At 36.1% G+C, this 72,089-nt stretch overlaps 2 protein-coding genes across 2 annotated transcripts; one reads left to right on the forward strand and one right to left on the reverse strand.

Annotated features, from left to right (window-relative positions):
• Positions 1-23,473: 23,473 nt before the first annotated feature.
• On the reverse strand, positions 23,474-24,835 carry LOC121252796 (FCS-Like Zinc finger 13-like). Its single transcript, XM_041152614.1, has 2 exons — positions 24,084-24,835; positions 23,474-23,941 (listed from the first exon to the last, which is right to left on the reverse strand). Exons 1-2 carry the CDS (start codon positions 24,695-24,697, stop codon positions 23,782-23,784), a joined length of 774 nt encoding a protein of 257 aa, XP_041008548.1. The 5' UTR covers positions 24,698-24,835; the 3' UTR covers positions 23,474-23,781.
• A 17,839-nt stretch (positions 24,836-42,674) lies between these two features.
• LOC121252579 (20 kDa chaperonin, chloroplastic-like) lies at positions 42,675-46,399 on the forward strand. The gene is made up of 6 exons (XM_041152289.1): positions 42,675-42,881; positions 43,904-44,097; positions 44,976-45,155; positions 45,260-45,415; positions 45,756-45,833; positions 45,969-46,399. The coding sequence occupies exons 2-6, from the start codon at positions 43,912-43,914 to the stop codon at positions 46,140-46,142; spliced, it is 774 nt and encodes a 257-aa protein (XP_041008223.1). The 5' UTR covers positions 42,675-42,881; positions 43,904-43,911; the 3' UTR covers positions 46,143-46,399.
• The last annotated feature ends 25,690 nt before the right edge of the window (positions 46,400-72,089 follow it).

Below are 72,089 nucleotides of genomic sequence, written 5' to 3' on the forward strand. Positions count from 1 at the left end.
ACAATGCGCATACGATTGGGGTTAACACTCGCACCAAGGTGAGCAAAGGCTAACGCACGCACAGGTGATCAGGATTGACTTTCACCCAAATAGCAGCCCGTTTGGCTAGCGAGGTAAAAACAACAAGAAATAAAGGACAAAAACAAGTTGCCAATGAAAGGAATGAAAGGCCTACAATAGATATCAAGCACTAAAAGAATATGTACATAATGTGGTAAGTCTCTTACAAGATCAATCCAAAATGAAACATTACAAGTTACAAGATTATCAATACAAAATAAAGCACAAAGCAAAGGGAGAAACAACCCCTTGGCCTAGGGAGCCTAGCCACTAACAGGAGGAAGGGGAGGCAACTGGTTCAAGGAGGACAATCTGTAGCTCCAAAGTCTTCATATCTTCCATGGGGTGAGCTAGCAAGAAACTTCTTTAACGTCCTAAGTCCAAAGTTGTATCTAACCCCCCATGCCAGATCAGAACTCGAGGGGTTGAGAAGAGTTGAGGGGAAAGGTGAACAACCTCATCATGGGAAGATCAGAGTTCGCCATCAAGCTCATTACACACTACTTAGACTTGGTGAGTTTCTCCCACAAAGTCTCAGTTATGCCTTGGAGATTAAGATAATAATGTCGGCCTTGATAAGCTCCTTTCTAGCAGCCCGATGGCTGTCCTCAACTTGAGCAAACTCCGCTCGAAAAATATCGAGGTCTAAATAAAGCCACCAGCAAAAATGCTCAGCCTTTCCAGCTCTTTCTACATAGATAGAGCAATGCTCCCTCACCTAAAAAATAGACTTCAGCGCCTCCTCCAGTTTGGCCTCCAATTTGTGTAATGACAATGCTCTGTCTCTAGCACGTCTTCCAAAAGCACTAAGGTAGGGTCGACCTTCCACTCACATTCAAAGGTCCAGTCCAAGTCATTATGCACCCTTTTCAAAGGAGACCTCTCTGAAGTCAAGGCGAGTTGGAATCTAGATATCTTGGCCTTTAACACGATGATCTTCGCCTCTTGAATGCATGCACGAGCACCCAATCAGGAGCACGTAGCCTCCCATTGTTTCTTCTCCTCCACTGCCTCAAATACGGCTTGTTGGGCTCCCTCCATGAATGAACAGGAGGATTGAACTTGCTCCACTAAACCAGATTGGCAATGGGAAACCTACTAGGCCAATGAGAGTAAACAATACGACGAATATACAACGAACAACCTAGATTAGTTAACAACGCATGAAGAAAAAATCACGCAAACCAATAGTGGTGCTACTCACCAAAGAAATAAATTGCTCATGTTCTCAAACAATTCGGGCAACTAAAGGATCTAAAGGATCAAAAGACCCGCCCACCTAGGGGTAGATCAAGAAGGTTGAGCGGAGGAGGAACCGAAAACCTACGGGCAAGGAACGGGACCCTGAGGAGTTGCACCGAGTGAAGGATGGTCACGATCACTTGAGACTCACGTGATAGAGTGTGATTAAAGGATTAAGCTAAATCAAACGCACCAGTGGGTTAGGGATAAAGTCAACTACTCGTACTTGTCTGATATCGGGATCAGTCCCTGAAGATAAACACTGGAAAAGTATTACCTGCATGGAAACCTAGTTAATCGTATTCCGACGATATATGGATCTACAAAGATAAGTCCAAGTGAGATATCAACATTGGATGGGTGCTATCAACAGCCAAATCGTGCTCCAAAAGGTAACAAACCAAAATAGGCACTGAAAATTGTGTTTATGGAGAGGTTTCATCATAGTAGACTACCACAAACCTTATAAATAGCCTACCGAGTACGTACTATTAATTCATAGATTTATTAGTCTTTGGAAAATCTTAACTCCTAGCCAACTTAACTATCGGAGGCATCCCAGCTGGATTTACTGAGTTTTCATTTCTAGTTGCAAGACGTTAGCTAGAGCACATCGCAGACATAATCATGCAAAACAATTTCGGCCTTTCATGTTATGTCAAGGCTAGTCGAGGATGTATACATTCATTACCAAATGGACCTGGCATTTCTACATGTTTCAATGAACTAGTATTAACTAGGCACATTATAACCCAACATACTTATCCATTTGCTTTAATGCACCTTCAACCAAAATATATGTAGTTACATGACAAGCACATTTAGAACTCATTAAATTATTTTAAGAATTAAAGAACAACAATATAGCACCGGAAGACCTAAAATAATGTAATCCAAATCCGTGTTTACCCTTAGAGTCATTCTCAGTGTACTTGGAGCACATAACCGTACAACCTAGGGTGAGGAATAATGGTTTCCGGTTGCCCTCCTCCTTGAGAATACCGAGCCCAATCGCAACAACCTATCATGTCTAAGGTAGAATAAATACCAAATATCGATCTCATCCTAAATTTCCTCGTTTGTCTTCATAAATGAGATAAGATGAGTTGAGATTAAAGTTAAAAAATTGAATAAAATATTGTTAGAATATATTTTTTAATATTATTTTTGTTTTGGGATTTGAAAAAGTTGAATTATTTATTTTATTTTGTGTGAAAATTTGATAAAGTTGTAATAATGAGATGAGAAGCTTTCAAAGTTTTGGGTTTATCCTTGAAAGCAAATGAGGCCTTATAATCCTTTCATGAGTAGGCTGGGCTCGAACTTTCATCAGTGATCCCTAAGTTTCAAACACAAACATTCAGGTGTTGACTTATGTTGGGATAAACCGGATATCAGAGATTGATTTTGAAGTATCACAGCAGAAATAAAAAAAAAAAAATAATGACAATCACACACAGAACACTAAGATTTAAGTGGTTCAGCTTAGGGGTGTAACGGGTCCAGTTTTAGACAAAATTTGGGACCAAACCAGTATGTACCGATTTTGCATTTTCAATAACCGATTCCGCATCGATTATTCTCCTAAACCGGTACTTCCAGTTTTATCGGTTTCAGTCCGATTTTTCAATTTTAATATAATATATTATATAATATAAATAATGGTATATTATATTATATTATATTATATTATATTATATTATAGTGATAATATATTGTAGTATATTATAATATATTATAATTGTATTATAGACTATAGCTATAAATTATAATATATAATATAGTGATATATTATAGTATATTATAATATATAGTGATATAGTATTAGTATAACCATTAATACATTAGTCTATAGTGATATAAGATTTTAAAATTTAATTTTATATTAATTAATAATTTATCATATAATACAAAAATATTTTAAATATAATTATATATTATATATAAAAATTATATACAATATAAAAAATTATAATATATATGTACCTGTCCGGTTCAGTCCAGTCTGGTTTTAGAAAAATAAAAATCGGAACTTGACTGATTTTGACCGGTTTTAAGAAAAATAAAAATTGATACCAGACCGAACCAAACTCGGTACCGGACCAAACCCACCAGTTCGGTCACCGGTTCTTTTTACACCCTTAGTTCAGCTTAATGTGAGCCTATGTCCACTAGCAGGATCGGTATCAAATATTTCACTATAAACAAAGATGGAGTACATGAGATTTAATACAAAACTTCTTTGTCAAAGAAGTTAACTCTCGTACGCTCTCAACTCTCAAAACGGCTGCCTCTCAAAATTAACTAAAGTAAATAAAATTCTATGTTGTTTCCTATTCATAGCAAATGGTGTAGACCCTAGTCTGAGAACATTGGCTTGAGCAAGTAGTCAAGCGACACTTGAGCAAACGTATGATTTTGACACCCCGCTCGAGCTGATTGTCGAGCGGGTGTCGAGCGAACTCTTAGACTTGTATCCCACTCGAGCTAACTGTCAAGCGATATCGAGCGAAGTCTCTGACTTGCATTCACTCAAGCTGAAGAACCACTGCTCGAGTGAACACACTGTAGAGGTGCTATTTCAACTAATCAAGCCACCTCTTAATTTATACAGACTTATCAGAAGCGCGCGCACAGAATACCTTGAGATCGTTGGTCAGCTTGTTCATTACAAAAACACTCGTTCAACTCTGGAAGTGTTACTTTGATGCAGTTTGGTATGGGACCCCAATTTCTTCTCTATCTCCATCGAAACCACCTGGTGTAGTACTAAGGTACTCTAAGATTGTTTGGTCACAATCCTTTTGAGATCTCTCATTGTCCATTCTTCAAGTACTCTGAGATCCCAACTCTCATAAATAGTTATTAGCTCCATACGTTTAAAAGCTTGAGATCGATACATACAGGCTTACATTTTTTTTGTTTTATACATAGCTAACATCTCCTAACGCAAGTTAATCCTTCCCAACTAATCATCGGGGTTCTTTGACTTCATAAAGCCATAAACTTTCAATAGTTCATGAATTTTGGGACTATAATTGAAGAGGACATTCCTCTTGCCCATATAGTACAAGCCTGGGCCTTCACCTACTCATAATTTGAGTCCCAATACCGAAGGGGCCCATTAAAGTCGAGAAGGGCGCAGCTCACTTCCCATTGCCGCCTATGATAAAGGAAGAGTAGTTATTATAAAAATCCATTAGAGCAAGAACCCTCATCCCCAAGTTTGAATTTGAATAATAGATATATATATATATATATATATATATATATATTATCACTTAAGCAACAAAATGGTTCAGAGGCTCTATATAAGAGGAGAACTCAGGTACATAAAAGGGATCGAATTTATTGGTATTATTATCATTATCTTCAGTCACTGACTTAGGCATCAGAGGTGTTCTCTCGAAACCCCAATCCCTCTACTCTTTGGTTGTAGGTGATCGTGAGGTGGTGACGGTGAAACACGTCCATAACAGTTGGCGCCGTCTGTGGGATTTCCTAAGTCTCACACTTAACGTGCTTTTCACATGCCCATCACCACTCGGTCTTAGGCAACTAGAGATCAGGGAGAAACTTCACAAAACACAAAAGAGAAACTTATGAAAATGTAGGAGATAATAAGGAAACTATCCATAGAGGTGGACTCACTGCATAAGGAGAATGAGACTCTCAAGTCACGAAACGGGCCGTCAAGAGAAGACACGACACCCAGTCACGCTGACAGGGTAGAGATAGAGGCAAATAGCGCAAGCATTGGAAAAGGCCATCAGGAGAATGAAGAGGCGAAGAAGCTGCACCACAAGGTACACAGCCTGATGGATAAATATGAAGAGATGGCTAAAAAGATAGGAACATCCTCCACGGTCGATCAGTTGTTGTCCAGCACAAATATACCGTTCTCTGCAGAAATTATGACAATGCCTTTGCCTCCAAAATTTAAAGTCTCATCAATAGACCTATATGACAGCTCAAAAGATCCTGTGGAGCATCAGGAGACTTTCAAAACCCATATGACGCTGCACGGGTTCCCAGGAAAAATTGCATGCAGAGCTTTCCTTTTGACTCTAAATGGATAGGTGAGAGGATGTTTTGGTGCACTAAAACCAAATTCCATAGAAAGTTTTGGAGAATTGGGTCAGCAGTTCTTGACCCAATTCAGGGCGAGTAAAAGGCACAGAAGGCCCTCCACATATTTATTAACTGTCAAACAGCGAGAGGATAAAAGTTTGAAAGTGTATTTGACATGCTTCAATAAAGAGAAGATCACAGTCGATGATTAAGACGAGAAAATCATGCTAGCAGCGTTGCTGGGAGGTATTTGGCCAAGAAGCCCTTTTAAGGCCGAGCTAACCAGAAAAACCTCTTCCACTTTACAAGAGTTTATGGATAGGGCTGATGATTTTGTTAATACTGAATACACCTTGATCACCTTGACCACCCAACCGAAAAGAAGGAGTGAATGAGAACAGAAAGGAGAACAAAGGAAACATAGAGATGGGGGCCAAAAGGTGAAGAAAGACCAACAGAAGGTAAGGAGGGATAGTAACTTAAGAAGACACAATGGAGGTTATGTGCACTACTCCAGTACACAAAACCAGGACAAAACAAAGGAAGAAGAACCAACTAATGAGCAACAAATTGAGAAGTACTGCGTTTATCACAAAACAAGAGAGCACAGGACTAAGGATTGTTATAACTTGTAACAAAAAGTAGAAGAAATGAGAGGTAGTGGCGAGTTGGAACGCTTGATCACCCAAAACATTACCCCCCAAGACGCACGAACGATCAGAAGCTCGAGTATAAGAGAAGGAGGAGTGAAAACCCTAGGCGGCGAAAGTCACCAAGAAGAGGGAGGAGGTCACATGAACCTTGTGAGTGGAAATCGAGAGCAGATGATGCCCGCAGGAACCCACCCCCTCGCAAAATACATACGATCGCCAGTGGGTATGCGGGAGGTGGCCCAACTTCTTCAAGAAGAAAGACATATGCTAGATGAATGGGATATAAAGAAGTTTCTCATGTGGAGAGACCCATCAAGCAACCTGGAATGCATATATCCCCCACAATATCTTTTGACGACGAAGATTGCCAGGGTCGTGTATCCACATGATGACGCCTTGGTGGTAACAATACTGGTGGCGAATTTTACCACAAGATGGATACTAATTGACAACGGAAGTTCGGCAGACATCCTATTCTAGGATGCTTTCAGCAAGATGGGAATCAGTAAAGATCAATTAACACCAGCTCCAACTACATTGAAAGGGTTCACTGGAGATGCGATACAACCAATGGGGTCCATTACATTGCCAATATCTGTAGGCACAGAAACTTATGTCGCCACGGCGATGACTGAATTTTTAGTAGTGAGAACTCGGTCAGCATATAATGCTATCATTGGACGACCCACATTGAATGCTTTAAAAGCTATCACATTGACCCATCATCTAAAGATGAAGTTCCCAGCAGGCGAGGTGCACTGCGAGCAGGTCTTAGCCAGAGAATGTTACGTGCAGGAACTCAGACAAAGGCAAGGAAAGGTCAATGTTGTGGATATTGAAGAACATGCAGTCCTCCCGCTAAGACCCCAGGTAATGATGACGGAGCTAGAGACTAGAGATGAAGATGCTCTGAAGCATGGGAGGCAGAAGAGCCCTTGGAGGTGGTCAGTCTTGAGCAGAATCATCCGAAGAGCCATGTGAAGATTAGGACGAAATTGACACAGGAAGAGAGACAACAACTAATAGATTTCCTTCTAAACCATAAAGAAATATTCGCATGGAGTCGCAAAGTTATGCCCGGAATAGGCGAGGAGGTCATCAAACATAAGTTGAACGTAGACCCAAAGGTACACTCAATAAAACAAAAGAAAAGAAACTTCAGCACCGAGAAGTACGAAGCAATCGCGGAGGAGGTGGATCGATTATTAGTAGCTGGATTCATCAAAGAAGCACAGTATCCAGAGTGGCTGTTCAATGTGATATTGGTAAAAAAGTCCAACGAGAAGTGGTGAATGTGCGTAGATTTTACCGACCTCAACAAGTCTTGCCCAAAAGACAGTTTTCCATTACCAAGGATAGATCTGATGAAGACGCAACAGCAGAGCATAAAATGTTAAGTTTTATGGATGCCTATTTAGGATACAACCAAATTAGGATGAAGGAGGCTGATCAGGAGAAAACTGCTTTTATAATCGATCGAGGATTATAATGCTATAAGGTGATGTCATTCGACTTGAAGAACGCTGGGTCAACTTACTAGAGGTTGGTGAACAAAATGTTTAAAGACCAGATCGGAAGAAACATGGAACTGTATGTCAACGATCTCCTAGTGAAAATCATGAAATTTGACCAACATGTGGAAGACCTTAAGGAGGCTTTTTAGGTTTTACGTCGGTACCAAATGAAGCTCAACCCAATGAAGTGTGCATTCGGAATACAATCGGGAAAATTCCTCGATTTTATGGTGTCAGAGAGAGGAATCGAAGCAAATCCCGAGAAGCTCAGAGCAATAATAGAGATGAAGTCGCCCACAAACTTGAACGAGGTACAAAAGCTGGCAGGTAAGATAACAGCTCCTAACAGTTTTGTATCCCGGTCAACGGATAAATATCTTCCCTTCTTTCAAGTGCTTAAGAAAGTACGAGACTGGGATGCCAAGTGCGAGGAAGCATTTACCCAGTTAAAGGAATATTTGGTTAAGCCTCCATTACTCAGTCACACCAAGCCAGGGGAGCAATTATCGCTATATTTAGCAGTGACTCTGGATGCAGTGGCAACTGCATTGGTACGAGAGGAGTGGAAGGAACAAAAGCCGGTGTATTACGTAAAAAGGGCCCTAAGAGGAGTCAAGTCTAGATATCCAAAAGGTGGAGTTAGTCACTTTCACCGTGGTGGTAGCAGCAAGGTGATTACGGCCTTATTTCCAAGCTCATCCGATAAAGGTGATCACCTCATCACCTCTACATAAGGTGTTTCAGAAACCAGACACCTCGGGACAGCTGGTCAAATGGTCAATTGAGTTAAGTGAATATGACATCAATTACATACCAAAAAGTGCCGTGAAGGGACAGATCTTGGCTGATTTTGTAGCAGAATTTTCAAATTTCATAAAAGAAGTCCATAAACCACCTGAGAAGAATCTATGGCAAGTATATATGGATGGATCAGCCTGCCAAGTGGGGGAGGAGTTGGTGTGCACATAGTAACGAGTGAGGGGGAAGAGTCGTACCATGCAGTATGATTGGAGTTTAAAGTAACAAATAACGAAATTGAATATGAATCAGTACTCTCTGGTGTAGCAATAATGAGGGTATTAGGAGGCGAGGAAGTCGAGATGACAGCCGATTCACATGTAGTAGTTGGGAAAGTCACCGGGGAGTATTTGGCAAGGGGAACCAAGTTAATAAAATACCTTCACCAAGTCTAGGAGCAGTGCAAAGGCCTCAAATACTTTCAATCGAGAAAATACCTTAAGGAGACAATTTCAAGGCTAACCAATTGGCACGCGCAGCCTCATCAAAGCAAGAAAAAATGCTACCATGGAAGGTTGATTTATTAAAGATGGCTAGGCGGTAGGAGAGGAAAGTTTGTAGATCGGGGAAAGTACGCCAGGATGGGCTAATGATATAAAAAAGTATTTGGAGAAAGGTGATATTCCCCCATCTCAGGAAGAGGTGAGAAAGTTAAAAAGTAGGACGACTGGGTTTACTATAATTGACAGAGTGCTTTATAGGCGAGGTTTTTCAAACCCATTATTGCGATGTGTAATAAAGAGGGAAGTAGAGTACGTGATGAAGGAAGTACACGAGGGGATTTGCGGGAGTCATTTAGGAGGACAATCACTCGCCGCAAAGATTGTAAAGGCAGGGTATTATTGGCCAAAAGCACTCAAAGATGCGAAGAAGTTCACAAAAAAGTGTATCCAGTGCCAGATTCATGCACCAATCCCAGGTGCACCTCTTGAAGAGTTGTAGTCCATAACGTCCCCATGGTCGTTCGCCCAATAGGGAGTAGACTTGGTAGGCCCTATGCCCCCTAGCAAAGGAGGAGCTAAGTTCATCATTGTAGTCATCGACTACTTTACAAAATGGGCAGAAGCTGAGGCGATGGCTACAATAACTACCCAAAGTGTGACAAAATTCCTGTGGAAGGCAATAGTGTGCAAGTTCAGGATACCTCAGTGTATCATTTCTGATAATGGAAGATAGTTTGATTCCGAACATTATCGTCAATGGTATGCAGAGCTAGGAATCAAGGTCAAGTACTCTTCCCCAGGCCATTCCCAGGCAAAGCGACACGTGGAAGCAACTAATAAAACTATCGTGGGGATACTGAAAAAGAAGATAGGCGACAGAAATGGGCTATGGGCCCTAAAAATTTCGTGGGCTTACAGAACAACACCATAAACATCAACAAGCCAAACGCCTTTCGCCCTAGCATATGGAGGTAAGGCGATGGCACCAGTGGAGGTCAGGTTACCAAGCTACAGGAGGAAGAACTTTGATCCAGAAGCAAATGTAGTAGGGTTAGAAGAAAACCTAGACCTATTGGAAGAGATAAGGGAGGATGCAGAAGTCAGAGTTGCAGCTTCTAAGGAGAAGGCAGATCAATACTTCAACAACTGAGTGAGGCCCAGACCTTTCAAAGTGGGTGACTTAGTGCTGAAGGAAACCGGTGTCACCACGGGAGAATAAGAGAAATTAGGCCCTCGATGGGAAGGCCCTTACATTGTCGTGGCAAGCCACAGACCGAGAGCTTACCACCTCAAGGATGCTGTAGGGCGTTAGCTACCTCACCCATGGAATGCAGAACATCTACGAAAGTACTACGTTTAAGAGAAAGATATGTAGTTTTCTTTTCTTTCATTTGTTGATTTGCTTATAATGCCTGCACATTTTTTCCACCTTTTCTTTGGTTCTTTTCTTTGAAAAACGCAAAAATATGACCAAGACGTGAAGAAAAAAAAAAGAGGGGGTGACGTGGTCGAGGGATCTCCCACTAGTCTAATAAAAACTTAAAGGGTAAAATAGTAAAGGGATTTCTCGTTAATACCTTCTCGCCAAAAGGTGATGTGGTCGAGGGATCTCCCACTAGACTAAAAACTTAAAACGTTAAAATGGTCGAGAGATCTCCCTTTAACACCTTTTTCCCAGAAGGTGACGTGATTGAGGGATCTCCCACTAGCCTAAATTCTTAAAGGTTAAAACGATCAAGAGATCTTCCGTTAGCACCTTCTTGCCAAATGGTGAGGTGGTCGAGGGATCTTCCACTAGCCTAATAATACTTAAAGTTAAAATAGTTGAGGAATCTCCCGTTAACACCTTCTCGCCAAAAAGTGACGTGGTAGAGGGATGTCCCACTAGCCTAATACTTAAACGTTAAAACGGTCAAGGGATCTCCCGTCAACACCTTCTCGCCAAAATGTGATGTGGTTAAGGGATCTCCCACTAGCCTAAAAACTGAAAAGTTAAAAAGGTCAAGGGATCTCCTGTTAACACCTTCTCGCCAAAATGTGATGTGGTCGAGGGATCTCCCACTAGTCAGCCAAAAGGTGACGTGGTCGAGGGATCTCCCACTAGCCTAATGCTTAAAAGTTAAAACAGTCGAGGGATCTCCCGTTAACACCTTCTCACCAAAATGTGACGTGGTCAAGGGATCTCCCACTAGCTTAAAAATTGAAAGGTTGAAACAGTCGAGGGATCTCCCGTTAACACCTTCTAGCCAAATGGTGATGTGGTCGAGGGATCTCCCACTAGCCTAAAAACTTAAAGGTTAAAACGGTCGAGAGATCTCCCGTTAACACCTCTTGCCAAATGGTGACGTGGTCGAGAGATCTCCCACTAGCCTAATAATACTTAAAGCTTAAAATGGTCGAGTGATCTCCCCTTAACACATTCTCGCCATAAGGTGACGTGGTCGAGGGATCTCCCATTAGCCTAAAAACTGAAAGGTTAAAACGGTAGAGGTATCTCCTGTTAGCACATTCTCACCAAAAGGTGACGTGGTCGAGAGATCTCCCACTAGCCTAAAAACTGAAAGATTAAAACGGTCAAAGGATCTCCTGTTAACACCTTCTCCCCAAAAGGTGACTTGATCAAGGGATCTCCCACTAGCCTAAATACTTAAAGGTTAAAATGGTCAAAGGATCTCCTGTTAACACCTTCTTGCCAAATGGTGACATGGTCGAGGGATCTCCTACTAGCCTAATAATACTTAAAGGTTAAAACAGTCGAGGAATCTCCCGTTAACACCTTCTGGCTAAAAGGTGACGTGGTTAAGGGATCTCCCGTTAACACCTTCTTGCCAAATGGTGACGTGGTCGAGAGATCTCCCACTAGCTTAAAAACTTAAAGGTTAAAACGGTTGAGAGACCTCCCGTTAACACTTTTTCACCAAAAAGGCGACGTGGTCAAGGAACTCACCTGCAAGCCAAACACTTAAGGTATGAACAACTTCACCTGGAACTTAAGTTATGAACAACATCATGTCTATATCTATGAGCATATTACCAAGAAACAACAAAGAGTGCTTATTATCTGATAAATAAAGTTCAAAAGAAAACAATGCATCAATGAAGATGGTCGCAAAGTATCATTAATAAAAGTAGGAAGTCTCATCGCATGCAAAGCATCACAAAAGTTAAACAAATCCCTTACGGGATACAAAACTTTCAAAAATAAACAAGTCTTATAAGGGGCAAGGAAATGTGTCTGGCATCTCAGCCCAGCCTAAGGAGTCACAAAGATGCAAAGCAACCTCGCTGGCACGAATAGACCTCCAAAAGTTTGCAGGTTCGACTCTAGGTTGGCAAGAAGAAGCTCTCAGAGTTGTTTCACACCAAGTTTGAAACCAATACCTCAGGCTCGTGCCCGAACGTTGGGAGCGGTGGCCAATTGGGGAAGAACTAGGTTGAGGTCTTGTTGCGATTCCTCCAAGGTGAGAGTCGGCTCGGATATCTTTTTTTCAAAAATAGAGATCTTCTTTTTGGCAAAATCGACAATTGAGCTGAGTTGAAGATACTCGTTGTCGCTATTTTTTAAGATTTTTCTTAACCTCACAGTCAAAGCCTTTTCAACCTCTGCTTTCACACCCTCTGCCACACCTAAGTTTATAAGCAGCTCTCACCGCTCATCCTCTAGGGAAGCCAGGCATAAGGCCTAGTCAGACTTGGCCACCGTTGCCTCTTCAAGCTCTGCCTTTATTCGGTCATGGCTTGCAACTAGATCATCGCGCCTTCAAAGCAATTTCCGCCCGAATGACCAACTCATCCCTCTCTTTGTTGAAGGTTTCCACTTGGGCGGCCAACTCATCCCTATCCTGCACAGCCATCTCAACCTGGCAGAGATAAGCAGCAAGATCATCTCGCTCTTGCTCAATGTTCTCCATTTGGTTTAGGCGAGCAACAAGATCATCTCGCTCTTGCTCAATGATCTTCGTTTGGTTTAGGTGAGTAGTAAGATCTTCTCACTCTTTTCCGAGTACAGCCACTTCCTGGCGGTAATAGTCGGCGTCCACAGTAGAACTCGCCAACTCTCCCCAAAGTGACTCAACCTAAACACGGAGTGCAACCAATTCATCATTATCCATGTGGGAACGAGCTTCCAGCAAGGCCAACTCATGAGCCATTCGATCTTTTTCCTCTTCCAGACATAATCGTTCTTCCACCAAGTCGGCAACAAGGAGATCGACCCCCTAAAATCATTAAAAAAAAAAAGGACAGAATGTGTTCAATGTTATTATCTTTTCAAAAAAAATAAAAAAGCGAGGAAAACATGAGAAAAAGGGAAAGTGGCTACAAAAAGATTACCGGTGCAAAAATACTCTGAAGATGTTGAACGGCGGCGTTGAAAGCCTCTTCACGATGAGCATGTGAGGAAGGCGAGGAACCAGACAAATGAGGGCTCGGAGGTCCCCTCTGGTTACAGGCCTGAATAGAAGTAGTAGCGAAAAGCCCCCGAGGAGAAGCTCCGTAGGCCTGACCAGGCGGGAGACTTGTGGGTGCATCAACATATGGGCCCGAACACACTTCAGCCTCATCCGGTGAGATGGGCCCCGAGTAACTTGAAAATCTTCCTCAGGAACAATCAGGGGTGGCTCTCCCTCCCCCTAGGAGAAACACTAAAAGGGGAGAAGGGATTGAAACCTTGTTCCCACTAGCGAGAGAAAGGGCCGGGAAAACAAAAGGTAAATCAAGAGTAGCCCCACCAAATATCGTCAAAGCAAGTGGTGAGCCAGAACCTGTTGTTGCTTCCTCAACATATTCTTCAACATTTTCCACCTCAACATTTTCCCCCTTAACATTTTCCACTTGAGGAGGTTCCACGGGAACATCAAGGGATCGAGCAAAAGAAGGCGGGGACAAAGGCAATGCAGGCAGAAGAGCCTCGAAAGATTGGAAGTCCGTTTGAGTAGATGGAGGCATCAAAAAGTCATGATTCAGAAGGATCACATCATCCTCTCCCGGAGGATTATCATCGCCCTTCTTTGTAGAAACATCTCCCGATGTGTTTAAGGGCTGTACAGCGACCGTAGCAGCAACTCCCACAATAATAATGGCCTCAAGATCCTCATCGGCTAGAGACATTACATAATCCAAGGAAAAAGTTGATGGCGCCACAAAGGTAGATAGTTTGCTCAATTTCTCCTGAGGTGCCCCCTCCGTGCTCTCGCTCGCCCTAAAAGTCTTTCCACCCTGTTTAGACTGAAGGGGGGCCAATTTGATATCACCATCACTCACCTTTGGCGTTGATTCGCTCGGTTACTCCAGAAGAGGAGCCAACTTACTGCCTCCACTCCTCTCAAGGGGGAGCAAGAAGTCACGCTTTGAAGAGTTGGACTCATCAAAGCGAGGCGAGACATAAGCCCTTTTGAGTTTTCTCTTCTTTGATCCATTGGCACCAAGGAGCTTCTTTTTCCTCAAGTCACCCACCTGTAGGGGGCACCCAAAAACTCATGTCCTAATATATGGGTCCGACCGGGAACCATTAGAAACTTTTCAATATTGCCGGGGGTCAAAAGCACATCTGAAAAGCATAAGTTAGGGTGAGACTGAGCCCAGGAATCAACCAACCTCACACGAGCCTCCTCACGAGGGAAAATTCCCAACCCTCACTAGTACGCAGAAAAAATTTATTGGTCCAATCTTTCACATGCACTTACACTCCAATTCAACCAATGCTCTCTTGGCCCTAAAACTGCAAAGATTCCTATCCAAACGCATAAACTCGTGAAGGGAGAAAAACTCACGGGCTGTTAAATCTAGATATTGATCGCCCATGGGTTCCAGTAACTTTCGCTACAAAACGCAGCAAGCCATCAAAATTCTCCAAGCGTTGGGCACTAATTGAGCCAGGGCGAGCCCTAGGATGTCTAACACGTCGCGGACTAGCCGCACGAAGGGCAATCGAATCCTCATGGTAAACAAAGCAAAATAGCCTTCTGGTTTGGAGTAGGGGCCCTCAAATTGACAAAGTCAGGAATATTGAAGTTGTTTCATGCATTCTCCAGTTCTCAAGAAGTAATGGTTAAAGACCAGCAAGAGCCTGCAAAAATGGACGCCGAAGGAGCAACAACAATCCGAGGAGAGAAGTTGCGATGTGGTGAAGGTTCGGAGGCAGAAACCACGCCCTTACCTTTAGAAGATGAGGAAGCCATGGAGAAATAAAAGAGAATAAGAATTCAGAAAGAGAGCAAGAACTTGAAAGGAGAGCAAGAACTCAGAAAGAGAGCAAGAAATGTGAAAGAGGCAGAAGTTCGAAAGATGAGGGAAAATGAATAGCAAAGGGGCATTAAATAGGAATGTACATGAGGTGACGGTTGACATGCCCGAAAAATGAAGGTGAAATGGCACTTAGATTCAAGTCCCATCACACCAGATGCAATGAGACTTTGCGGGGTAACTAGAGAGGACATTCCTCTCGCCCATAGAGAGGACATTCTGAAAGGAAGGTTGATGCCATTCGGCCTTAGGGTTTCTCATGTCATGTGTTTGTGTTCATGAGAATCACATGAAAAGGGCTAGAACAAGATAGAAGTCGTGGATAGATGGGAAGGCCTTAAAATAAATTAGGGTTGGAATGTTTAAACCCCTAGTGCACAAATCACATGCTTGGTTTTTAGCATTTCAATTTCAAGAACCTAACCTAATATTTAACACATACACTTTTAGTTTGCTTGATCGTTGGTATACTAAATACGTTGGAAGCTTTGTAATTAGCCTCTAACTTACTCTTGGATAATATACGTGTCCTTATGTACACTTTGCATCATTGTTTGTTTTGCTTAATGAACCGTCTACTCTCAAATGTCACATGATATGATTAGTTTCTAGTATTATATGATTGAATCTTCATGATATGCTCAAATGATGCTTGCTGGAATTTTGGTTTAAATGACATGTTTGGAGCTTTTAAGTATTGATATATGCCATGATGAATCATCATGTCCATGTATACGTATCCGAATATTCTAATTATTTAAATTCGTTCATATAATGCATTCTATGTATATTGAACACAAGTACATGGCATGGTTTCATCATAAGTTACATGTCACATTTTTTCGAGTTGTGTATTAAAAGAAAATATTTTTTTGTCATGACTCCAATGTTAGGATAAGAGAATATCTAAGTAAAACTCCCCCTATCCATTCTAAAGTGCTTAAATTAGACTGGTAACCCCTAGGTTGACGAAGTACAGTCAACGGACTTTGAATGCTTTCTTTTTAAAGGATTTCAGAGCGAAATAGCAGAGGCTAATGCTAGTGAGTGCAACACATTGTAAATACGGTGAAGGAAAATAGCGACCTGCCGTATCATATTGTAAGCTCCTGGTGAAGGCATTATGATATACCTCAGCACCTTTTTATATGGATGTAGTCGCATCCCATCAAAGGGCTAGTAATGTGATGCTGTAACTAACAGGAAGCCCATGGTTCATAGGATAGCCTTGAGGTGTCCATACATTGTTTTATGGAATAAGTGCCCAAGTGATTAAAAAGAAGTGGCACATTAATACATGGTTATATGGTTACTTTTTTACATGGTTACAAGATCAGTATTTTTGAAAAATGAATCTAGATGGGAGGAAAATATGTTTTTCAAAGTGCATGTTCATACTCATGCATTCATACTCATTGTTCACCTTATACATGATTATGTTATCTCTGAGTTTATTTTTTTTTTAACTTAATGAGATTTCTTGAAATTTCATTGTGACGGTTTCCACTACCATTCCAAGAGGAATGGTAAAAGTTGTGACAAAAACTGAGGATAGTGATGGGAAAGCTTAAGTGCTATGGCCCCCCGATAGTCAAGGAAAGCCTTAAGCCTAGTCTGAGCCCTATGGGTGATAGTATCCTTGATAATACCACAAGGACCTTAGCAATGATAATAATACGTATCAAAGCCATGCAGGAGATTTTAGAAAAGGATCACACCTAGAGTTCAAGATTGATGAAAGATAATGATGCTTTAAGGATTTTAATGAAGGAGCAAGGTTTTCAGACCCCTATTTTGTATGGATGGTTCAAACAATTACTTTTGGATTAATAATACTTTGTTTTGGTACCATATTAAATTGCTTAAAATTGTATTAGTTTTTAATTATTTTGCTGCGATTATTGCATACAGCTAGAAATATACTAAATGCATTGAAAGTTAACTGTCATGAATAAGTGGTATGTGATATTGTGTTACATGTCCCGACGCTTCAATCTGTCAAATCCTAAGCAGGGCCTGGGGGTGTCGCAATACTATACTAATTAATCTCATTAATAACTAATAAGTTAGACATTTTTTTTAAGAGCCGATAGCCACATGTCCTAGTGGCCTCGTCCCAAGTTTATTGATAAGCCCTCACTTATGGCGGAGAAAAACCGTGGTCACAAGCTAGGCATCTGGAAAATTACAAGTCAGACCAATAAAATCCTCCCAAATACAAACCAATAAAACCAAGACAAGAAAAATAAAGAGAGGAAAGGTCTAAACAAGCCTATCGGAAGAACACCAAAAATCTAAACAGGCTTAAATAATAAAACAATAAAATCTAAACAAGCCTAAAAAACAAGACCAAAACAAAGCAGCTAATGTTGGATAACCAAAAACTCTGAAGCAACACCTTCATTTACGAAAATAAGGAATACCCAGTTTCTCAACATGGATAATAACTTTTAGACGTCATGGTAAACAAAGATGCCCTTCATAAATATCATTCTTTCCTATTTCTCCTTCTCTAGCCAGAAAATCAGACGTACCATTTCCTTCCTTATATTGATGGACCACCACAAAGTTCACTCCCCTCAAGCACCGCCTTTAAATTATCCCAGAAATCCCAAAGATACCATAAGGTGCATCTCCCTTTCTGGAACCAGTCTACAACAATACAAGAGTCACTCTCAATAATGACATTAAAAAGTGAAATTGCTTACATAGATTAATGCCCTCCAAAATAGCCTTTAGCTTGGCCCCATTGTTTGTTTGGTTCCCAAACTGAGCTGAAAACGCTACTTTAACCACGCCGTTATTATCACAGATAATCCCACCACCACCTGAATTGCCCGGATTTTGACCACTAACTAATAGGTTAGACATTACTTATACTATACTAATCTAAGTAGACACTAATGAATTAGTAATTGTTAAAAATAAATACTAAATTTCCAAAACCAAAAAAATCAGATCGGATCGAAATTAAAAAATCTAAAAATTTCAGTTTCGATGATGAATCGGTCCGTATCGATTCTTATATTTCCAAAACCGGTGTATACCGATGCAATTTCAAAATTTATCCAAAATTGGACCGAACTGGATTAGTTACACTCCTACTAGTGGCGAAACCAGAAATTTTCCTTCCGGGGGGGGGGGGGGGACTTTTCTAACATATGACACATTTATATAAAATAAAAAGAGATAAATCTCAATCTTAATTTCACAAAAAATCATAGAAACATATTTATATATATAAACATATCTATGTATAAAATCATATCTCGATAATTTACTATATACATGCAGAGATAAATTTCTAAAAATACAAATTAACATGTGTTTCAAATTTTTGACGACAATGTTTCATGGATATATATTTATCCATTCTTACTTTTGCAATGAAATATTTAGAATTTGTTTTCTTTATAAAAACTATTAACTAATCTGTTAGAAACATATCTTTCATTCTAGTATGTAAGCTAGTTTATCAAGTTTAATGTAAAATCTAGATAGTTTGGTGTCAAATTAAGTATATAATACTACAAGTGAGATCTTAAATAAATATTTTATTGCTCGATAAATTCTAGGGGATAAAACTTCTCAATTGTTTTTTCTATAGATCATCAAACATAAATTTTCTTGAATTTATTTCACTTTGGGCTCCACATTAAGAAACCTAATAATGTTTAATAAAAGACTTTGGGATACAAATCAATAAGTTTATTATTTCTCATAAACCTAACTTTAATTTAATTTTGGAGGGATCACATCATAGAAAATAGATAATATATCTAAGTTATACAAAATTTTGGGGCTATAGAAGAAAAATTAGAAAGACATTTATATTTTTATAGAAATTTTAGAAAATCTTGGAGAGCATATGAGAACTACAAGCTTTTTGGGGTCATTTCCTATATATATGTGTGTGTGTGTGTAATTTATAGAAAATCTTGCTCGGTGTAGACCTAGACTATAAGTTTATATATGGTGATTGTACATCATGGGTTAAAGGTGGTTTGAGTGTTACCGGTTCATTGAATATTATTGGCACGGGTTTTAGCTACACATGTCATACAAGTTTAGATGAATGGTTTAGGATTGATGATATTTTATAATAAAATCGAGACAAAATCGATGTTTAGATGGGAAAATATTTTTAGGTTTAATTGCGTAATTATTTAAAGAAATTATGGGGATTATATTAATAAATGGGTAGCTATGTGATTTTATAGCTGTGCTTTATGAAAAATAAATCATTAGTATTTCTGGCTTTAATTGCAAATACATGGTTAAGTAGAAATTTGCGTACGATTGAAAAGTGACGCAAGTTACGTGCCTACTTTTAGGTAACGATTGATATTCGCATGATATTGTCATGAGAAAAATTAGAAAATTTAAAAAGTCCAAGTAAGCGGTGCTCCTATGCTACACTTTGCATAAAACTAGTTAATTAGTTAGCTCGATTTTGTGAAGGCCTTTCATATTTTGTTATAAAAACAACCTCAGTCATTGTTTCCACTATTTTTTGTATCTAGACATGAAAATGTGACATTTATCATGACTAGTATAGACATAAGTAATTTTTGTACTCTATTTTTGTACTGCATAAAATGTGACAGAATTCTGAAATAATTTATCCGATTATATGATATTATCTTATCAGTATTCGATTTTCTGTTATTGCATTGTATATGAAAATCCTAAAGCATAAGATTTCGTTCTGCTCTAATTTCTAACCCTATCACAGAATATAATAGTGGTATCTGATTTTTGGCTCCACCATGGGATCTAATTGTGGCCTTGTTCTGAGCATAATCACTTTGAATACATTTTTTATTAAAAGGGTCATAGATTTTGGGTGTAAGATTTGGCGTACTCTTTGTTGAAGATTTTGTTTGCTTGTTGGATGAGGTTCCAATATTAGTAACAATTAAGCCTTGTTGACTTCAAAATCTTTTTTTATATATATTGAATTGTGAATATATAGGTATTAGCAGATAATGTTTTGCAACAATGTTTTTGGAATCAGCATGTATTTTTTTTTTATCAATATATAGGTTTTGAAGAAGCAAATCTCTTTTGTTCAAATTCTTTCTAAGCTTAAGTAATTGGTTTAGGTTATATATTTTATATGGGTCTATAGATTTCTATAAATAGAACTTGGAAAGTCAATTAGTTAATTGTAGGGGTGCTTCCCGCAGCCCTCAGGCGAGGGGTGCCCCTATTCCACCCCCAGGGAGACAGTTTAGGCCCCCGAACCCTTGCACTGCCCCCCGTAGGCAGGTGGCCCCGCCCGAATGTCGGGGGTGGATTGACCCCTCCAATCCATCCGCCACCTAGGCTTACAGATTATAAATTCCATACAAACTTACAAATCCAACAAAATCGCACAAAACATTATACATCTTACAAATTCAAACAAAAACCAAAAAAAAAAAAAAAACTTAAAACCAAACAAACTTAGTCTTACATATCAGAAAAAATCAACAAATGCAAAAAAAAACGTAATCGAACAAATAAAACAACAAAACCACGGGCCATTATCGCAATCATGGGTCAGATAGATCTATGGGCAATTTTGTATGGCCAATGGTCGCCATGGTCATGACCATGGGTCGACAAACTTGAAGACCAGTCACAGACTCTGGTGTCACCTACGATCACAGCCTCCAGTCGTTACCCACGACAACAAAGTTACAATTCATGAAGAGATGTTCTCTTATCTCTGACAGCTTAGAGAAGGAGGAGAAGAAAAATGGAAGAGGGAGAAGAGGAGAAATGAGAGAGAAATGGAGGTTGAGTATGGTGGCAGTGAGTCATGGGTCGTGGCAGCAGAAGAGGAGCGGAGAAGACAGAGGGCCTAAAGGGGGAAGGTAGGTAGCTAGGAGTCGATTGAGAGATATGAGAGGGGAGAGAGAGAGAGAGGATGTGTCATATTTATATCTGTAGAGGTAAGGTTTTGTAATCATGTAATGAAATGATGTCGTTTGGGTATCCTCAAACAAAAATGATAGATATAGTACTTGTTAACAATTTGTTTACAACTATAGATTAAAATAATATATTTTTTAAAATTTATGTTTGACTTTTATTTTGATTTGATATTTGTGTGTGTGCGCGCGCACACACGCATGCTGGAGGTTCACCCCGCCCCCGCATGGGATGGGCCTAGGGCTGGAGTGTAACACTCCAATGGAAGACTCAAACCACATGACTTATACTCCAAAAGAATTAGTCAATGATACAATTGGAGTCTCATTGTAACTTTATAAAAAGTAAGAACTTCTCATTCTCAAGCAATGTGGGATCTCATACACCACATACTCTTATCCTTATCATATGGGGTATCACAATCTACCTCCTTAACTTGGCTCGGATACCATTTGTAACGTCCCAATAGAAGACACAAACCACATGGCTTATACTCCAAAAGGACTAGTCAATGATACAATTGGAGCCCCATTAAAGCACTCTCAATGGATTCTTCATCCTATCCTTTAAAATATATCATCAAAACTCACTTTTTTCTATTTTACATAATGACTTAATTTATAATATATTATACATCAACTTATCTATTTTTTCGTCATATCATTTAAATATTATATTTTTTAATATTTGTTATTCATTTCAAATATCTTTTCTAAACTATTAATGATATTCTCAAATCTTTTGATATTTGTAATACCTCCTCATATACAATGTCATATAATTATGTTCTACTTTAAATTAATCCATATTTATAAGATAAACCAAAATATAAATTAATTCAAAAAATAAAAAAAAAAGAGATTATATAATGAAATTAATCCAAATTAGAGGGTCATTTCCTTCCAGTTGAAAGTATATATATATTTAATATCTTTGTATAATCTGTAGCAATTCTAATATATATATATATATATATATATGATATTAAAATTAACGTTGGAGGTGCAAAGTGCGTGGGAGACGAGTAGATGAAAGAGAAATGATTAAAAAGTTATTTATAATTGTGAACAGTTATTGTTAGATGTAGCGGTAACATTATAGTCAACAATTAGAAATTACAGATGAAATAGATAATCTATTAGAAGTCACTTTTAGATTATATTTTTCAAATTATACAGAAATAGGAATTTTACATAACTTATTGAGAGTGCTCTTAAAATCTTATAAAGAGTAAAAATTTTTTATTTTTTAATAAAATAAAATCTCATATACAATATATTTTTATCTTTATTATATAGGATATCACAAGAAATGAAGAGACTGGCCGAGGCGGCCGCCGCCCAGTCCTACTTAACTGCATTTACTAAATAAATAATTGACAAATGCGGGTCTTTTACTGTATTTTTAAAATGGTTTACGTACTTTTCAATTAACTTCGATTTTTTCTTGAAAGTACTGTATTCATTAGTATTTTCACATATCTATTGATTTTTTCTACTCCTCTTTCCCTACCGACTGCTGCACGTACGCCAGGTCTTTGAGCCGCTCACAGTGCAGCCAATGAACGACAAATGGCATTAAGCAGAATGGGGGCTGTACAAGCCCTTATGCATCAGCATGGCCAATATTCCCTTAAGCGCGCAGGCAGCCATGTTCTGCTGCAGCTAGTCAGGATATCTACGATGGATGAGCTTCAAACTTTTTCTTTTTTTATTCTTTTACTTGGAACTGTTTCTATAAACTTTAATGGTTGAATTTGCATGATTTTCTTCTTATGTATGCTTCTCTCTCTAAATAGGTAGTTTGGTTGATTTGCTTTGTTTCTTTGTTGGTTGTAATTACCCTCAGAGCAAGTCCAAGAGTTCGGTCCATGGGAACTCTCTTTTGATTCCTTGCACGTTGGTTTTCTTAACCGATCTTGATCACGTTACCAAAACATTAAGGCCTCGTTTATTTTCAGAAAACATCTTATCTCATCTCATCTCATCTCATCTCACTTCATTATTATAACTTTTTCAAATCTTTATACAAAATAAAATAAACAATTTAATTTTTTTAAATCTCAAAATAAAAATAATATTAAAAAATATATTCTAACAATATTTTATTCAACTTTTTAACTTTAATCTCAACTCATCTCATCTCATCTCTAAAAAAAATGAGCCCTAAGCAGTGTGCACGTGCATTGAGAAATTACTAGGCTCAATCTGATAGCCGGTTTGAATTAAGAAATGAGTTGAGATCATCTCATTACTATAATTTATATATATCAACTCACAAATCTCATTACTATTCTTAAATTATTTTAACACATCTCATCTCATCTCTCTTCTCAATCCAGAGGGAGATCTCAACTCATCTCTCACTAAACTATATCAGATTGAGCCTTGTAATTTCTCAATACACGTGCACACCGCTTAAAACAATATCATTCAGTCTTCAGCAGTATGCATATATCTCTAATGGGCTGTTGATGGATAACATTTATCTCTAAAGCATATATCTGTTGCTCCTTTGAAAGTTTCAAATGTTCTTGAACTCCGGTTCAGAACTGAACCCTAAATCTTCTGCCATTTCTTTACATATGTTTGTGAGCTTCATTATCATCTTATGCCATTGAAGCTCAAGACTCAGTGGATCTCATATATAGTTCTCTCTTCTACAGTTCATATATTTCTCGTCGAAGTTTATATATATACTACATGATATGCTCTACTTTTACAATAAAATTTCCTGGATTGGTTTAATTTTCTATTAATTCTCGTATGTATAGAGAAGAGTAGAAGAGAATAGCCGTGACATGACAACCTTTTGTGGTCGTCACGTTCTGTATTTTGCCTAAGCTGCAAGAATCCCAGGTGAGAAGATCTGGCCTCTCTTGTATGGTGAGCTTGAAACATCTACAGACCTTGATGCCTCCGATCTACACTGTTCTTTCCGCTCATCCATCATTATCTGCCTTGACCGACACTCTGTGCTACAAAATGCTTTCTCTCCTCTGTAAAACCAACACAAACATGAATTATTAATCACATAACTTATACCCTTTGAGAATCTAAACCACAAATCAACTTCTTCTTATGAAACATGGGAGAGATCAGACGTGGAAAGAAAAGAGAAACAAATAACATTTTTTTTACCTGTACATATATATGTCTCTGCCGTGGAGGTTTTTACTGCACAAATGACATGAACTGAGAAAATCTGATGTTGGATACCCCGAAAAAGTTTCCTCAGATCTTGTCTCTGAGTCCTTGATTTTGCGCAATTTGTTGCTACATCTATCAAATTCAAGGTGATCATTTCTTTCATGCCCACTGTTTAATCCATATTCATGACCTCCATCATAATACACCCTGGTGAAGGACTTGCTTGGCCCATGACAAGTCACATATGTATAGTTTTCTGAATTGGCTCCTTCAAAATCTTCATAGCCTCCTTTTAATCTATCACAAAATTTGTTTGAATTTACAGATATGGGATTGGATCGATTCAGATTGCAACTACAAACAGCATACTTTGCCAAAACTTCGTGTCCCGGCCTTCCACTATCATTAGTTTTCTCAAGAGCAGCAACAATACCCAAGCCAACCCCACCAAGATCATAGTTCTTGATTCCTCTTGGGGACTGCATCTTGAGGCCGTCCAATGGACTCTTTGGACTCTTCACCACCTCCAAAAACTCGGCTCGGTGACCGGAAACTAATAGTTTCGATAGCTTTCCGATCATCGGACGGGGCCTATTTCCTAACATGATTTACAAATCTCTATGAAAGGAGAGAAAATAGCGAGAGAATATGGATTACAAGAACTAGTATTGGGAAGAAATGGAGAAGGAGGGTCTGCATATAAATTGACCACAAAGCTAACTGATCAGGTTGTCCAATAATATAATATAAGATGAGGATGATGGAGTGGTTGGACAAAGCCCATGGTTTGGTTTTGGAATTATATGGGTAATAATTGCTTAATAAAAAAGCCAACATGTATCTCAATTAATTTATTAATATAGTAATTTAAAAAGCGTAATGATGTAAACGTAATACATTTTATAATATATTTCATAATATATATTTAAAAGTATGAGTATTTTTGTAAAGTGATATTATTTTTATAAAATATTTTATTAAATTATTATTTATTTTAAAATAAAATTGTGTAAAAAAAATAAAAAGATAATTTTTCATATAAAAAAAAGGTAAAATGGGATCTCCATTAGTTGATTTTCTCTTTCTTTAAAGTACACTTTCAGTAGACCCTTTCCAACATTTTTTTCAGAAAACGTCCATTTCTGCCTGATCGTGACCCAATCTTGGAGGCCTGCCCCACAAAGGTTGTCTACATTGTTCTTGGACAAAAAAAGATTCCGGGTTTAATATCACCGTCCGATTATAAGCACGTGTCATGCATCTAAAATTATGTCTTCACGCAATCATTCATTCCTTGTGCAGTTGAGCCCACTAACTTTAGCCTCCCACTAAGGTTTCTTTATTCTAATGACTTCTATACCCTTCTGCACTCTCTCTCTTATAAAGTTGAGAGCATTTGAATTCGTTTCATCAAAACTAAAATATAGATAAAATTATTTACATTGATTTTATCAAAATATTAAACTTTGAACTTTAAGTTATAATAATTTTGTAACTTTAAAAAGTATTGTTCATCATTAAAAGTAATATTTTATTATAAAAATTAAAACCAACTTATTTCATGCGTAAATGATATCCAATAATATAATAGTTTGTTCTTTAAATAATAACTTAATTAAATTTGTATAAGATTAATACTATATAATTATAGTTACAGTAATTTTTATTTGTTATAATAATATAATATAATATTATTAACTAAAAAATCTGATGCTCCTATCTAATTTCATGCCAGTAAAAAAGTTACCGATATTATCTAGGATGCCTTCCGTTTAATTTTTTATTATTGATTGTTGGGCTTTCTTTAGATAGTATAATTATAAAATATGAAAAAAATAATATTATTATAAAAAAAATAATATTATATTATTATTTTGATGAATCTAATAGTTAATCCAATATATGATTATAGATAGAGAGATTTTAAAATTATAAAAAATATGTACTTTTCATCAAATTTTGAAAATGATTTTGATGAAACCAATATCAATGCTCTAACCACTTGACAAACACTAATCATTTTGTGATGATATAAAAATAATTTTACAAACTGATATGACTTCTTAGTGTGATTTGTTAGATTATAAAATTACTTTTATTATTAAATAGATCTAACAGATCAAATGAAACCACGTCAATTTGTAATATTATTTTGTGTAATTATTTTATGAATGTAGCAGTAATATAATCACTTTATTCTAATTTCTTTTTTCTTCTCACTCTAACAGTTTTCAATTAATCCCTAAATATTATATTAATCACTTTTAACAGTTTTTAATTAATTCTTATATTGTTCCCTAGCCATTAATAATTTCTTTCAAAATACATCTATTCAATTTTTTTATTTATATTTTTACTATTTTTTTCGGAGAAGAATCTCTAATTCTCTTAAAACTAATTATATTAATTAAATTTTAAAAGAAAAATTGTATTCTCAAGTCAATGTGTAAAACACATTTAGTAAAATACTTACCTACTATAATCTGATTTTTGAAAGATACATTTTAGATTTTGAATCTTGCAAATTAAATTTTACTATTTAAAATTATGTAAATGATGTGTTCTATCCATTAACTTAAAAATAGATAATTTAAATATATTATTAAATATTTAAAAATGATAAAAAAAATTAGATAAAAAAATACTAATTTTACACTAGCAGTCTCGGTAAGCTGCAAGCGCTAGTGCTACTCTTTATAATATAATAATGTATGGGTATTTGAGTCATTTGAGCCACAAAAACAAGCGGTAGCCCGTAGCCCACAGAAAATTCAGAATGGTCGCTTTTACGAAAACGACCTTCAAAAAACAAGGGGAGCCCCGGTTTATTAATCGATCGATCGATCGATCAAATGCTACCAAAAGCGAGGATCCCAATATTAAAAAAAAAAAAAGGTGAGTATCCCCTCGGCATGCGTTTGTATAATATGTGTTGATTTCTTATTGGCTTATTTTGTTAAAATCAACGTCTCCTACATATCTTATAAGAGTAATGATATCTACATAATACATTTCATAACATATTTTATAATAATATTTTAATAAAATAATGTTAATCTTATAAGTTAGTTAACAAAAATAACATTTATTTTAAAATATTATGAAAAGTGATGTGTGTTTATCATTTTTTATGGTATAAATACCTTTCAATTATTTATAGTGAGTCTCACTCTTTTTTAAAAAGAATGTGTGATGCTTATACAAATCATAATTATATCTAATATTACTCTTCGATTATTACTGCACTACAAAGTATTAAAATTCACAGATTATATTATCAAATTATCAAAAGAAAAATGATTCAGTTATAACTCTTTATAATTATTTTATTAACTCTATATGAAATGTAGAGACGTAAGAACTCTCGAGCGGATCCAAAAAACCGACCAAGACCAATCAGGTAAATCGGAACGATTTAAAAATTGGTCGATCTCAATCTAATAAAGTAGGGAAGTTTGATTTTCGGTTGGGTCTTGAGGTGAAATTTTTTCCAAAATTTTGAATTTTTTTTTCAATTGAAGTACTGAAATGGAATATTTTAGTACAACTATTTCGGAATAATTTTTATATAGATAAATTATATATACATATATAGACCATTATATATATATATTATATTTTAAAATAACATCAATATAAATCTTAAAAACATACACAGAAAAATTTAATAATACTACTTAATACAAATATTAAAAGCATACATATTTAAATCAGGTCTTGATTGGGTGCATGAGACTGTGATTGTTTTGCTTGTTCCGAAAGGGGTAAATCCCTATCTCCCATCAGTGGCGTTGCAATCAAAGCCATCAAAACAAGTGGAGCAGTGCTACTCTGCCGCTTGAGTAGCACCATTCCATTTGACCGCTAGGCCATTTTGGCCTTTTCTTCTTTTTTTTTCTCAATTTTTTTCATATTTTTTAACATATTTAAATATTTTTAAAAAATAAAAAAAAGTTACACCAATACATTAAAAATCAATTTCTTAATCATTAAGTAAAAAAATAAATAAATACACAAACGGTCAAAATGAGTGAGTAAAGTGAGAGGACAAACTAGCATTTTCCAAACAAGTATTATTGTTCTCTGAACATAGAAGGTTTGAGGTGACACAATCGTGACTTTCCGCCATTGAAAGGACCTTACAATTTGAAAACCCTAGAAAAGCTCATGAAATAAGAGCACGGAACAAAAAATAGTCAAACATGATAGCTTGAAGGAAGATAATTTTCCGCTTAAATTTTCACAATAAATCCAAAAGAAAAGTAGAAATAATATTTAAAGTTTTAGGATATACAAGTCCTGCATATTCTTTTTGAAGAAAGTGAGTATGTGACTGTAATACTCAGACCTGCAGAGGTGCCAAACGGCGTCGTTTAGGCCGGTAAGATTTTTTTTCTCTGGTTCTTTTTTTCCCACCCCCGACAGTTTTCCCTTCCCCTTTCCCTCTTGTTTTTCAGTTTTCTCTGCGTCCAATTACCTCTCCCACGTTGTTGTAACCTTCACCCCAGCATCATTCAAACACCCCACTCGAACACCATTCCATAATTGACCTCTTCATATGTGGGTTTCACCTTCCCCGTACGTACTCCCTCTCCTCTCATCACCGTTCAGTCTAATGCCATTCTCCATTCACGTTGGTAAAGATCTCACCTACCATCTCCCCATTTTACACCAACCACAACCACTGCCAACCAGTCTCCACAACTGCTCCTCCACTTTCAGCAGCCCCAAAACAGAGCAACAAACCTTCATCTCGGACAACCACCCATCAGCCCTTCTATCACCTAGGTCTAAGGCACTACACCACCATAGTGCCGTTGCACCACCATGGAGACCGCCGTAAGTCTTGGTCGTCCCTTACAGCAAGCTGAGTTACACCACACCAATATCAAACCGAGCTCATCACGTATGCATGATCCACTTGAGTTCCTCGCAAGGCAACCCATTGGACGTCACCACCCAACCATTGTAAACCCACACATGAACATTGTTTCTTAGCCACCATGCCCAACCACCTTCACCCAATGCAACCTCTATTCTTACCCCACACGAAACCGAGAATCACCATGCAAAATCGACGCAACCCCTCTCTATCCCCGTGCTCTCCCTCTCTCTCTCTCTCTCTCATCAATTTTTCTTTCTCTCCCTCCCACGGTGCCCTGCCGCCACTCCAAACCACCTTGCCGCCTCTCCCAACCACCTTGTCTCCGTTGCGTTGCTCACTCTCACTCGATAAAAATATTTTTTTCCCCTAACGTCAAGCTCTTCTCTAGTTTTCTTCTTTCTCCATAAACTTATATTGCTTTGTAAAAATTAATTGGGCTGAGTTTATCTTAGATCATGGGCTATTTACGTACTGGTTTCTTTTTGGATTGGATTATGTTAAATTATTACGAAGTTAAACTTGTATGTTATTGGATTGGACTCAGGATCTAAATTATTTTGGGCTGGGTAGTATTTTTTTTATTACAGTGACTGTTTCATTATTTAATTGGGTTGGGTTTTATTTTCTTAAATAGACTGGTATTGAGTTGAAGTTAGGTTAAGTAAATTAAGCTGATATTGATGGTATTTTAGGGTTATGGATTTTAGGTATTAAGGAATTAAATAGGTTAATTTTTAATATTTCAGGTTTAAATATTGAGATATGTGTTTGGCCAGAAATTTACATAAATAACATGATTATTTTATAGGCGACAATTTATATTTGGTCGGCATTGTTGAAGAGAATTTATGAAAGTTAAGAAGTTCAGGTAAAAGGGGTTCCTATGCTAGGTTTTACACGAATTGTTTTAGACTAAGGTTGACTTTCTGAAAATTTTGCATATTTTGTTATGAAATGAGAACTTAGGAAAAACAACATCGGTCTTTCATTTGCATTACTCATGAAATCTATATGAAAGAGAGAAAATGCTTTCGACATGCATTTTGTCGACATGAGATATATTTTGTCATATTGTCTCTTAAATCTAAAAAAAAAACGATATTGAAAATCTGAAAATTTGTGCATTGATTTAGAAAAATGCTCCAACTTTTGTTTTTAGTGTGTGAAAATGACCAGAATATGTTTTGGTACTCTATTTTATTTTGATATGACATCTGAAAACCTTTGGCATGGTGTATTGATTTTGTATCTGACTCTGTCTCTGCTCTGTTATGCTCTGTTTGGGTTGGTACCAACTTCTCTATCTCTAAGTGTACCCACTTTGAAAACAAAGTGGTTTTATGTGGTCTTTCCTATGTGCACACTCGGGGCTCCGATTGTAATAGGGAAAATATTTCACCTCTGTCTCAGCCCGGTTTGGTTATCGAGGATAGCACAACCCTACCACAGGGGTAAAATATGGTCTCTACTCTTTGAGATGTTCTGTTTTGATATGATGATGATGCTCAGGTTATGTTATGCCAAAGTACTCTAGGTTTTATGTGTATTAAAATCATCGCTTTGTTACATTTAAAAATATGTTTTGTTCTGCATGATAACCCTGGAAAATATTTTATTGGACATATTGTATTTTGTAAATGCTCATGTTTTGCATGCTAGTATATATCTTCTATTTACTGAGTTGTTGATAACTCACCATTTATCTCTACAATATTTTTCAGATGATTTGGATATTTCAACTGAAGATTAAGATTATGGAGCATAGATGAGATGATTTCTAATCATAGTGGATTAAGCATAAAATGTTTTTTTGAGTATTGGCCTTTTTGTTAAGAAATCTTGTCGTGTTCTGATGACTTGATATTTTGGGAGGTTGATTATACCGAGGTAAGTAGTCTGAAACAAAATGTTTTATATGATATTGAGATTTTGGATTTTATGAATATATGGTTAAAATGTGAGTTTAAGTGACAATGAGTAATCTCCAATCCCTGCTGGACTAGGGCGTTATAGTGACACACATGAAAAATTAATTTTTTAATAATTGACTTCACTCTTTTTTAAATGGAGTGACAAGACTTGCACACCCTAAAATAGTATCTAGCATTACTCAAAAAAGAAAAGACAAACAGAGAGAAAGAAAATAAAAAGGGAAGTTAGAAATAAAGAACCTGATTTCATAGGGAAGGGGGAGAACAGAAGAACTCAAACAAGATGGAATTACCATTTTGTCTCTCAATTTTTAATTTATTTACAAAAATGCCACTTAAGTATATTTCAGACCGAAATGACTATTCCGGCTGGAATACTAAAATTCGACAGAAATGGGCCAAAACCGACTAATATTTGACCAGGAACGGAACAACAACCTACGACTTGCCGATTATTGTTCCAGCATGGCAAATTCCGGCCATTCCGGCCGAAACGAAATGGAAATTAAAATCTTGATCCTTCACCCCAAACTGACCGACTCTACAATATAATATTTTTTAAATATTATTTTATATGATATTTTGCAGTTTTTTTTTTAAGTAGTTATATACATTGAAAGGAAGTAGTTATATAATTTTCTTATAACTAATTATAAATAATTATGTGATTTTCTTCTAACCTAATTATTTATGCTTAGATTATATAAAACATTAAAGGTGAAGAATTTTAAGAAAGGGTATTAACTATTAATTATTGATAATACACATATTATTAACACTATTGATTTATTACACTTAATTAAAATACTAATATATAATTAGTTAGACCACTTGGGTTAATTAAATTAATCAAATCATTCACTTAATTCTTTTTTTATCATTTCATACAAATTTTTTGTCAAAAACTTGAAAAAAGAAAAAAAGGATCACGATCAAAATATATAAGATTGGCTAGATCGAACCAAATTGGTCTGGTCTAGTCTGGTCCAAAGGCCTTAATGGTCTGGCCTATCTTGTTGTTTTGGTGAATCGAAAGAATCAGTCCAGTCCAGAATTCTCCTTCAAGACCAATCGAACCAGACTGATTACGCCCTTAATGAAATAGAGCCTATTTTTATAAAATTAAAATTCATTTTTAATGAAGTAACATGATTGCATTTGATTGTCAAATGAGTTGTAAAAGAGTTGTAAGCATGTCATTGATGTTTTGCACCTTAGTTCATCTAGGGCCATTGTGATGAATAAAAATATTTGGTGTCGCATGCAGAACCTTGACAAACAGAACCTAATGGTTGCTTTGACTATGGTGATTAAGAATAAAAATATGTCAAGTAGCATAATCTTGATGATCAATTCTGAATGGATGGTGCAAAGTGTCTAGTTTTAATAATTTGACACTTTGAATATGGTTGGAAGGTTTATGTGGTATGGTACCTTCAACCGTAGCCAATTTCGGAAAGCTTGGCTCCATATTATAAGTTGGAGATGAAAATGTAGAGAAAGTGTATTGATTTTCGTTCTAAGTTGAAATTAGACAAATAAATAATTGCCCAACAAGTTCTCCATAATTAGTAATAAATTCACGTATTAGAGAGGATGAACTCTCTTTTAGTGGGGATCAACACTTTGGGAATGAAAGAGAAAAATAGGGCAAAAATAGGTTTACAATCTACATTTAGTTAATTCCTTTCTTGGCCATTGCTAGGGTGTGTGGCTGCTATGTGCCGCCCAACTATATCGAGTTTCAGTACTTTTTACTGACATTAATCATTTCTAACTAATCATTAGGGATAGGTAGTAGGGTGTTACCCAATATTTATATTAAATCGGTCTGGCCTGCAAGGAAAACGAGCAAAAGAACCGCCCGTTTACCCAATTGAGTGAACAGATTAAGTTAAGTAATAATAAAGGATTGGTGGGAGTTCCAAGTTGAATTATCCAACCCAATATAGACCTACCTGCCCGTTTGATTGTATATATAAGTAAATTATAACCGAAACAACAAAAAACCCTAACACATTCTTCTACACCATATCCTTCTATTCTTCGTCTTTCCTCTTGCCCTTTTGCTTCTTCTTCTCACCTTTTTCATTGTATTTCCTTCTCCTTTCTCTTCTCTTCTTCTTTGCCCCTCCTCCATTACCTTTTCTCATTTTCTTCTCCTTCTTATCGGTACCATAATTAGTATAGCTAGGATTTGGTGTCGCACACATTGGGTTCCATCACTTTCTCTTATCTTCTTCTCTTCCTCCTTCGCACCTTCTCAAACCATCATCATTATCATCATCTTCTTGTGCTTCTCCTTCTCGTTCTGCTTCTTCTCCTCCTCCTCCTCCTCCTCCTCCTCCTCCTCCTACTCTAGTTCTGATTCTTTTTTTGTTCATATCATTCGATTTGTTCTTTTTTTTAATGATATTTTGTGTTGGAATTAAGCATGCCTCAAAAGCCATTAGATTTGTTTTTTTAGTTTTGATGATAGTTGGTGTTGGAATCAAGCTTGCGTCAAAATCCATTTGGGGGTCGATCCCATTTAAAGGATGCAGACGGACAAGTTAACCTAGGGCTATGCAAACCCTCCGCCACCTCCAATTCCGGCCGACCTCCGCTCTGGTTTTGACTTTGATGGAGTCGAAGTAGTCGAAATTCAGAGTTAGAATCAGAGTACCTTTGAAACTCATGTCGAAGTCGGAGTTCAGTGCCCAGAAGAGCTCCGACTTCCGAACTTTGACTTTTTAAGTGGAACGACGTCATTTCTTCACACGACGATCCAAAACACAGGACCCCTTCTCCCCCTCATCTTTAGTGATCCTCTCTGTTTCTGCCTTCCTGTACGTTGTTCTGTGTCGTTTGCAGTTGTCGCAATCCCAGTTTTGATTTTTAGGGTTTGAGATTTTTTAGGATTTTTCTCCCAATTTGGATTCTGTGTATAATGGTTTTGCAAATTGAAATTTGATTTGCAAATAATTTGAAGAATTTTAGGGTTTTTCACCATTATCACCTGGTCCGCAAAATGACTTTGCATGCCTAGCCATATTTTCAAAACTTCGATCGTTTTGAACTAATTCACTACAGCATAATGTTCTTGCTATCACTTAATTGTAACACGGTTTGAGTTTGCTGTGATAGTTCATCTTGTGACCGCATTGTGGTACGGTTTAATTAAATACATACACGATTTGATAAGACTTGAGTGGTACAGTTGATCGGGGGATCATCTTCATGTTTAAATTTAGATAGGAAAATATTTTCAAGGAAAAGGTTCCCCTTGTAGATTTTGTGTTCCCTCGTATTCTTCACTTGATCTTAATCTTTAGTAGCAAATTGAATGGAACATGATCATATAAATTAGATAAAATTTGACTAAACACAATATATAATATCTTCAGTAGTATGTATCCCTTGTTGAAATGAGTTTGACTTTGTCCTTACTATGGGTAGTACTTGAGCATGATCATGATCCTGCATAACTGTTTTAGTCCTTATAATATGATCAGTTGGTAATTCAAACCAAAAAAAAAAAATCTAAAATTGATTGAGTACCAACTCCATATTTGTGTATCTAACAACTATTCTAAAGAAATTATATACTAGATATTGAATTCTGGGTTTTTTTTTTAATTGGATCTGCTTTAGTTGAAACTTTATATATATATATATATATTATCTGTTTCATGTTATGTTATGTTACGAAATATTTGTCTATTTCATGTTATGTCATATCACGAAATATTTATTTGTTAAACATTATGCCATGTTACGAAATATTCATCTATTAGTTGTTATATCATATCATGACATGTTATCTGTTATATGTTATGTCATGTCATGAAATGTCTATCTGTTTCATGTTATGCAATGTCATTCATCTCACATACATGCCACATTACAATACATTAGGCCATATGTCTTTTCATTTCATATCACATCATGTCTCGAGTACAGAGTGTGTCTTGAAAATAATATTTTCGCATCAGTCAAGTCAATTTCAAGTTTTCAATTCCATGTTCAGTTTCATGTCGTGTTATTTCATCTTTAATTCAAATTAATGTTATCGGTTAATTTATATTACGGTCAAGGAGTATATAATCTGTTTGGTACTACGGTCAAGGTATATGTGCTGCTTAGTACTATGGTGAAGGAGTAGAATCTACTGTAATACAAAAAGGATACTCATAGTGAAGGCATAAGAGCTACTTGAGTACTCTCATTTTCTTAATTGGAATGCATAATTTCAGTTATAGGAGCTAGCATTTTCAGTTCATGTTTCAATTCACGTCCAGTTCATGTTCTAGTTCAGTTCAATTTAGTTTCAATTAACGTTCAAGTTCATGTCATGTCAAATTTCAAGTTCAGTCCATGTTCAGTTTAAGTCATGTCAGTTCATGTCATGCACCGTGATAGTCCCAACTACCATTCTCCCTGAAATGGTAGTCGATGTGTCAAGATCTAGAGAACCCACGCATGAAAGATTGGACGGGTCGAATAGAATGTGGAGCATAGACAAAGAGTTGATGGGGCCTATCCCAATTTTCTGAACGTCAATTTAGAGATCATAGTTGAGCTATGTGAACGAGTCAACAAATTAGTACAATAGTTTTTATTTCTAAATTATAGATGTGGAGTGTTATCTCCAATACTCTTTATGTTACAGGCCTGTTGGATAAGTACTGTAACCTTTTGGATACCAGCTATCACATGAATTTTATGAAGCATGTTTATAGTTTGGGATATATTACTTCTGGTACATAGTATTTTGCTCGAAAAAAAAAATTATCTACTGTGAATATTACATAATATTAGTTGCATGTAAGTACATTGCATCTTTATTTGTCATGAATGAAGATAAATTTCCTTGTATTGTATGTCTCGTCATTTCAGATTTCGTCAAATTCCAAGTGAAATTTGGAGGCGTTACAACTAGGGTGGCCACCATATGACCCAAATGGGGCCACCAATTATAATCTAAGTGGCCACCTCGTGGTGGTAGCTACCACAGGGTGGTGGTTGTGTAATTTTTTAATTTTTTTAATAAATTTCTTATTAATTTTATTTTTTTAAGTTTTGGGTGTTTAGACTTTTAAGGAAATTTAATTTTGTTTGAAAACGAAACCATCCTTAACTGAAAAATGGCATTTAACTTTAAAGTTTAAAGACTTCTCTGTTGCCAAACAAACCACAAAAAATTAACTAAATTAGAATTTAATATTCAAAACTTTTTTTTTTATTAAATAATAAGTTATTAAAGTTGGGTTAAAGTTTGGGTCAGGAAAGAAAGACTTATAGACTATATTAATATGACCTAGTATTATATATATGAGCATAGAGTGTCACATCATTAAAGCAATAATTATGATTTAGCGAAATCCGTATAGCAGATTAACTTAAAGACTCCAGAAAATCTTAATATGGTGGGGACGATTATTTGAATTAAACAACTTTGCTATGTTTGCTTCGGCCAGGCAATTGACATTTTCTTCTTTAGTGATGGATTATTTTAAGCAATCAAATCTGTTGGGATCAATGAAAACAGTGACACAATCATTTTCTTTCTCTATCCCTTAGTTTTACTTTGTAAATATATAAATAACAAATCATGATGCTTAATTTAATTGTGTGATGATATGATGAATATAATCTTCACAAGATTACAAATGATCAACCACCTCGTTGAAGATTATGTACTTAAAATAATTCAGGGGCAATATAATTAATGGGCCATTTGATATGAAGTATTATTCATTTGGAATATATTATTGGAAATTATTAATATCCAAAAAGTAATAATGCTAGTCTCACCGCTCTCAACTAACATTGATATTTTTTTTATTTCGTGATTAAGAAATATTTTTTAATGATGTTGTGAATTTTTTTTAAATATATATTTAAAAATGTTTAAAAAATACATGTAAAAAAAAAAATAAAAAAAGAAAACACACCAAAATAACTAACGGGAGCAGTGGATGTAGAAGCGTCCTGAAGAAAATTAGCAAAATTTGGAATAAACAAATAAATAAAATCAATTCACAATGTGTACTTGAAAGGAAATATTCATTTGCTCTTTGTGTTTGTTCTTATTTCATCCCCAATCTTTGTACTCATGCCATTGTGAGTTCTAACGGTGATGCAGTTGCCATCGATGGGCGAGTTGAATGGTGTTGTTATGGCTAATTTGATTATCCTCAATGTAAGCAAATATCTTATACTAAGAAATATTTGGTGATCCATGAATAAATTCGTTTGAATTTACAATTCATCTCAACTCATCTCACTATTATTCACTATTATTCATCAACTTTAACTCAAAAATCTCACTATTATTTACAACTCATCTCATTACTATTCACAACTCATCTTCGAATCCAAACGAGATATTCTCATATATTTCATTCTCAAGCATTACTTAAACATAAAATACTTTTATTTTTAAATTTTCAACTTTTTCATTTAATCATTACCTAACCATTATAACTTTTCGAAACTTCTAAAAAATACACAAAACTATTTCAACCTTTTTAACTCAATTATTTCCTAAAACTTAATAAAACATTTTAATTCAAACTATTTCAATATTATTTATAGATATATTGAGATATTTTAAGTATTTAAACGGATCCTAAGAACATGCTTATTTAAATTAAATTAAGGGTGATATTACTTATGCTATGTTGTATTACTTGATGAAGCAAAAAGTGTGGCATTTCTTGATCGAAGCGTACTAAAGACTCTTATAAATTGAGATGGAAGAGTCCCAAACCCACAATGCTTGGTTATTCTAATAATTCAGGAAAAAAAATATATAATGGGGAACCTGACTTTATGAGTAATTCTATTTCTCATCTTTTTTTTTATCACGCTTTCATCATCTCATGATGTGGAATTAGATAATAAGTTCACAAGTGAAATATAATAAATAGTTTCAAATTATCTAATGTCACTTTATGAGACGATGAGAGATGATCAGTAGAATTATTCATTATCTTAATTCTTATCATTCCATTATGTGGTATTAAATGATTTAAATAATTTTAATTTTACAGGGAGAGAAAACCTAGTGAGCATTGCTTTACAAATCTGAGAGAAACTACGAAGATTCTATTCTAATCACTCAAAGGTCCACCATAATCGTCATTTTCGTTTGCAACGAAAAAAAAAATGATAGTTGCAATCGTGAGTACGTAAGCGCCGTGCAATCATCTTAAAAAATAAATAAATAAGAGAGTACGAATAGTGTTTTATGCATCTCTCTGTATTCTTCTATAATAAATGTATACATCCATTATAAATTAATTTAATTTATGCACTATAGGAAGATTTGGGCCGCCCATATATTTTGTGCATAAATATATTTGTTAAATATAATAATCAAACCAAATTATGACTGGATTCGGGCCCAAAATAAATACAACTTACACACCTATGCGGTAGCACTGTTCCAAGCCGAATCTAAACTATGGGCCATTGCATATTTATATCTTCCAAGTCCAATCCTTTTGGGTTTAAATTCATGGTTTACCCTTTCGTTGGTAGTTCAATTGGGACGGTAGAACAGGTTCATGTGGATCAGAATAGGATAGGATGGATTTAGTTTATGTAACACCCCCAGATTTTCACTTGGAATATGGCAAATAATGAAGCGTTGAGACATGCAACATAAGATTATATATTCTCAATCATGATAGATAAAGATGTAATGCACCTAGCATATATTTAACAATATACAATATTCGTAATGGATAATTTTTTTTTTTAACAATACTATGCACTAGATATAACATATCTCAAATTTACATAAGTATACTTCATAAACATATAATAATTGACGTCCAAAAGTTAAGAGTACTTGTCCAAAATGTTTGTAACATCACTAGTACTAGAGATGGGGCTCCTCATGTACATAATAAGATGATCATAATAACAACTAGGTTAGCCTATGGAGTAGCTCGTGTAACTCCGCTAGAATAGTCATAATCCTAGCCAAAAATTGAAGCATTGACGTGGTGAGCTCCTCGTAGTTGCGTTGCGGTTTAATCGACTTTGTCCAGATGATCCTCCGGGGGTCCTTCTGATCCTGACACATGGTCTACCATTCGGGAGGATGGTAGTTGGGACAACCAAGTAAGATTTGATTACAAGTCTCAGCAAATTAATAACCAATTTAAACTAACAGTTTACAGATGCATGCATGACAGTAAAAAGACATTATTGCTGACATGAACATAAATGAGTGTGACATGACTTAGAAAATAGCATGACAAGTGCTGACATAACCTGAACTAACATGGACTGAGTTGTAACTGGCGTGAACTGAATTGACATGAACTGAACTGAGCGTGAAATAAACATGACATGAACTGAATATGAACTGAACATGAATTTGGAATCTTGTTCCGTATATAAACTAGTTAATTAAACATGAATTATGGACGCTACACATGTTCCCTTGAGCTGGGTGGTCTTGCTGATACAATATCACATCATAGGTATTTGAACTAGTTGTGAATACATTAACATACGCATCATACCACAGGTATCTACACCTGCTTGAGTACGTATAACATTAACATGATTTATGGTTGGCACCATCGGCATTGGTAACTGACTTTGTTCTGGAGACCATTAACGTAGCCCCAATCCGAAGCTTGTTGAATATACTTTGTCAACCCATAAAATTTCACACTAGTGTAAATATTCCACCATGAACAGTAGAGTTCTACTAGGATATTGCATTATTCTAACACTTAGGGTCATGATAAACTTAAAAGACTCAACTGACTTGAAAATACTGTTTTTCGTGACAAACTTCATACTCATGACATAATGTAGTGTGAAATGACATGATAAATGACTTGGCATAACATGATGTGACATGTAAGTATGACTAATGACATGGCATAACATGGTGTGTAATAGTTAAATATGGCATGACATGACATGACATAACGTGTAACAGATAGTTATTTACTTAAAAAGAAAACATGACATGGTATAACTTAACATATATATATATATATATATATATATATATATATATAACATAATAAACATGAATGATGGTTTCTTATTACTATACATACATAAGTATCTTGAAAGTAAGTTAGAGGCTAACTTATAGTGATTGTAGCGTAGCGTAAATTAGTGCGAAATAACATGAACTGAAAAGAGATATTTCTAAACGTTAGAAACTCATCATTAACATAAATCAATGACTTATGACAAAATGAACATTTTACCCCTCTACCTGTGAAAAAAAAAAAAGATGACAATTTTACTCCTAAATTAAGGATTTTTCATCCTTACTTCAAAACTCATCAAAATTTATATTCCTTAAATTTTGTTCTAATTCCAAATATTTAATTAGAAAAATTTAAAACATAACACGAATATATAAACAATGTTTAGGCTGAAACATGCTAGGGCTAAAATCCTTGATCTTTGTTGCAATTATTTCACACTCAAACTTTCATGCTAAAATCGATTTATATAACACATAAAAATCATAACCTATGCTTTAAAATCATGCTAAGATCATAAAACATACACTTGAAAAAAATCACAAACTCCTTATGACAAGAAAATGTTAAAACACCAAATCTCAAATAGCTCTTTGATGAAATTGGACTATTTCATTTCTAATAAACTCTAAGGACCCCGAAAGTCCATAAATATACTCTTAACATGTTCATAAGTACATCCTAAGAAATAACATGCTTGAACAAACAAATTAAAGACCACAAAACATCATCCAACATAATCGGCTGCATACTAACTTCAAAACCGAGTACCACATGTTTTGATTTTAGATCAAACCATTAGATCCGAGTTTCTCATGAAACAAACTTTAAAGAAATAAAATCATATACCTCATATTCATGTTCTAAACATGATCAAAGTATTAAACCTAAGATATCATGACAAAAATTGCATTAAAGCACAAAGCAAACCATAAGCCTCAAGTTTATGTCCTAATTGGACCTTAGCATGCATAAAATTCATTTCATCAAGATCAAGACTATTATTCTTCAAAACTAACTTCCTAAAATATAGATAAAAGTCCTAAGATCAAAATATGTGAATATTAAGACCATAGGATCATGATTCCATAATAAAAGATCAACATTTTCTCAAAACACTATTTTTACACCATCAGTTTCTAACTTTTTAAACTCATGCAAAACTTTTCGTCAAAACTCTTAACATGCAAAATATCCAAATATAACTTGCATTTTAACATGTTAACTCTAAACCATAAAAAGATCAGACCAAGATCCTGCTAAAGACTTAATCAAATAAATCAGAATTTCACACTATATCCAAACTGTCGCCCAATAAGACCTTTCCAAGCTTAAACATACTTTTCACTAATAAAAAAATATATAAAACATTATAAACAATACACCAATAGAAACTATACTCGAATATTATATGTCATGAACAGGGGTAGGTAACCTTGTGTTGCATGTTTTGACGCTTCAAATATCCGTCTGATCCCAAACAGAATCTAGGTCTTCTTCTTCTTCTTCTTCTTCTTCTTCTTCTTCTTCTTTCGTATGAAGTCCCCCAGTTATTTGATTCCTCAGTTCCATCTTCAGCTGTTCTAATACATCCTCATCCTCCTCCCATTGGAAATCTGAGCCACTTTGGTTATCACAATTTGATTCGGATTGTTACTCCTGCAATTCGGTTCCTTCAGATTTTTCCAAAATATTTTCGGATTCCAGCTCCTCCTAGACTAAACCTTCCTCTTCATTTTTGTTCTCAACCTTTCCAGACTCTCTCCCAAAAAAGAGGTCTCTCTTCCAAGCTGATTAAATTTTGTAGATGGTGTGCTAATTCTATATATTCTTCATCAGAACCTTGTGATGGATGAATGACACCTATTTCTTCAATCCTTAAAAGTCTAGTTTCCCTGCTAGAAACTTCCTCAATATTGTCATAAGTTGAAATTTCTTGAACACCTTTTACTCTTTCACCATCATTGGCCAAAAGGGCTTTAGTGCCAAAACCTTACAGTATCTCATGGGACTGCTCATTGACAATTGCCCACGTGAACTTATCGACTCTAGTTCCAACCCAAATCGTATAGAGTAATCATCGCAAACCGATTCAACTTCATCCCCAAAATCATCCTTACGAACATTTCTTTCTACATAACCCCTCTCTCCCCTACAGGAGTTTTCAGTGAATGTTTCCTCTTTTGCTTTCTTTGTAGCCTTTCGAGAACTAAAATTTTCAATAGAGTTCTTTTTGAACATCCTTGAATTGTGTTCCCGAAAGCATAATCATTTATAAAACATTATGTAGCCAAATCAAAATGAGCCTAGGGGTTACGAAATGACCAAATAGAAAGGGAGAGGGAGGTTGAGCTCCTTAGGGTTATGCAATGGAGATGGAAACGGAAATGAAACACACCGTTTTGTTTCTCCAAAAGATGTAGCTGAAACACATTCGTTTTGTTAAATGACATGACCCCACCACGTCAGCATTTGCATGCCGGTTGTGTTCTGGTGCTTGCCTTTAACATTTTTCTATACAATATACAATATAAGAATTTTCAATTAAGTATATATTAATTTCTTTTACTTACTTTTTCATAATTTCATGCGCGTAGGTCAAATTTAAATGATCAAGATGCATATCATACTTGATGGCAAATGGCTAATGACTAAACGGTGCCGTTTTGTAAAGATTAAAGATTCCAGAAAGACCAAAATGGTAAACGGCTTTTACCATGTTCAGAAAACAAGGAGTAAAACTAGACCTAAAAAGCTAAAGAACGCCCAACAAGTTTAAGGATTAAAAAGTAAAAGGCCTTCTTTCATTGCCTCACTTCGCCGCTTCACGCAACGCAATCCATTCCCTAATCCAGAAACTTCGAAACCCTGTTGTGTCTCTCTTTTATCGTCCGCCGCTCCCAGTCTTGAAGCCCGAAACCGACTGCCACCATCCGTGTCTGCTTCAAGGACTCGACTCGAGGTCCATCTCTCTCTCATTCTCTCTGTCTACAACTAGTTGATATTTCTTGCACTATCATCTTTCCCGTGTTTGGTTGGTCTGAAATGAGAAAAAAATGCGTTTCCCTTGTTATTATACGCATCTGTTTGTCTCAGTTGATTTGCAATGATCGCTAATGCCTTCAAAACGAGCTTGCATTTTATTTGTAATCATTTTTTTCTCAGCTATTTTCTTTCCCTCATCTCTTATTATTTCCAATAAACTGCAACTTAACACTATGTCCCACTCTCATTCTCTTTTAAATGCTCACTACATCCCACTCTACTTCTCTTATTCAAGGTCCAAACCCGACATCTGCTATGTTTTACGGAGTCGAAAACTTAGCGGATTCTAGAGAAGAAACTAAGAGGGAAAGAAGAAATGAAGAAAAGAGAAAGAAATGAGAAAAAAAGAGGAAAAAAAAAAAGAGGATATGAATTTCATCCTTGTTAAAATATTGACTGTACACTGCTCACCATCGTATGGCCATATTTTGTTTTAAAAGAAAACAAAAATGATATATAAGCTCATATTTTAAGCCACCAATATACACTGGTGATACCAAAACATACTAGTAGTCATGTAAAGGTCCAGTGAAATCCGTCCTCGTAGAGTTAGGGACGAGAAATCCATCAATTGCCCCCATTCGCGCGGAGATTATGGGGCCTGTGGGTGGAGTAACGGGCTTTGGTGGTATTATCACTCGAGCCTGGAGCGTCTCTGGGCAAACCTCACGGTCTCGAAGAGTCTTTTTGACGCCTCATAAAACCTGATTGCTAACTGTTCTTAGGTTTTTATCTTCTCAACACTGCTAGAGATAGACATAAACAACTAGTGTCTCATTCCCCTTTTATTACATTCTAGAAAATGTATCTTCTTGTATCCTTTGTATCGCTGTGTTTCTCGTAATTAGGAAAATCATTCTAATCCCCAATTTGGTTCTGTTGAATTCTCATATTTGTTTTTTTTAATTTTTTGGTGGTCTTTTTGTGGTGATTGAGTAGACTCGGAAATGGCTACAGCTCAGTTGACAACATTGTCGATCTCAACGAGGAACTTGGCGTCGTTTCAGGGCCTTCGGCCTTCTGAAGCTGCGAAGTTTGGTCCTTCAGTAGGGCATTTGACTGTAGGGACTGGTCTCTCTCAGAGGTCCTTTAAGGGTCTGGTTGTCAAAGCGGCAACCATTGTCACACCCAAGGTAGTAAATTTTGAGGCCCATTTCTGCTTCATGTTGATTACCTTTATTTTTTCCAGTGATTTAGTTTTGCCATTTAGATTTTGTTTGGTGAATACGAGGGTTGTTGTTTTTCACTATGTAGGGTTTTGAGTATCAATTTTGTTGCTCAAAAGTTTTGAAAAATTCGAAATTTTAATTTTTTTTATGGTCTTTTTATAAGATAAATTTTATAAAAACTAGTTTCTGCTTCCTCTATTTATTTTTCAGCCCCCCCCCCCCCTCGCGGGCGCAAAAGAAATAGTGTAGATTCTATTGCAAATACATACCAGGCATAAAAATTAGTTTCTTCCCCCTCAAAAGTTTTGACCGAATGTTAGTCGGGACACTTGCCAATAAGAAAAAAGTTTTGACCGAATGCAATTGGTTTTGATTTATGGGATGATATTCTTCGTAATTTGGGTGAAGGCATTGGTTTTAAATGCTTGCTTTAATGGTTTGAGTTGATGAAATGTGATTTTTTCAAACATCTGCATTGATCAAATCTAGTTTCTAATAAGCAATCCATCTTTAATTGTACCTGCAAATTTTAGATGGTTAAATCTCTCTAGTTGTTAAGGCTGTCTGCTAATGAAACCATAAAAACTGCAATTTGGGTCCAAAGTGGGGAGATTAGAATTGCTTTGTGTGTACCTTTTTCATGGCTTTATCTTATATGCCATATAGGCACTTCAATTGATAACTCTGTGCTTGGCGGTATCGTATTTTTTTTCTGCTTGGTAAACTCTTGCATTATGGTCAAACTGCCATTTATCTACATTTTGTATAAAATCTGATAAGTTCAAGTACTTACTGGTGTCTGGCTTATCTAAAGTGATAGTGTTCTGTTCCCATATCTACAGTATACATCTATTAAGCCTTTGGGTGATAGAGTGTTGGTGAAGATCCAAACTGCTGAAGAAAAGACTGGTGGAGGAATTTTACTTCCTACAACTGCTCAAACAAAGCCTCAAGGAGGTGAGGTGGTTGCAATTGGAGAGGGTAAGACGGCTGGGAACACCAAAGTGGACCTCAGTGTCAAGGTAACTTATATATATCTATATATTATGTATCTTCGTATCGATCTGTTCCCATGGTTTATTCCTTTCTGCAATTGATTTTTTTTTTTTTTTTTTTTTTTGTACAGACTGGCAACCAAGTTGTGTATTCCAAATATGCTGGGACTGAGCTGGAGTTCAATGGTTCAAAGCATCTTATTCTGAAGGATGATGATATAGTTGGTATTCTGGAAACAGATGATGTGAAAGATCTTAAACCCCTGAATGATAGAGTTTTAATCAAGGTGTGTCATACCTTTCACGTCTATTACACTCATCAATTGCGTATTGTCTATTACAGAAAGCATAGATCATAATGTCCATGTTATCGTCTTAGTCCCTTCTTGTTATTAGTAAGCTGTCTTTGGCACACACTGGAGAAATAAAGATGGAAATGGGTCTAATCAGGTTCTTGTACTTGTGTGTGTTTTCGCTGTAAGTAGGAAGTAGGAATAGGCACATGAGATGTTGTGTTATCTCTCATTATGTTATGCTTTACTTCTTTTTCTTGTTTGTCGTGTGGTTCTCTTAGAACATAAAGGTAACCTTGGTATTTTACATTCTATTTTTGAACTTTGAGTGCAGGTTGCTGAGGCTGAAGAAAAAACAGCCGGAGGTCTGTTGCTGACAGAGGCAACCAAAGAAAAACCTTCCATCGGCACGGTAAGGGGACTATAGCATCGTCCGCTCTTTTTTCTTTCCTTCTTTTTCCTTTGCAGGCAATAACTGACTGCTCATAAAAGGAATAAATTATGATGAGATTGGTACCTGGTGTGTATTCTGCCTTAAATGTGACAGGTAATTGCAGTCGGGCCCGGTACTGTCGACGAGGAGGGCAAGAGTAAACCGTTATCCCTCACCCCAGGGAGCACAGTTCTGTACTCCAAGTATGCTGGAAATGACTTTAAGGGTAAAGACGGATTGGAATACATTGCTTTGAGGGCTTCAGATGTTATTGCTATTCTTTCATAAAATAAGGAAATGAACTTAAATGTGCTTGTCATGTAACTGGAATTTTGTTGGTGAAGGTGTCTCACCTCAAAGCATATGGATAAGTAGGTCAGGTTATGTGCCTTAGCTATTATGAGTTCATTGAAACATGCGAACATGCCAGGTCCATTTGGTAATTGAATGTATGCATCGCATCCCCCCATTGGCTATGGCCATGAAAGGCCAACCTTGTTTTGCATGACTAGGATTGTGCCCAATGAAACATCTTTATTTTCTTACTATCCTCGTCTCAACTTGGATGACATTTACCAATCTAGTCAACATAACTTTGCCCTAATGTTTGCCATCTAGAGGAGTTGGAAACGTATTCAAGTCCTGGTCCTACAGATTTTAAAACCTGTGAGCTAATATTATTGAAGAATAGCTTGGAACATGGGGGGGTATGATCCACCCGATGAAAAAAGGTTGCGTTTGGGCAGTGTGGTGATTTCAGATATTTTTTAAATAGTAAAAAAGTAATGTAAAAGTAATGATAGAATATTGAATAGTAGTAAGATCGGTCTGTATAAACCACTGTTTTAATTTCGTACCGTACCGGCTGGTACGGTTAATATTTTCCATACCGGCCTCTGGGTTGGTAAAAGTACCATATACGTTTCGTACCGGTCTAAATAACGGCCATACCGGCCGGTACCGATCGTATTGGCCTATATTTCGGCCTTCAGTTTTATTTATTCTTTTCATTTTTTCAAACTACAAAGATTATTTTTTTACTCCAATTCAGACTAGGCTATTTATAATTTATATATATATATATATGTATTTATATATAATTTTTTCATATAAAGACTATTATTTTGAAATATAACTTATATATATATATTTATATATATAATTTATTTATATATCGATATTCCGAAACGGTATTGATACCGAAATATTTTGTTCCAGTGTCTTGATCGGTACAACTTCCGGTACGGTATTCAAAACATTGGTATAAACTATGAATTTTATCACAATATGACTAAAAAGAAGGGAACTAAATCATCTACTCAGATCAGAGTTTTAGCTTCGGTAGTTCCTTACAATCCATATATAACTCTTTTCTTTTCTTTTCTTTTTTTGTTTGAAAAATCTTCATTATGTTATCATTATTGCAAATTAATTAGTTGCCAAATCATGGAAGACATTTTGGCACCCCAAATGCCATGGATCTAATCCCAGCATTGAAAAATTCCCATCCCAGACTTAAATTACTTACGCTAGTCATTCATCACAATGAGTTGCACTTAATCACCAAACTGCACATTGCTTATACACTAACCATTCCGAATACAAACTCATGTACACAACTCCATCTGTTGATTCCAAATCACGTGTACAGAAGCACCTTACACGACCACACCTAGTATCACTTTTTATGCCTAGACATGCCTAAGAGGAAGAGGGAGGGATTTATACCTAGTGATTGAGGTATGGGTTATCATAGGAGGTTGCTACTTGCTAGTCGATTTGTTGGTTTGAGGGAGAAAACAGACAAATGATTACATTACGATTACAGAATCTGGAGAAAGTCGAGAACCGTTGGTTACCTTTTGAATCAAAGTAGAACCTCCTCAGGGAATATAAGGTTTTCATGATACAGATCTTGAGATGCCTTCCAAGCATGAATGACTTCATTTAGAAGAATACTTTTTTGTGTAGAGAGTAGCAAATCAAGGATCTTTCATTGCACAGATTTCCTGAGAAACAAAGTCATAGGTGCATAGGTTCAAAGTCAGACTGACTACTCCAAGATCACTTATCTATAAACCGGTTACTAAGGCATTAGACTTTAGCATATGGAGGTGTTATGCTATAAAAGTTCATAGTTTTTTTAGTCAATATAATAGGTTATAAAAATGTAAGAAATTAGGGTTTCTGTATTGCAATGGGTCTAAGGCCAATAGATAATGTTGATTTTATTGAAGGAGTTCTGTGCAAAATATAGTAGTTATAAGATTTTGAGAGATTTAAGGACACAATAAGGACTGATTGTAACATTGGTTAGGAGTCAAATGGTATGTGTGCATATAAGCTTGAGGATACCTTCACCTAGCAAGCCGGTTTTCTTGGATGTGAATCCTTGGGCCATGTATGGACACATAACAGATTGAAATTTTTTCGGGGGTTTTACATTAATCTCAAATTGATGTTTCATGAATTTTCAAAATGTAAGTAGAAAAACAGGGATTCCTTGTTTTACTACAGAAAACATGGGATCTCAATTATAGCTCAAGTTTATCAAATCATAACTGGTTATAATGATATTTATAGTAATTAAATACATGTGAGTTAAGAAGAGAATAGAACATCATTTGGAGTTACAATAAGTTAAATATGATTTTCAGAAACAATAAAGGTCATAAATGTCATTTCCGCATAGACATGACTAATTTGTGTAGGATAAACTATAACGAAATCTTGTTAGTGTAAAATGATATTTATATTAGTCGAATGGTGAGATTTGAAGATAAATTAACTCTAAAATGCAATTATGAATTAAGTTTGATGATAAAAAAAAATCTCAAAGAAATTCAGAGTGAATATCTCACTTTGGACTTAATTATGATTTAGGGTTTACTTTCTAAATTATTATTATGGAAAACTCTTGTTGAAGGCGACTTCGTGCACCGATGTGCACTGAAAGCCGACGTGAAAGCTAGGTTTAAAATGAAAATGAAATGATGCATGTTGATGGAAGGCGGGAGACAAGGCCTTCCTTTGTAAAAATCCTTCAATGCTAGGCTTAGCTAACTTTTTTTTTTTTTTTTTTTTTGCCTCTGCTATGGCCTTGTGAAGTTGAGAACTTTTTTTTTTTTTTTTTCTCCAGATTTTGACAAAAGCATGAGCCCTTCTTTGTAAAAATCCTTCAATGCCAGGCTTAGCTAACTCTCTTTTTTTTTTTTTTCCTGCTATGACCTCCTGAAGTCGAGAACTTTTTTTTTTCTTTCTAGATTTTGACGAAAACAGAATCACCACCACCAAAGATTTTTTTTTCTCTTTCCAGATTTTGACTATATTCTTAAACCTCCAAAAGAAAGATGATGATGAAGAGAGAAGATAAGAGAAGGCGAGAGAATGTGGCCACGAATTTCCCACTATGCAAAAGAGCCAGTCTCCCTTCAAAGTCGCTCATATACTTTTTTTGGTTTTTGAAACCTAGCTAATTGGGGTCTCTTTCCCACTGTGAAATTCAGGAGAGGGAGTGGTTTGTGGCCTAGGAGCAGGACTAGACAGTAAAAGGCACTGTTGTCCTGTAGAACGTGAGAGAAAGAGGGAGGAAACAGAGGACTAGGAGTTGTGTGTGGACTGTCGAGTGAAGGAAGTAGGGGCGACTGGTTCCGTATTTAACAACCGCAGGCGCCTCTGCTTTTTTGCTGAATGGTGAAGGGGAGAAAGATCAGAAATGGTGAAAATGGACAGTGGAGGGGAGAGGAAGACGATACAATCAACATTTTTTTCTTAATGTTTTGAATACCGTTTCGGTCAAGGCATTGAAACGAGATATTTCAATACCGGTACCGTTTTGAAATAATTTTTATATGAATAAATTATATATATATATATATAAGTGTATATAAATTATAAATAGTCTAAATTGAATTAAGGGGGCCCAAAAATGAGCCTGCAGTTTGAGAAAAAAAAAAAAAAAAAACAAAAGTGTTAAGGCCAAAATATGTATATCGGCCAAAATCCGATATATTGGCCAATACATACCAATATATCGGCTGATACAGGCCGATATGGCCGAAATTTTGACCTGTATGAAACAATATATCTGTTTGTACTGGCTACCTGGCCAGTACGGCATATTTCAGCCATACCGGCCGGTATGAAACAGATTTCAAAACACTGCTTTTTCTTTCATTTTCATCTTGTGCTTTTTTTTCTCTCTTCTTTTGTTTTTTAATAAAAAAATAAATATTTCCACGTCATTTTTGGTACGCGTTTGGTACGCCAAACTTCTTGTATCTAGCAGAATCCTATTATTATATCTTATGTTTTGATAATTCTATATATGATGCAAGTTTTATATACCATTAGGACTCTAGTTCAATTAAAACACTAATTACATTATTATTATCTGATTAAAGGCTATTGGTAATTTAATATAATGATTTCGTAGGAATTATACGGTTGATCAGAAAAGTTATTTGAAACTTTAATTTCAAATATTTACTAGATTGATATAATTTCTGAGTTTATGAGATAGAAGGATATCTTTAACAAAAATAACCAATAACATAATTTCTCTCCCTATTTATTTTGACTTGGATTTTTGTAAAATTTTCGGATTTTAAACTTGGCATCATCTCATAATTCTTTCTGTCATATGCCAAGTATTACTTTTTTTTTTTCTTTTTTTTTTTGGATATGATACATTAGGATTTTGTTTGGAGCTTAGGATTTAGGGTCAAATTCCTAATTTATTAAATCTTTTTTTTTTTTCTTTTTAATAAATCAACAAGAAGGCATTTTATTCATTGAATAGAATCCATACAATGCTTGTCCATAAGAACAACATTAAGAATGCAAGAAGTGCATATCTGCTTTGTCTCAACAAGAAGTGCATGTTTTGCCAATTTGTGAGCAACCACGATGGCTTCTCTAAACATAAATCGGACTTTCCATAATGCATGAAGATAAATAGTTCTCCTGATGTCTTCATAAAGCTTTCCATTCCAACCCCAGCACTCATCTCTTTCATTAACAGCTCTGATCACAGCTTATGCATCCCCCTCAATGATCACATTTGTAAAACCAAGCTCATAACACACCTCCATAGCCCTTTTGAGTGCCAGAGCTTCTGCAATATTGGGTTCTAGCAAGTACTTCATTCTTGCACTGAGAGTCATCAAAATTTCCCTTTCAGAATCCCTTGCTATAACCCGAATCCCAACTCTTCTGGCTTTTAATTCCACAACTGCATGCCAATTAACCTTAACTACATGTGCTTCTAGTTTTTGCCATCTGCAAATGTTTCTATCAGATCTTAGGGTCACCTGCTCTTATGGATCTTTGAATTGGGCAAGCAAAGTCTTCTAATCCTTGTTCATCAGCAGAGAACAGTTGATGGTGACCTTCAAATTTGTTTTTAAATATAAAAACATTTCGCCTATACCAAATTCTCTTCATCGTAGCAACCACCAGATCCAGTTGTTAAGATTGTAGCCTTGCTTGCAATTCCTTCCACAGCTCTAGAAAATCTTTAAATAATCCTGACCATTTATGCACTGGGCTTTGATGTATAGACCACACATCAACAGCTGCTCGGCAACTCCATAAAGCATGACTGTCTCCTCCTCCAACTCACATATAGGGCACAATGGAGATTTAAGCACCTGTCTCTTTGCCAAGTTCCACCTAGTAGGAAGAATCTCATGACAAGCTTTCCAGATAAAAAGCTTGGAACTTTTCGGGACATGTAAATTCCATACTTTATTCTAACAGTTATCCTCATCTAACTGAGCATAAGATTCCCCTCTCATGGTTCTTTACTAGAGTGAGCTAAATGGTAAGCACTTCTTACTGAGAAAAGGTCATTCTTGGTAAATCCCCAAATCATCTTGTCCTCCACTCCCATCTTACTGATAGGTATGTTGTAGCTAACCTCTGCTTCTGTTGGTGTAAAGATCTCTTCAATAACGGACCTATCCCAATTGCCCTTATCTTCTTGGATTAACAATTCTACTCTTGAGTCACTATCTAGCAGCTTAACAGGTGATTGAATTTTGTAGGTTGATGGAATTGGAAGCCATCTATCCCTCCAAGTTTTGATTTTCTTCTCATTCCCTACCCTCCAAATTAAGCCATTCTTAAGCAAGTCCATCGAAGACCAAATGCTCCTTCCATAAATGAGAAGATCCATGCCCAATCTTAGCATCCAGAAAATCTGAGGATCTGTAATACTTTTCTTTCATGATCTGAGCAGCCATAGAAGATGAGTTGTGAAGTAGTCTCCAAGCTTGTTTGACCAACATAGCTTTCTTGAAGTATTCTAAATCTCAAAAACCCAAACCCCCTTTTTGTTTAGTTGCTCCCATTTTGTGCCAATTTCTCTACTGAATCTTTGCTAAATTATGTTTGTGACCCCACCAAAACTTACCCATCATTGTTGAGATTTCTTTGCATAGTTTCCTTAGCAACAGAAAAACACTCATTGTGAAGGTAGGAATGGTCTGGATAACTGCCTTTAGAAGAACCTCTTTACCTGCCTGTGACAAGAAATTATTCTTCCAACTATTTAAGTTTATGCCACACTCTCTCCTCATTACCTTTGAAGGTATTATATTTAGATCTTTCCACAAAGGTTGGTCGCCCCAAGTATTTCTCATAACTGTCACTTGGATTCACCCCAGCTACTTGCATGATCAAGTCCTTATCTCTTTGTGTAGTGTTAGAGCTGAAGAAAATGGAGGTTTTTTGCTTATTAAGACATTGACCCGAGACAGCCTTATATATGTCCAGCAGTCATTGTACTTTTATCCACTTCTTTATTGTAGCTCTACAAAAGAGAATACAATAATCAGCAAAAAGTAAAGGGCTAATCCTTGTGCCCCCTACCATTGCCACACCCATAGTCTCTCCTTTCTTATTAGAATCTTCCATTAGAGAGATTAATCCTTCTGCACAGATGATGAAAATATAAGGGGGCAATGGGTCCCCTTCTCTGATTCCCCTAGAGGGAAAGATTTTTTAAACTAGTTGATTATTTACAAGAACGGAATAATGAACAATTTCAACACATTCCATCACCATTTGTATCCACCTTTCAGCAAACCCTAGTTTTTTCATGATAGCTTTTAAAAAGCTCCACTCAATTCTGTCATAAGCCTTAGACATGTCCAGCTTAAGTGTCATACTCCCATTTCTCCATTTTTATTTAGTTCTCATTGAGTAAAGTAGTTCATAAGCAACCATCACATTATTTGAGAAGTTGTAACACCCTGCCTAATTAACCATTAGGATTAACCTTTAAATACTCTAGATTAAGCTTATGATTTTGGGCTTTAAATATTTTATTATTATTATATTTTTTTGTTTGATTATTTTATTTACTTACTTCAATGTTGATAGTTAGATTAGTTTAGACCATGACACATAGTATCATTAAGCAAAGGGTTAGAGAAGCAAGCCCATTAGTAATTTTAGTAAGGCCTTTAGGACCTTAGGACATTTATGGGTCAAGCCTTTAGTACCTTAGTTCCCATACAAAATATAATAAACAATTCAACATTTTCAAATCTCAATTCAACATTTCCAAATCCCAAAACAATAATAATATTCAAACATAATATTTTAAACTTTCAAATAAAACACAAAATTCTCATCTCACCTCCCAAACCTACTATTGATAGCCTTAACCCAAGTATGAGGAAGGCTTAAGGCCTTTGAGCCAAACTTAGTATAAAATTGACCCATAACCCAATTAAGCAAATGAAAGCCTTTTAAGTCTCATACTTGTGGATCTTAAGGTCTCTTCTAAGCCCTCAAAATCTAGAAACAAGACCCCCACTCACTCAAGCCCAAAACCCATGAGCCTTCGACCCACACACATGGCCTTTTTAAGCCCACAAGGTCCAAAGGCTTGTTTTGTTTTAATTCACTCTTCAAATTGAAAGCCCAATACCCAAATTAAGTTTTTAAAATTGGTTAAGAACATTAATCAATTTACCCAAGATTAGTGATCTTTAAACTATGTTTTGAAACTTAATTTGCTTTTTTAATTTTTTTAACCTTTTGATGTGAAATTTTCTTATTTTATTAATCAATTACATCACAGTTAGATCATACTAAAACTCTAGATAAATCTCCACACATGTCATTAGAGGAAATGACATATCAAACTCTAAAACTACACCAATCAGCACACGTGTATCCTTTTGAGTGCATGGACTGTTTTGTCCTTAAATCCAATCTTTTTGTGCCTTTTTTTCAAGAGCACTATGGTCTTTAAACACCTTATGAGACCCTTTTGAACTCAGACCAAGCCTTGGATGAGTTTAGTTTCAAGACCCAAACCAAAACATCATACCGATTGCACTTAGGAAGCTAGTTGGTTGCAAACTAATTTGATTAAGTTTCAACCACCCATCTACTCTTGACTGAACCATCACTCCATACCACCTCCTTAACTAACCAATTCTCAAGAGATCCTCGTGATCATCATGAACTTTGGACTCATTCTTTTTAGCCAAGCGGGCAGCACCCCCTAAATTGAAGAACAGGTCTCAAGTATTCATAAAATTTAAAAGCACGAGAGGACAATAACTATCATGAGTTATTTGAGTGACGTCTCAATGACCCGGGTGGATAGAAATACAACGCTGGTGGCGTCACATGCATTTATCTTTACGAGAATGATGCCAATGAAGATAGCCAAACAGTTTGTGAGAGAGAGAGAGAGAGAATTACATTATATCATAGAATAATTGGTTACAAGTTAATTATATTCTGAATAGCCAAGTAATTACTTGGATCAATATGTTTTTTCTTTTTGATTAACCAAAAATAGATTTTATAGAAAACTGGATTTATTTTGTTATTATCTCCGTTTTGAGAAGGTGATGATAATTGGATTATAGTTTTAAAATAACTTTATGCTTTAACAATTTATCTCGTAAAAATAATGATTTTCGTATCAGATGATTATGTGAATCTTATGCTGGTTTTACATTTAAGGTGACGTTAGACGTTGTCAAATTAGACAATAATTATATTTGCGATTTGTGGGCGCCATTATAATAAGAAATAATGATAAATAAAAGTCCTAAATTTACAAATTTCATTCAGATGTTTTTAAAAAAATAGATTAAATTATGGAAAAACATGAAAAACTTACTTTTCTTCTTAGCGAGAATCATTTTTTTTTTATAAAAAATTTGCGCAATATTTATATATTTTAGATTTTGAGAAATGATATTTGTAGTCGTATAATGTGTAAGCGTTACGCAATTGTTTTGAAAAAGTGAGTAAATACGAGATTCACATGAAAAAAAAATTAATTTTTTAATAATAGAGTACACTCTTTTTTAAAACGATTACGTGACGTTTGTACATTCTATAAGTATATGTAGACTTGTTGTTTGGCAACCAAGAGTACCTCAAGTACTCTCAAACACTCCCACTATTATTATTTACTTTATTATTACTTTTTACATACTTTTTTTACTATTCATTACTCTTCATCTACTTTTTATTACTATTCAATATTCTATTATTACTTTTTTATTACTATTCATAAACATTCTCGACACTTCTAATATATACTATTCTTATAATAAGTGTGCCTATTATGTTATAGTTATAGTTAAATATCAAAATAGCCCTTGTAGTTGCGTTTTAGACAAATTGATCTTGTGTTCTATTTTTGAACTTTTTACATGTTTTTTCAGTTTTGATTATTTCGATTATTTCGTTACTAAAACGTTAGTAATCTGTCAAATGGACTACATCAGCACCCGTAGTTGACCGCCACATGTAAAAACATTTTTAAAAAAATAAAAGATAATAAAAAAAATTAAAAGGTTGGTTTATTGGATTGTCCTAGGCAAAGCTTAGGTCGCAAGGTAAGTACTTGGGCACCAACTCAAACCAAGCCTTGGTCAGGCGACGCAAGTTGGTGCTAGGGTCGACTCCAAAGCAACCCAAGGTTGCCCAACCCATGCATGATGCAACCAAAGTCGAATGCTTGGGTCAGATGGGCGTCAGTTGTGGCAACAAGCAACCCAAGTTCGGCCAGGGTCAACACCCAGGCAAGTGATTGCACAATAGCCTAGGTTGGTGCCCAAGTAGTAGCCTTGGTTACCCAAGCTAGGCAAGTGCCTATCACCGGCCCAGGCAGATGCTTGGGTTTCGTGATACAAGCAACTCGGTTTGTGTGTCGAGGCGGCTACTCGGCCAACTCACCAAACCAACCTTTTTATTTTTCAATTTTTTAAATTTGTTTTTAGTGTTTTTAATGGAAAATGTTTAGGCCACTGAGAAAGGTGACTGATTTTGTCTTTTTCTTCTTTTTTTTTTTAAATTATTATTAGTTTTTACTTCAAAAGTAAAAAGGTATTTTTTAATAAGTTTATGAATTTTTTTAATTTTTCAAAATGCTTAATTTAAAAGGGATTTAAAAAATATTTGAAAAAAAAGTGCATTTTGCACTATGGTACAATACAAGCGTCCCTTTTTTCGGTAGAGTAATGTTATATACAGTCATAGAGTACGTAAGTACCGTGCAATCGTTTTGAAAAAGAGTGGGGGGTCCGCTGTTATAAATTTAGTTTCTTTTTATCTAGGTCTCTTATTTACTTACTTTGCAACTGTAAATATCATTTCTCTTCTTGATGATCCTAGCATTGTCTTTTTTTAATTTGTCTACTCGTCATGGTCAATTATGGGTTCTAAGGGGACACTTATGACATGTGAATAATTCTATTTGAAAGTCTTTATATTAGTCATGTGACATAACTTAATTTAAAAAATAAATTTTAAAATTTGAATTTTACAAATTAAATTATGTCATAAGAATGATATGTGATGTAAAGACCTTTAAACAGAATTACTCATGACATATTACTAACATTTTAGTTATGAAAGGGCCAAAATGATCAAAGTTGGAAATATAAGGAGTAAGCTGCATTTGGATATCGAGGTGATATCAGGTGATTTTAGTTTATTTGTGAATAGCAATGAGTTCAGATGTTTGAGTAGATTTTGTAGATTCCAATGGAATGTATTTTGATGTGTTTGGATGTATGAAAGAATGTGATATGTTTAACTTTTTATAGGAAGTTAAAAAAGTAGTGAGTTTCATTAATGATTGGTTTGTTGTTGTTGTGATGGAATAATTATTTGATTTATATGTTTCATTAATAAAACACAAATATTATGAGGAAATTCCCCCAATGCATTAAAAATTAATTTTTTTCACATTTTTTCTTCCCAAATTTATTCAATTCAAAATTTCCAAAAATATTAAATATTATCAGTGGTGGTTGGATCGTTCGGCGATGATTTCTTCCCAAATTTATTCAATTCAAAATTTCGAAATTTATGCATTTGGACGGCAACAACGTTGAGCAACAATTGTGGCTAAGTCATTCATTGAGGATGACGGAACATGATGGGCCTATGTGTTAGGCTCTTGAAGATGATGCTCCTTACAAAAATGACGATGGTGAAATAACTAGTGGCAATTATAGAACAAATATAACATTGAAAATGGATGGCAATGTCATTCATTCATTCATACGTAGCTAAAGGATTGTTCTAGGCAATCTAACCTCCAAGGAATATTCAGAAATTACAATTCTCTAGTCTGACAAATTCTCATGCGTTTCTCATCCTTATACATATTCTAACACTCTGTGATCGAAAACCATAACAAAAACAAAAGAAAAGTAAAAATAATAGCTAGCAGTAGACCCACTATCATAGCCAACAAACGCATGCATTTCTGGTAGGGGAAACGCTGTGTTTTGCCTGTGTGCAAACCAAACACAATGTTCCAACTAAGTAAGAAACACAACGTTTAGTCCTTAACAGAACGACACGGTTCTAAGTTATTGCACCCAACACACAAAAAAGACACGACTGACTTCTTCTCTCTTCACTTCAAGTTGCCTCCAGATTCTTCTAAGTCATCTTCTTCAGTTCAGAGCCTTCCTTTAGCTTGGGTTCTCCTCGCCACCATCACTTATCCCAGCTAGGATTCCTAACAATCTCCCCCCTTAAAGCACCTTGTCTACAAGGTGTGGGTAAATTTGTTTCAACCTCTATAGCATTTTCCAACTATTATCATCCGGCAAAGCTCCATTCCATTTCACTAAGACTTTAGTGAGCGCTCGGTGTCCTTGCCGTTTGAGGTGTCGATCTACTATGGCCTCTGTTTCTGGAATTATTTCTCTCTGTGAATCGACAGGAGGGAGTGTCGTGAATATGTGCTCCAATTTTTTTCTTAAGGCACAATACATGAAAAGTTGGGTGAAGCTTGGATGTGTTTGGCAGATCTAGGTGGTAGGTCACACTTCCAACCCTTTGTAGCACTTGAAAAGGCTAATAGAACCGAGGTGACAACTTCAAATTGCGGCGGACCACTAAGGACCTTTGTCTGTAAGGCTGCAAACAAAGCTATACCCAATCACCCAAATTAAGTTCTCTTTCTACTCTTTTTTTATCTGCATACACTTTCATGCGATTCTATGAAGCCTTTAAACTCTTCTTCAATAGGCTTATTGTCCACTAGGTTTGTTCTCTGGTATGTAGCAATCTGTCCACTGACTCGTTGGCTGAAGTCCCTGGAACATAAGATAGGAGTTGTGGTGGAAAATACCCATAAACTGCTTCAAATGGTGTCAATTTTGTGGAGGTATGATAAGATGAATTATACCACCATTCGGCTAGGGCTAGCCACTGCACCCATTTACTAGGCTTACTCCCTGCATAGCATCTGAGGTACCCCTCTAGGCATTTGTTTAGTGTCTTTGTCCGAACATCACTTTGAGGGTGATAAGCAGAACTATAATTGAATGTCGAGCCTTGAAGGGTAAAAAAAAACCTTCCAGAAAGAACTTAAGAACATAGGATCCCTTTCGGACACTATGGATTTATGTAACCCATGCAACTTGAAAATATGGTTCATGAACAACTCAGCCACTGTTGAGGCAATGTAGGGTGTGAGAGGGGAAGCGATCCACCATTACCATTATCACATCATACCCTTGGGACTTAGGTAACACTTCTATAAAACCTATATAAATGTTTGTCCAAACTTGTTGTGGAATAGGCAAAGGCTGTAGCAACCCTGAAATATGGGTTGTTTCATTTTTGACAAATTGACATGTACTATAGTCACATACCATCTTCTTAATGTTCTTCTTCATTCCTTTCTAAATAAAGTCCCTTTTTGTCCGCTGGTAAGTTTTCAAGTATCCCGAATGGCCTGACAATAGATCCTCATGTATATAGTGTAGTATTTGGCCTTGAAGGGTGAGTCAACCACAACTACCATTCTCCCTTTTATTAGAAGCAAGCCTTGTTGTAACTAGTACCCATTTGGTGGATCTGAATTATCAGATAAGCGAGCAATAATTTCATTTACCTCAACTAAATTACTGTAACTTGTTTTTAGTTCTTCAACCCAATCTGGACTAGGAAAGGATATCATAGCTAATAATCCTTCAGGTGTGCCTTCCTCTAATTTACGAGATAGGGCATCCGCTACCTTTTTCTCCTTGCCCTTTTTGTAGTTAATTACAAAATCATAGCCTAATAACTTGCTGGCTCATTTATGTGCTGTTGTTACCAAATCTAGTATCTATTTTTCGTAGGTCGATATTAGTAAGGCTCTGCCCTTAAAAGCCTTACTCATGTAAGCAATAGGTTGGTTAAACTGCATTGGGACTGCCCTTATTCCCTTACCACTTGCATCACATTCTATGGCGAAATGGTGGAAAAAATCAAGTAGTAAAAGTACTGGGGGCTGAGTAATAGCTAGTTTCAGTTTCTGTAAATGTTTTTTGCAGTTTCTTCAGTCCATAAAAAACCATTTTTTCTTAGCAGTTGTGTTAGGGGTGCTGCAATAGAACTGTAGTGACTTGACATTAACAAGTATTGGTCAATACAACATAGCTGCCACCTTAGATGGATCAGCCTTAACCCCTTCTAAACTAATTACATGACCTCAAATAATCTATCTCCAAAATCCCAAATCTGCACTTTGAAAGCTTGGCATGCAGTTTGTGGCCCGGTAAAGCCTTCAAAACTGTTTGCAAATGATTTAAATGATCTTCCCAACAGTTGGCATGTATTAAACTGTCGTTGAAAAACACAAACACAAATCGTCTAAAAAAAGGGCGAAACACCTCATTCATCAACCCCTGAAACGTGGATGGGGCATTGGAAAGGCCAAAAGGCATCACAAAGAATTCATAGTGACCATCGTGTGTCCTAAAGGCCGTTTTAGGCACATCTTCAAGAACCACACTGATTTGGTGATATCCAGACCTCAGGTCCAGCTTAGAAAATGTCACTAATCCATGTAACTCATCAAGCTATTCATCAATCACCAGTATAGGAAATTTATCTAAATATTTCTTGGTTGAGGGACTTATAGCCAACACATAAACGCCAACTCTCATCTGCCTTTCTAACTAGTAAAATAGGGGAAGAAAAATGGCTAGAACTTGGCCTAATTAATTATACCAAAAGTAAGTAATTTAGAAACTATCTTTTCAATTTTAGCCTTTTGATAGTAAGTGTAACAATAGGGTCGTGTTAAAATAGGCTGAGTACCCACTTTTAAAACAATCCTATGATCATGGGATCATAGGGGTGATAATCCCTTGGAATCTCAAAAACTTGGTAGAAATTTTTTAATAACTGTTGTATAACTAACATTGTAGCCATATGTAAACTCCATTGTTAATTTAGAAAAATCCTACTGTAACAACCCACTCATTTCTCTCTCGATTGGTCACGGGTCTCGTCTACGAGTTTTAAATACTGAAGCCATGTTTTTAAATATTCTAGGTGATTTTTAAAGTAAGTCTAGTGTTTTAAAGCCCTCAAATATTTTAAATGCCCTGAAAATATTTATATGAGGTATTTCCAGTGTTATTGAATCAAGTTTGATTTTAAATAAGACAATTATAATATTTTTGAAGAGCTCCAAAAATATTATAATTGTAGAAAATCATTTTATCAACATAATTTTTATTTAAAATATTATGGTAATTAAATTATGTTAAAAACTCTAATTAATTAGATGGTTTTATTCTCTTAAAGATATTAAACAAGACTTTATCATTTTATTTATGATGAAAGAATATTATTTTATAAACTAAAGTTTAGTTTAAATAATATTCTATCTTAATTCCTCTCAGTGCTTTTAGTTAAGTTAATGTTTACTCATTTTCAAATTAGTATTTAAAGCCCACCGTTAGATCGTTTTGAAGACCCCCGAATTAAAGGGTTAGGATTAAAACCCAAGTCCTTTCTCTTTTTCCCTCACTTTTCCCTTTCCCTTTTTCTCTCTCCTCTCCCTCAGCTCACGCAGGCCTCTCCCTCTCCCTCACTCGATCCTCTCTTTCAAGCTGCCCAGCACCGTTGTGCACCACTAGCGGCGATACTGATCACCACCATTGGCTCCCCCTCACACCAGTGAGCACATCCACTGTCAAAGCCCCAATGGCAACTTCCTCTCCCCGCACGTGAGCAACCCAAAATGGGTTTACCCGCACGGTTTCTCCTTCCTAGAGCCACTGTAGTCAGCCACTGCCACTGCCACCACCGAGCACCACCACGAGTCTCCCATGACCACCCCTTCCTCCTCCCCTTAACCCGAAGCCCGTTACTCCTCCCTAGGCCACACACGAAACCCACAGGTTTCCTCCCATCGCCATCGTACGCTGCATCCCACGTCACCGCACTGCCACCAAGAGCTTCCTCTCTCACCGGTGACCTCCCCTAGCCAACCTCATGCCCAGCCAAAGTCCCATCCTCCCACACGCTCTCTCACTCTCTCAAGCACGACCTAGATTCGCTGCCTCCAGCCACTGTGGAGCCACCTCAACACCAACACAAGCTCCACCGCACATCCCTTAGCCCCTCCATGCCTGGCCATAGTCCCCAGCTACCCCTAGCCTTCACACGCATCCTCACCCTCTCGGATGCACTATACACCTCTAGATCTATTGTGTTCCGCCCCTTACCGCCACCACGAGGCAACCATGAGCCTTCCAAGACCTCCCCTAGCTATCCCCACACCCAAACAGCTCCCAACAATCGCGGACAGCCACTGTACGTGGCTAATCGCAACTGTACACGGCTTTAGCCGCCACCCACGAACTCCCCACCATGTCAGCCACCCTTGCATAGCTTAGATCTACCCACTAAAATCCTAGATCCAGTCTCCGAGATAGTCTTGTTGTAAGGTCATGATAGTGACCGCTACCGCCCAAGCTAGTGGCTTCCGACGCCACTGGCCATGCCAGAGAGCGAGCAACGCACGGGTTATCCCATTGATAGTATAACTCTCTTTCCCTTATCCTCATTATTATGTTAGTTGGTTGGTTAGGTTGTGAACTGTGCTGTTAGTATTTGTGGAGTTCGCTGTGTAGTGTGGTGATGTGATGTGTTGCGTATGTGAAGTATTGGGCGTAGTCATGTAGTGTGATGTGTAGTCGTTTTGTGGACTGTGCTGGGAAGTGTGGCTGTGAGGTATGTGGTGTAGTGGTGATGTAGCATGGTGTAATGTAAAGAGAGTACACGTAAAGTGTACTCCCGTGACGTAACGTTGAATAAGGAGAGTATATTTGGAGTGTACTGTCCTGGCGTAATGTGATGTGAAGAGAGTATATGCGGAGTGTACTCTAGTGGCGTGGTGTGGCGTGGAATGGGAAGAGTACACGTGGAGTGTACTTTGTATGGCGTACCATAATGTGAATGGAGTACACGTGGAGTGTACTCCATGTGGTGAAGTGATGCACCATATGGCGTGTATGCCGTAATGGTAATGTGGTGTAACGTCTGTGAAGGGAATACACATGGAGTGTACTCCATGTGGTGAAGTAATACACCATGTGGCGTGTCGCAAAGATAAGGATGGTTGCATAGTTGATAAGCGTAGAGTGTGATGAGTAGTGTCGGGAATTGTGGATCAGTGTCCCGAAGTAACTGTGATGTGGCCTGTAGTCTGAGGTGACAGGTGTCACCGTGTAGTTGACTTATGGCTGAGAGTATGTGTGAAGTGACGGAATAGTGTAAGAGTGGCCCAACGGAAACATGGCGTGGGAATGTCACGAAGTGACATGGTTAAACAAGAAGTCGTGCTTGTGATGAGTGAAGAGTTAGTGTAGGAGTGATGTAGCGGGAACATGACAAGATGCCATGATGTGATAGGAGTACGTGAAGGACTATACTCGTGATGAGGTAGGAGTTGGCGCAGAAATGACGTAGCGAGATGTTAGGCGACGTGACAAGGTCACGGTGTAGCCTGGGAGTAGTCTTAAGCTATGTGACGTGATGTAAAGTGTAGTTGTAAATAGAATTCTGTCTTACCAAGTGTTGGGATGAACTTGTAACGGGACGGAAAGTAGGAAGGGCCCTGGAGTTAAGGAAGGTTGGTGTTGGAATATGGAGCTCACTTGTGTAAAGGTGTTAGTGGACTCTATGTTGCTCTTAGATGATAAAAGGGAGTAGGGTACATGTGTAATCTGGTTAGACACATGTGCTAGACGGATTTACCATATGCAATGGGTAATCTGTCTTAAGCATAGGTACATGATGTTGAGCCTCAGAGTTGGCTTAGAGTCGTGTGATATGCATGGATAAGGATAATGATGACAATGAGGAAGTGTAGGCTCAAATGTAGGAAGTGATGTACGTATTGTCTAGGATTGAGATACGTGACTTAGTCAGCCTGAGTCATGTATCGGGATGAGGTTACTAGGAAGTATAATATGAAGGTCTTAGTGTCTTAATCCTAAGGTGAATCATGGAGGTTCACTTCAACGGATAAGACCTCGAAGTAGAACGCTGAGTTTAGAAAAGGTAACCTCAAGAAGGTTACAGAAAGAGGAAACGTGATAAAGGAAAATATAAAAGACATGGATAGAAGGAGAGTGTGTCTCAGTGAGGAAAAGTCCAAGTGAAGTGTAGTTCTATTTCTAGTTTAGTTGTTTATGTACTAGATAGAGAATGACGCTAAGGTTATGTCTATGCATGTAAGTTGGTTGCCATCTGACATGTACATAAATGGACTACATAATATGAGAATAGCATGGAATTCAGGTAAGTATTATGTTCATACTCTTCTAGAGTTTTATAAAAGATATGAAAATGAAAAAGAAATGTTTCTCTTTATCATGCTTTACGAAATGAAATGAAATGATGTTTTATGAAAGCATGCTAAGTATAAGTGTTCAAAAGTACACGTATATATAGCCCTTCTTGGCAACCCCTTTTTATGAAACTCAAGTATTAAATATATGCATGTGAATGGATGACTATATGTAGTATGTATTGTATGTATTTTCATGAAATGAGATGTAAGGCTTATGCCTTATGCTTTAAATGATGCGAATAAAGTGTTTTAAAATGTCTCTATGAACTGATGCTTTATAGATGCCATGAAATATGATGTTTAAGCTTATACTTTTAAATGACTTTTTCCATGAATGAACTGTTAACTGAAAGGCATGAAATGAATGAAAGGAAAGCAGTGAAAAAAATGAATGTTTTAATGTATGAAAATACGTAACGGCCACGACTGAATAGAAAGGTACAGAAGGACTAGGCAGATTGCAATGCCGGATAAGTAGTACTAGTAGTGCACCCAGTGCTGCCCCTGACTAAAAGGGATTCCCAACCTGTAGCCACGGGCGGAATTCAAGTCCACATGAAGACCGCTAACTCTCACACACGTGGCATAACAGTGTGTACCGGCCAAAAGAAAGTGATAAGAAAATGTATGTATGCATGAATTCTTTAAGAAATGAAAGCACTGATGGGAGAAATGTTTTATGAAAAGAAAAACTTGTTTAAGAAAAACTCCACCTAGTGATGTTTTCAAAATGAATGCATGTCTTATGTACGTAAGGTAAGTATGGAGTGATGAATGCATGACTGAAAACCTATGTTGCTACATTTTTACTGTATCAAGTAATGCTTATTGAGTATTCGACTCATTTTAGTTTTTATGTATGCCCCTCCCCCACAGGAACTAAATGAGCAAAATGCGTCAAAACAGACACGGCCCAAAGGGAAGAGCACGAAAGTCTAGGCATGAGAGTTTTAAATGTATGAGAGGCCTTTTTATTTTAAGATCAATGTTTTCCGTTGTAAACCTCTTTTATTCTCAAAGTACATTTTATATTATAACGTAAAGTCTTGCACTCTGGGTATGGAAGCAAAAATTTTAAAAGGGTCAGTAATTCTTGTCTCATTTTCTAAAATTATTTTCAAAAAAGTCACACCACAAGGATGGGGTGTTACACCCACACAATGAGACCCAAAGTCTCCAACCAGCTTACTCCCAAAACAACATCACACCCACACAATGATAATATGTAAAAGGAGGGAGCAAAATGATTACCTTACAGCTTGGTTGTAACCCTGCTACAGAATCTCTCATTATGAATTAGCTCACAGGAAGCTTACGAGTTTTATCTACCCACAACCTTGTTTTTTTTTTTTTAGGTATCCATAAAGTTGCACGTACTCCTGGGGTCCAATAGAATTTCCACTTGTTCCTCCCCAATTTTTTCTAAAAGCCTCATAGTGTTGGGACTAGGGGTGACTGAGATGGCACTTAGAGAAATTTCTAGTTCAGCTTCAACAGTCATAGTTGGATTTGCTTCCCCAGTTTCAACTTCGCCATCTTCCTATTCAACTCCACCACTATCTCCTGTTTGATCACTCCCCTGCAATAGGTAAATTTTAGAACTTTACAAATGTGTAAAGGGTTCCATTACTTATTGCAATGGTAACAAAGCCCGTTTTTCTATTTCTCATTCATGGTTGTTGAAAACGCCCTCTTGGCAAGGGTTGAAAATTGTGGTCCCTTGTTGCTTCCTTCACCTGATGCTCCCCACGAATTAAAAAACCCCCTAGATGGAAAAATGCCTTTATCCAGTACTAGTCTGAATGATTTCTTTGTAGTAGCTAAGTACTCTTGGATCTTAACTAATCCAAAGGCTGCCCCAAGATTAAGTGGATTCAGCATCCTGATTCGTAATAAAAAATATAACTAGTGGCAATTATAGAACAAATATAAGATTGAACATGGATGGAAATGTCATTCATTCATTCATACGTAGTTAAAGGATTGTTTGAGGCAATCCAACTTCCAATGAATAATCAGAAATTACAATTCTCTAGTCTGAAAAATTCTCATGTTTTCCCCCTTATACATATTTTGACAATCTGTAACCGAAAACCATAACAAAAACAAAAAGAAAGTAAAAATAACAACTAGCAGTGACCCACTGTCACAACCAACAAACGCAACGTTTCTGGTAAGGGAAACACGATGTTTTGCCTATGTCCAAACCAAATGCAACATTCGAACTAAATAAGAAACACAATGTTTAGCCCTTAACAAAACGACACAGTTCTGAGTTATTGCATCCAACACACACAAAAGACACGATTGACTTCTCTCTTCACTTCGAGTTGCCTCCAGATTCTTCTAAGTCCTCTTCTTCCGTTCAGAGCCTTCCTTTAGCTAGGGTTCTCCTCGCCACCATACTTCTCCTAAGTAGGGTTCCTAACATTATGTGTCTCTACTACCATTGGTTTTCACAGAAGGCACTATTGTTGGCTTGTAGAAGAAGGGCGACTCTAGTTTGGGGAAGAACGGCTATGAAAGGAAATAGAAAAATCATGGAAGAGAGAGAGAGGAACGGTTGCCGAATCAATTTCACTTTTTTCATCAGGCGTCTACCATGTGCCACTGATGGGTCTTTTCGACCAATAGTAGCGAAACACATATTCAAAACTAAGATTAGTGCACATGAACTTGCTTTGGTGTGTATGGATGTAGAGGTAGTTTATCCATACCAAACTATCTCAACATATCTGAGATATGCTTAGTTCCCAAATGGAAAATTACAGATTAGTCTATCCAAAAGGCAAATTATAGGTACATTTTGTTAGTATTTAATGCATATAATTAGTGAAGAATGCATGCAATTTACATGGTTTTACCACCTTAGTTCTAAATTTGGTTTCTTTTTTTGCTTACTTTTCCTTTTTTTTTTTTTTTATTAATTGTAGATCTCTAAGTTTGGTAACAAATTTTAACATTTCAATGATAATGGTAGTGAGTATATTGGAGATTTTACAAAACATGTTACTCACTAAGGTGTTATTCATCATATATATCTTATTCTAGATCCCTAAACAGAATGGGACGGTGGAAAGAAAATATCATAATATTAATGAACTTAGACTCACTTTGATGTCACGTTAATAAACTCCTAAAAATATTGGGTTGATACTTGTAATTAAGGGTGTAACTGATCTGGTTTGGTCCTATTTTGGATAAAATTTGGAACCAAACCGGTATGCACCAGTTTTGTATTTTCAAAAACTGATTTTGCACCGATTACCTCCTAAACTAGTATTTTCGATTTTACCACTCCTGGTCCAGTTTAGGGGTGCTACCCGCCCCCTACTGGGCCTTCCGCCCAGCTCATTTTTATGGGCCCTAAATGGCCCAGAATCCATTTTTGGGCCACTTTGGACCTATAATTTAACTAAAAATAAATAAATATGTATAAAAATTGAAAAAATATATACATATATATAGATAGAACTATTAACTATATACTAAATTTCAACTATTAACTAATTAAGTAATAATTATCACTAAGACACTAAGCTATTACAAATTACAATTTACAATTATACAAATTAAGACTCTAAGAGAACTAATAAACTTAAACTATTACAATATTACAAACTCCTCTAAAAATATTAAATATTTCAAATTGTACTATGAACTATTGTAGCAACATTACACTTAATTGTAAACTAACAATTATAACTCTATTTGGTCTTCCACTTGTGTTTTGAAAGGGGATAAGAGCTCAAGGTAAAAATCCTAATTTGAGTCTTTTGATTTTAGTGTGATTTTGAAAGCCAACTAAGTTGTTTAGCTTGTGTTTTAGTGTAGTTAAAATCCTATATTGCAAATAAATATGTATGCCCTATTTTTGGCCCAAACCGAATGGTATTATAGTTGTTTTGCTATGCATTTTCCTATATTTAAAAATGTTATGTTGTTATTAAACTTGGTTTAATCATAAGTGATGATTAAAATGATTTTAAATTATATATGTTGGTATCATGTGCCTTGAGTTGAAGTTTGGTTGGTAGTCTATTTTTAGGATGCTAGAGGTTCGGTTTAGAGGTTTTGCTTGGGTTCTATAATTTTATATCTTGCTTTTGAAAGGTATTTAAGTGAGTAAATCATAAACTTAAGTGTTTAAAGGTTTTAAAGTTTCTTAATGGATAACTTTGCTATACTTTATGCTACGCTAATTTTAATGGGGTATGTTATCTAAACTATAGCATAGTTGGTTTAAGTACAAGAGATTAATTATGCATGATATATTATAATATGTAAAGCTGTCCAAGTATTCCTAAGTCTATGTCATGCCATGTCTTGATGTAAAAATAGCTCATTTATGTTGTCTCTCGTTTGATTAAATTTTACCTAACCCAAGAGTCTAAAATATTGATAAGCTAACATTTTCATAATGAGGGACCACAAGTTGATTAAAGGGCATATTTCCTAAACTTGTTTAGCCTACTTGAGATGATTAAACCTATTTTAAAACCCATTGTTGAAAATTTCCAGATTTTATCTCCTAATGTCCATAATCCAAAATGAGCTTGAACCAAAGAATCCTTGCTTGAAGCCTATGAATTCTTAACTACTTTTCATGTAACCTTTTAAAATAGCATTTCCATGAACAGCTAGCATGTCTTAATATTTGAATTATTTCTTTTGTAAGTCGAGGTGAGGAGTAGTCATTTGGGGTTAATGTTAAGCATAGAAGGGACGTTAGATTGTAATATTGTGGCTTTCTCTTTTAAAGGGAAGGCTAAAGAATATTGTACGAGTATTAATACGCTTATGTTATTTATTGGAATAGGACCTATACTGACGTTGGAAGTATCGAGAAGTATAGAGGTAAGTAGCTATGACCATGCTTCTTACACCAAATTCTATTTATGAAAGAATGTCTCTCTTTCTTTTCAAATGTTCTTCTAAAAAAAGAGTAAATGTATATAGTATGTACAAGTCCTTTCTTGATAGCCCCTATTAAGCACCCTATTGATTATAATTGTGTATGTGTATAAAGTAATGAATGAATGTAGGTTCTAAGTCATGAGATTTCCATACATGCTCTCTCAATAAGCTTATTGATTATTTCTATATGTAGTATAATATGAAAATATATTTTTTCATAAAAATGCATGTGCATCGGAGTAAGAAAGATGATGAAAATATTTTGATTGCAAAGGAAAGGAAATGAATGTCTCATGCCTTACGCTTTAAGCGATGCTTTCAATGACATGAAGAAAGTGTTTTAAAATGTCCCTATGAACTAATGCTTTAAATGATACAAAGAAAACGTTTTAAGATGTCCCTATGAATTGATGTTAAATTGTCCCTATGAACTGACGCTTTATGGATGCTATGAAAAATTATGTTTAAGCTCATGCTTTTAAAATGATTTTTTTTTCATGAATGCACTGTTAAATAAAAGATGATGCTAAGTTCATGCTTTTAAATGACGTTTTCTATGAATGAACTGTTAAATAAAAATGACTGAAATGAATTAAAGAAATGACTGAATGAATGAATATCTTATTGTATGAAAACACGTAATGGCCATATGAATGAAAAGGGTACTAAAGGAATGAGCAAATTGCAATGCCGGGTAAATAGTATTGGTAGTGCACCCAATGCTGCCTCCTGACTGAAAGGAATTCCCAACCTGTGGCCACGAGTGAAATCCAGGTCCAAACGAAGACTGCTAACCCCAACACACTAGACGTAATAGTGTGTACCGGTCAAAGAAAGTGAAACATGAAAGTATGGTTATCTCTTAAAATGTTTATACATGAAAGTATAGTTATCTCTTAAACTGTTTATGCATGAAAGTATTGCTTATTCCTTAAAATGTTTATGCATGAAAATATGGCTTATTTCTTAAATTTTTATGCATGAAAGCATTGTCAAGATTAGCAAATGTTTATGTATGCATGTTTTCAAAAGAAAAGAATAGATGCCTAGTATGTTCACTGCATGGTGTACTGATTACTGAGTATTCGACTCACTTTTATTTTAAATGTTTTAAACATCCAGGTAATGACGAAAAGGCTGAGAAGCAAGGCACTACTGCAGAAGGAAAGGCAGAAGCTTAGGATCTTCCCTAACTAGAACAGTTATGTTATGGATGATGGGTTATGTTTTTATGAACGTATGGACTCTGAGAGTCTTTCATGGATGAATGTTCGAATAGAATGTCTATAAGGTGTTCCCTTTATTAAATGAGAAATTTAGAATACACGTGTGTCATGTTCATGTTGATCGCATGTTACTAGAGAGAGAAAAGAGAAAGAAATGAAAAGAAGACGAAAAGAAGGGACAGGTATGTACGTCGCAATCCTGCCCTTCCTAGGGCGGGGTTGTGACAAGTTTACCAGTTTTTTTTACACCCCTACTTGTAATACAATTCATGTCTTTCTCATTAGTCAATTGCTATTTAATATACTTAACATGTCTTCACCATTTCAAGAATTTGTGCTCATGTTTTAGAGTTCCTGACAAGAAGTATTGTTTCCCTTATCTTTGTGTTTATGCTTTGGACAAAGCTTGAGTTGAAGTCATTGCTTTGTGGCTTCCTTGTATACAATTTAAGTACAAGGATATTGTGTCCTACATTCTCCTATTGGTCGTGTCTACAGTCACACTCTCCATGAAAATCATTTCATTACCTCATTAAAGAATTACGTTAATTCCACTAAAGATCATTTTAAACCACGAAAACTAAGCTAACCTTAACACAATAGAAAAAAAAAATTTCATCTTTTAACCATCATGCTCTCTTTTATCTCAAGTGGCATCAAATGTATTTTTTTAATTCCCTTCTCTCATATATATTATGCATATCTTCTCAACTTTCTCTCATCATCACTTCATAAGTGCATTAACATATATTATGACACCCCATATGATAATAATAAGAATAAGTGGTGTATGAGATCCCACATTATTTGAAAAAAAGAAGTTCTTGCTCTTTATAAGATTTCAATGAGACTCTAATTGTGGTATTAACTAATCTTATTAGAGTATAAGTCATATAGTTTAGACCTTCCATCGAAGCATTACATATATAACCCATTCTCTCGTCTCCATCACAAGATATGATGAATAACAAGAGGACGGATTATGTTAATGCACTAATGAATTGACAACAAGAGAAAGTAGAGGAGATATTTATAATATAGATGAGATCAGAAGGATGGTCCCACTGAGAAAGCAAACCTAATTCATTTTAGTTGATTTTCAGAGTGGGAAATCAAACCCCAAAAACAAAAACATAAAGACAAGGTCAAAGGAGATCCGACCCTACCCACCACCAACTCCAAAATGTAAAGCATGTGATGCCCAATAATTAACAAAGAAAAACCTATAAACGACACTCATGCTCTTCCTCCACTAATGGTGTCATCTTTTTCTCTTCCGAAATATAATACAATTCAATACTTCTAAGGCTTTGGATGTGAACAACGTGACAAAATGGGGCTAATATTCTTTATTATGTACACAAATGTCTTTGGTATGGAATTGCAATCCAACTTGCACCTAATTTCTCCTACTTATTTGACTCTGTCGTTTCATGTGGCCCTTATTAAAAAGAGATGTCTGCCATTCCTCTTCTTTTTGTCATGTGTATATACACACGCACACATACCTTTCCTGGCCTTTTGTCCAGAAAGGAGACCGCTTCCTATGTACCCAAGTTTCAAATCCGCGTGCTTCACGTATTCACAACTCACAAGTGGGGGGATATTATATTTTAGGGACAAAAACATGTTGTATGTTTCTATATTTATGGGGTTGACTTGACTATTCACGTTTTGAAACTAACTTATTTCTCGTGATTATGATATTAAATTTAGTAATTTTTATTTATTAAAATTCATTTCGAAAGGGATATAGATGGATCCTTCCGTCCAGGTAATAATGTCTCTCTTTTATGCGATTTTGTATCTATCTCTCACCTACTAAATCAGTGGAAATAAATTTCATACCACTTGAGCCAACACCTTCGACAATTTTCAATCATCTAGGCATCAACTTTGAATTTCTAGGAACATGTTACAAATTTGAATAGTGAGATAAGATGATTT

This window comes from Juglans microcarpa x Juglans regia, chromosome 2S (assembly GCF_004785595.1).
Source record: "Juglans microcarpa x Juglans regia isolate MS1-56 chromosome 2S, Jm3101_v1.0, whole genome shotgun sequence".
Taxonomy (NCBI): Eukaryota; Viridiplantae; Streptophyta; class Magnoliopsida; order Fagales; family Juglandaceae; genus Juglans; species Juglans microcarpa x Juglans regia.

What these genes read in the sequence shown, in the direction of transcription:
- LOC121252796 (XM_041152614.1), bottom strand. Translation starts at nt 24,697, where the DNA reads ATGTTAGGAAATAGGCCCCGTCCGATGATCGGAAAGCTATCGAAACTA. An exon ending in AGAGACATATATATGTACAG is followed by an intron (nt 23,942 to 24,083) that starts GTAAAAAAAATG and finishes TTGGTTTTACAG; the next exon opens with AGGAGAGAAAGCATTTTGTA.
- LOC121252579 (XM_041152289.1), top strand. Translation starts at nt 43,912, where the DNA reads ATGGCTACAGCTCAGTTGACAACATTGTCGATCTCAACGAGGAACTTG. An exon ending in CAACCATTGTCACACCCAAG is followed by an intron (nt 44,098 to 44,975) that starts GTAGTAAATTTT and finishes CCATATCTACAG; the next exon opens with TATACATCTATTAAGCCTTT. An exon ending in ATGATAGAGTTTTAATCAAG is followed by an intron (nt 45,416 to 45,755) that starts GTGTGTCATACC and finishes CTTTGAGTGCAG; the next exon opens with GTTGCTGAGGCTGAAGAAAA.